This window comes from Adiantum capillus-veneris, chromosome 5, assembly GCF_014529385.1.
Source record: "Adiantum capillus-veneris isolate H3 chromosome 5, ASM1452938v2, whole genome shotgun sequence".
Taxonomy (NCBI): domain Eukaryota; kingdom Viridiplantae; phylum Streptophyta; class Polypodiopsida; order Polypodiales; family Pteridaceae; genus Adiantum; species Adiantum capillus-veneris.
The window spans coordinates 151,318,231-151,373,742 of NC_140935.1; the positions used below are offsets into that span (position 1 = coordinate 151,318,231).

The following is a 55,512-nucleotide window of genomic DNA, read 5'->3' on the forward strand; positions in this document are numbered from 1 at the left end:
TCACAACGGGCCGAGGGGGTCATATCAGCAGAAGATGAAAGAGCCGAGGATGAGGAAAGGTCAAATGAGCATATGGAAGGTGCTAGTGTACAACCAGAGGAGACAATGAAAGAGCCAAGTCAGCCAGTGGAGGAGCCAAAAGATCCTATGGATGAAACCCAAGATGAGGAAAGCAGGCCTAGGGATGAGCAAACTGATATGGATTAGGCAAGGATGTATAATGCAAGCCGGTCAACCGAGAGAGAGGAAAAGACCTTGGAGGAAACCTTGAATGAGGCAGAAAGAGCCATGGGGGAGACCCTTGATGAAGATGTGAATGATGACTATGAAGATGTGAATGATGAAGCTAAAGCAGAGGAGAGCAACAACGACATGAACACTACAGAGACCCAATATGGACCCTTGCTACCTGTAGATACGGTTGTTCCGGTAATGTCTATTCAAGTATGGCAAAATATGTTCAACTTCTAACTACTTATATGTACTTGTCAACTTTTACAGAGGTTGATTATCTTGGACGTCAATGGATTTCTACTGATGCGCGTGCCTCTCGGTGACACAGAACCCTTTGAGTATTTGCAAACGTTTCGGATGGGAACTTGTCGAGTCGTGGTTCGTCCAGGAACCAAGGAATTTATTCAGTTTCTTCTTCCGCGCTTCAGAGTTGCCATATGGTCTTCAATGCAAAGGCAAAACTTGTCGCCACTAGTCACAATAGTTTGCAGTGTATGCGGCGCTCACACGTCAGATTTTGCCTTTTTGTATGATCAAAGAAAATGCGTTACCGTTGAGGGCCACTACCACCCTAAAAAACCACACTTACCTCTTTTGTACAAACCGTTTAGCCAAATCGGTGTACCCTTTGATGCAACTAATACACTACTGATTGATGATACTCCTAAAAAGGGAGAACTAAATCCGCCGGGAACAACTATCTCACCGCCTTCTTTCGAGGGGCATTCCTTCGATTTTTACCTTGAAGACATTCTGATTCCATACTTACAGAAATTGTATCTCAGTCCATTGTTCACAGACGAGTTTGTACTTTCTAATGAATTAAGATGACTCTTCTATCATGTCTTTGTCTTGTCTAACATTGAGAGAGAGAGAGAGAGAGAGAGAGAGAGAGAGAGAGAGAGAGAGAGAGAGATTTGACATGGTAAAGAAATGTATTTCAAGCACACTTTTTCACAGGGCACAATTGACAAATGAGCTCAATAAACTTCATGTATTGAAAGTCATTTGTATACACTTGGGTTCACAAGAATATCTGTTACATTGACACTACTTCAACCCGACCATCCAACTCTTTGCACAAAATATCTTTTTCCCTTCACCGCATCACCTTACGGCCAGCTAGGAAAAAGGAAAAATCTGATAGGTCCCTATCCATTGACTCTTCAATTATGTCATGCCGCAAATGCTGAAGACTGCATAGCTCCCTTATTGTAACCACCAACAGTAGGCCATGCTCTTTATCAATCACTTCCACATCCACAGCAGGATTATCTTCCAAACCTGCAGAAACCTGGTCCATAGGAATGTACTTACCATTGAGCATTTGTGATCACATATACCAAAACGAGAGTAACAGTGATTGGCTTGTAATCATGTACTTGACAACTAGAGTATCAAGCGTGACCTCGCACCGTAAACCAATCTCTTCCTTTACATACCATCCTCTATCAAGAAGTTTGTCACAGGATGACTGCTGAAATGACTTGCACATGAACATAGTTTTCGTAACACGGATGTTGTAGCTATGAAACAACTCTATGAAGAGTGCAACAGGACAAAAGTTTGCAATTCTAACCAGTTTGGTGGGAATAGAGCTACGTAGAGACCTCTGTATATCCTTGTAGAGCTTACTTCGCATTGCCTCCACCATTGTTTCCTCGGGAACTGGCCAGTCCACAGTATTCCAATCGGTTGGTAGAGGTACTTTCACCAACATGCCATTCTTATTCCCTGAGCTGAGTTGGTAGAAGTGGTCATAAAAAAATATTCCCTCATCATCCAGGCTTTTGCTGCTCCTCCCTGAATACTGTAGAGAACCAATGTGGGCATGAACAACATGGAAGAGGCCTATTATGCACTCCACAGGCTCCCATTGCTCATAAGAAGAGGGATAAACATCTGCAATATATATAAGAAGAGTTAAACTAAGAGTATCAATAAGTAAAAATGACAAATCTAATGTAATTGAGCTGTGAAGAATGGAGACATTGCTCATAAGAAGGGGGAGAAACATTGCAAAATATATAAGAAAAGTTATAATGAGAGTATCAGTAAGTTCACATGTCAAGAGTACTTACAATTGCAACGTGGTTGATGTATATCTGATACATTTCCACCGTTTGCTATCACCTCTGGATGGGTAAACACATGCTGAACAAGAACTTCCTTTACAGATCTTTTGCCGATTTCAACTTTGAAATCCAACACTCTGGCCTTCCATGCTGAGCGGTAAACGTTGATACCACTAGACCTCTTGGGTCTTCTTGGTTGCATGAGGACCCATGAACCTTTGTTTATCCTTTGTCCAACCCATTGGTTCTCTACACTTATTGAAGTTGATATTGTAATTGAGGATATGCTACTACTTGGCCTTCTAGGCAAAGTGCAACTGTTGGTTGTTGGTGTGAGAGACAGTAAACACCTGGAGCTTCTTGGGCGAGAAGACGTGGAAGCCATAGCTCTCAGAGAAAAGCTTTAGTGGAGGGAGATTCACTTTGAAATCATTCTAATGGAGGGAAAGTGTTTTAGAATTCCAATATCTTGTGCGGGCTTAATGGTCACCCTCCAGTACGTTAATGACCATAAGAGAATATCAGAAGTGGGACCACATGCAAGCACCTAAAAGCTCGGTAAAAGGAAGGAAATTACGATGCTACAATCCTAGATTCGTGAAAGTTTTATGCTATTTTCCTATTTTTTGAGTCTTTCCACGTACTTTCCTACGTAACGTAGCCTTCGTGCTCATTGGACGCGCTCTATTTTTCTCTCTCTTCATATGGCCCTCCAAATGACCTCTGAAATTTCCTAATGTCCCGGTTACGAGGCTCCTCACGCACTTTTTGTGCTTTATGAAGTGCACCACACTTATTGATACATGTCGACCAAGATAGTGCTAAGCACGACGTTTTCTTTGAACAACCCGAGTCTAACAATATCATCGTGAATTCATGTGTAATGCCACATGCCTTCAAGGTGCAAGTGTACGTGATTGTGTTTAAAGAGATACCCTCTCTCTGCATCTGCTGAAAATAGCCCGGAGCTTTGTGACCCTAACCCTTGCCTTTCCTTCCCCCATTGTAGAGCCCGAACTTCAGACTTCTCGTCGTAGACCCCCCCCCCCCTTCACCTTGTCATGTTTTCCTTTTGAGATTCAAGCGAATGTGATTGCATCTAGAGAGACACCCTTACTTGGCATCTGCAAAAAATAGCACAGACCAAGTTGGACATATTGTGCAATTAGTGCATTCCAAGAGACAACATCCCGGTTAGGAGGCTCGTTGCGCACTTTTGTGCTCTATGAAGTACACCACATGTGGGATACATGTCAACCAAGGCAGTGCTAAGCACGACATTTTCTTTCAACAACCTGAGTCTAACAATATCATCGTGAATTATTTTACCCATATTAGCATCTTGTGTAATGCCACATGCCTTCAAGGTGCAAGTGTCTGTGATTGCGTTTAGAGAGACGCGCTCTCTCTGCATCTGTTGAAAATAGCTCAGAGCTTTGCGACCTTGAAGCTTTCTTTTCCTCCCTCCATTATAGAGGCCGAAGCTACAGATGTCTCGTCATAGATCTCCCCCTTCTCCATGCCATGTTTGCCTTCAAGATGCAAGCAAATGTGATTGCATCTAGAGAGACACCCTTGCTTCAAATTTGTGTCACAGAGCTTCATGGCCTTACCCAGTTGGGCATATCTCACAATTAGTGCATTCCAAGAGACGACATCCCGGTCAGGAGGCTACTTACACACTTTTTGTGCTTTATGAAGTGCACCACATTTATTGATACATGTCGACCAAGGCGGTGCTAAGCACGACGTTTTCTCTCAACAACCCTGGTCTAACAATATCATGGTGAATTCTATTGCCCATATGAGCATGTTGTGTAATGCCACATATGATCTCCCCCTTCTCCATGCCATGTTTGCCTTCAAGATGCAATCAAATGTGATTGCATCTGGAGAGACACCCTCGCTTCACATATGTGTTGAAAATAGCATAGAGCTTCTTGGCCCTGCCCCAATTGGACATATCCCGCAATTAGTGCATTCCAAGAGACGACATCCCATGTTTTATGAAGTGCACTGCATTTATTGATACATGTCAACCAAGGTGGTGCTAAGCACCACATTTTCTCTCAACAACCCCGGTCTAACAATATCATGGTGAATTCTATTGCCCATATGAGCATGTTGTGTAATGCTACATATGATCTCCCCCTTCTCCATGCCATGTTTGCCTTCAAGATGCAAGCAAATGTGATTGCATTTGGAGAGACACCCTCGCTTCACATCTGTGTTGAAAATAGCACAGAGCTTCTTGGCCCTGCCCCAATTGGACATATCCCGCAATTAGTGCATTCCAAGAGACGACATCCCGATCAAGAGGCTTCTCACGCACTTTTTGTGCTTTATGCAATGCACTGCATTTATAGATACATATCAACCAAGGCGGTGCTAAGCACGATGTTTTCTCTCAACAACCCCAATCTAACAATGTCATGGTGAATTCTACTGCCCATATGACCATGTTGTTTAATGCCACATGCCTTCAATGTGCATGTGGATTTCTGAGAAGACCTCGAACGTGCAGATGAGCTAGCATGCACATGTATGTAGAATGATGTTGTTGATTAAAGGAGAGAGTAACCTTCGATCCTACATGCTGCTCAAAACTAGAGATGCACACATTGTTTAGGTGCATTCGTAACTATGACAGGGGTGTGTTGAGTCAATCTGCACATTGCCACATCAATCACATGCACTACTTGACAGATGTACATTACGATTGGCACATCTTTTCGATAGGGATGGCAGTAGCATCCACTATGGCGTGCACTTATTGATAATGTTGTTGTTGATAAAGGAGAGAGTAGCCTTTGATCCTATGTGCGTCTCGAGACCAAAGATGCACGCATTGTTTAGGTGCATCACCATGTCATATCTGTTAATGAGAGAACCATGGCTTTGATTGAGCCATGGTATGGTTGGGTTTCTTCATGTAATGCTTATCAATGGGATCTTTCACTATGTTGAGAAGCTGTGCCATGATGTGAGGGTGATAATGCTTGTTTTGGACCCACATGTGGAGGAAGCTACAAAATTACGCTCCAAGGGGCGCGTATTGAGGGTCACTGAGCTGAATAGGAAGCCGCTCATGTCTCAATCTGGACAGCCACCTTCTTTTGTAGAGTCTATCACTATAGTGATCATGACCATGATGCTAGTCCCTGTCATGCGCTCGGCATGCTCCGGCCTTGATCCACCTTCACGATAGCGAGAATGCCCCAATTTTTACATAGTCTCATGCTTATGAAAATGGAGATCCATGTTTTAGGGTCTTAGCAAAATCGTTTACCGAGATGATTTTTTGCCCTTTGCGTGGCAAGTAGCACATGATCGCAACATGTAGGCAGGTGTGAAGGAGGTGGAAACGGAGCCGGGTGGTCACGTTAGAGGCAGGTGGCCGCAACGGGAGGAGCAAATTTTTGTTGTTTTGTGGTTTGCTTAAATGGTATCTAGGGTTGGATACCATGATACCCTCGCTTTGGAAAGTGGAGAAAAAGCCAAAAGCGCAGGTGGTGGAGACAGAGGAAGAGAGAAAGAGGCGGGATGCTCCATGAGGGCTGCTCCATGTGAGCTCCATGAGGGTTGCACCATGGCCGAATCAACCATGCGGACCTTGCACTCCTCTGCAATGTGGATCTCTCTCTCTCTCTCTCTCTCTCTCTCTCTCTCTCTCTCCCTCTCTCTCTCTTCTCATCTCTCTCTCTCTCTCATCTCTCCTCTCTCTCTCTCTCTCTCTCTCTCTCTCTCTCTCCTCCTTCTCCTCTCTCTCTCTCTCTCTCTCTCTCTCTCTCTCTCTCTCTCGTGCCACCAATTACCACATCAACCATCAAGGACGGCACACCGTCCCTAGCTGCTGCACGACTCACCCACACACTTGCAGTAAACACTCTCTTCCTCTCATGCGCATACACACTTGTGCGCACCCATGCGTATGCGCGTGCGTGCACACACACACACACACACGCAGAGCATGCACAGAAGTAGGAGTGCGCACTAAGTAGATTAAAGGTGGTATTGGCACCGTATTGCTGGAGTAGGGCATCGACGACCATCAGCTTCATAGGAAGCGCAACTGAGAGCAGATGGAGGATACACACAGACACCTGTGCAAGCAACTCTCTCTCTCTCTCTCTCTCTCTCTCTCTCTCTCTCTCTCTCTCTCTCTCTCTCTCACACACACACACACACACACACACACACACACACACAGCATGCGTGGAAGCAGGAGTAGGTGAGGAGTCAGTGTTGCTAGAGGAGGCACCGACGGTGCCGGTCAGTATCACGGGCGGCATTATTGATAGGCGCTTATTTGGTGGCACTTGGCAGGGCCTCATTATGTGATTCTCTCTCAAGGCTGCAGTCAAAGTGGGACCATTTTGATTGGGCTACATAGCAGCAATTGAGCAGCAGTGGAGGCTCAGTCCAAACAACAATATCGAGCGTCCACGCCTCTATGGAGATTCAACGTCACCATGGCCTGGTTTGACTCTGCTCGTCGCAAAGAGAGAGAGAGAGAGAGAGAGAGAGAGAGAGAGAGAGAGAGAGAGAAGCTTGGACAATGGAAAGCCCTTGGTCATTGCAAATGGGCAGGGGTTTTGAAAACTCCAATGGCAAAAGAGCCGTTGAGTAGCAAGGCCTGGAAAGATGAGCTACTGATCAGTGCAAAGCGCACAATGACATTGTCCTTGGGATGGAAAAAGGAAGTGAAGGTCTAAAAAAATAATGGTGGTCACGATGCGACAACACTTACACATGAGTTTTCTCTCTCTCTCTCTCTCTCTCTCTCTCTCTCTCTCTTCCCTCCGTCTCTAGCCTGAGGCTCAGAGTGCACTGGCCCGACTCCTCAGAGGATGACATGGGGAAAAGGGGGGGGGGGGGGGGGGGGGGGTGGAAATCCCTTGCCATTTTATAATAGTAGAGATGGTAAGTATACATAGGGTTTCAAACTAGCATTCTTTAAGCAAATACAATAAAAATCAACTCTGATACCAAAGATGTGAAAGTACCATGTGGAACTTGGTTTAGCCAAGCTAGCGTAGCCATTTCACATGCATCTACGTCATTGTTGGTTTTCTAATTTTCTTCTTGGACAGGCTCAAAAGGTCCAATCAAAGCTTGCAATCCAACAATGCTCGAAAATAAGAATTATTGTCTTATAAAACCTAGAACTTAAAAAAGGAAGTAGATTTTCTATATTGTTTTAAGTCAAAAAAAAGTAGAAAACATAGGATAATTAAGTTCTTCCCAAATCTTGGGGTTCAAAAAACCTAATACACTTCCCTTTTCCTAAAGAGTTTGAAAGCTCCACAAGCTAATTTTTATTTAAATAGCTATTCACAAAAAAACACAGTTTCGTATATTCTTAAAGAGTTCCAATACATACTAGTATGTGACCCGCGCGTTGCTGTAGTCAAGAACATCATGGTTATTAGATCTCTCTCTCTCTCTCTCTCTCTCTCTCTCTCTCTCTCTCACACACACACACACACACACATATGGAGTCATATATAGGTAGGTGTGTGTGTGTGTATCTACGTGCCCTCATGTGAGGAGAATGAAATTATAGTCCTTGGAATCACTCTAGGAAGATAACAATGCCTCTCTCTCTCTCTCTCTCTCTCTCTCTCTCTCTCTCTCACACACACACACACACACACACACACACCAATGTCCTTTTTTGGATTGTTCCCTTGTTTAAAATTATGTTCTCTCTCTCTCTCTCTCTCTCTCTCTCTCTCTCTCTCTCTCTCTCTCTCTCACACACACACACACACACACACACACACACACACACACACACACATGCCTTGGGATAGATATAAAACATGTACAACTTTTCCAAATATGTGAAGCTAAAGAAGTCGGTGGTAGTGGCTCCTAGAAGCTAAAACAACACTGCTAGCCATAGAAGAAGCCCAAATGCATCCAATGCTAAGATGCTTTGCATCCTTGTATCCCCAATTAAGGTCTTTTTGTATTCACCATTGCAAGATAAGGACCCATTTTAAACTTTTGCTTCAATTACTACATCACCATCATAACCTGCAGATAAATATCTCTCAGTAAATCAGCCCCCATAATGATCTGATGTATAGAGAAGTGCCATCACTGTTGATGGGGAGTGAGAGAGAGCATGGAGAAGAATATGTACCCTAAGTTTGGACAATGGAATGGGCTCCTACATCTCTCTCTCTCTCTCTCTCTCTCTCTCTCTCTCTCTCTCTCTCACACACACACACACACACACACACACACACACACACTTTGTCCGAGTTGTGGCTACAACCACTGCCACCTAAGCCATAAGCTCTTTACTCTCTTGCTACCAGACCAAACTCATAGTGGCTCAAGCAAACGCATGCACACCTATTGCCTTGAGCACTCATCTTCTACTACCAAACACTCCACACCAATGGACAATGCTTGTCCCTTGTTCACCTCTACATGATCATTAGTAGCTTTTTTGATCAAGGTCTTGGTCTTGGTTCCGACGACCCACCTCACTCTTTCTCTTTCTTTATCTACTTGCTAGTGGCAAAGCTCTCTCTCTCTCTCTCTCTCTCTCTCTCTCTCTCTCTCTCTCTCTCTCTCTCTCTCTCTCTCTCTCTCTCTCTCACACACACACACACACACACACACAATTTTGACTACTACAATCTACACATGATTGTCGAGAAAAGGTGATTTGCACAGTCTAAGTGGTCTCTCTCTCTCTCTCTCTCTCTCACACACACACACAACACACACACACCCTTGCCATGTGACATAAGGAAAGGGCTTGGAAGGGGGGAGGGAGACTAAGGCAAAGAAAGAAAGAGAGTGGATTGGGTGCCAAGAAAAGGGTCTCTCTCTCTCTCTCTCTCTCTCTCTCTCTCTATATATATATATATATATATATATATATTATATATATATATATATATATATATATATATATATATATATATATATATATCCATAGGATGGGCCACACACTTGTAAAATTTAATTTGAATGTTAGGACACCCACAAAAATTGGAGGAAAAAATGAGGTTTAGTATAAGCCCATCTATTTTTTTTGAGATTTATCTCTAATTGCGAATGGCTTTTATCAAGAAGGAGGAAGCGGCTTGCTGAGAAGAAGAAGATAGGTCCTTGATTTCGGTCATAGTGTGCATATGTTGTATTGGTTGGAGACCCCTGTGCAAAGGATATACCAAGGTCTGCATGTATTCTTCTTTAGTTAATCCAAATTAAGCTCTTAAGAGATTTTTTATAAAGAAAAAGAAACTACAAAGGTTAGAGAACATAAATAAATGTTTAGAGAATCTAAAAGTGCAGAGAAATTTAGTGCAAAAACCTATAAATATAAGAAATTTACTTCTAAAATGTTTGAAAAAAGGTATGGTATAGCCAAATGCTTGAAAAATCCTCAATTTAGTGTAATCCCACCTGCAGATTTTGAAACTTATCTCTAAATTATAGATTTGAAGGTGAGGAAACCTACAAAAAGTATAGAGAAATTGAGTGTAAAAGCCTTAAAATATAATCAAGTTGCCCCTGAAATTCCTTATATGCAAGTTTTCTAAGTTTTTAGGAGAGAGCACTATGCCTCAACTCGATTTAGTGTAACCCCCCTTACAAATTTGCCTCAAAAATTCTAATTCACCTTAAACGCTTGAGAAAACCTAGATTTAGTGCAATCACACTTACAAATTTTGAGATTCACCTTTGAATTTCAAGTAAACCCAAAGACGAGAGCACTCACAAAGCTCAAAGAAATCTAGCTTTGTTGATTGTTGCTGATTGTAAAACCAATGTTTATTCTCTCTCCCCTCTCTCTCTAGTGCTGGTGTGACAACCCTCTCTCTCTCTCTCTCTAGCCACAGAGAGCTTAGTGCTCTCTCTCTCTCTCTCTCTCTCTCTCACACACACACACACACACACACACACACAATGTGTGCATGACATCCATATTAAATTGTTGGACTCCTATCGCTAAATTGTTAAGCTCAATGTACTTCAATAATGTATTGCAAATGTGGAAAGCCTCATGCAATGTGTCAACACCTCAAAGAATGGCACGTCGACTTTGTCTCTTATATTCACACACGTTGAGACAATGGGTCTCTCTCTGTCTCTCTCTCTCTCTCTCTCCTCTCTCTCTCTCTCTCTCTCTCTCACACGCACGCACACACACACACACACATTCACACACATAATCAAGTTGCCCCTGAAACTCCTCGTATGCAAGTTTTCCATGTTTTTAGGAGAAAGCACTATGCCTTAACTCTATTTAGTGTAACCCCACTTACAAAATTTTAAAATTTGCCTCAAAAATTGTAATTCGTTTTTCAACGCTTGAGAAAACCTAGATTTAGTACAATCACACTTACAAATTTTGAGATTCACCTTTGAATTCCAAGTAAACCCAAAGGCGAGAGCACTCAAAAAGCTCAAAGAAATCTAGCTTTGTTGATTGTAAAACCAATGCTTATTCTCTCTCCCCTCTCTCTCTAGTGCCGATGTGAGAGCCCTATCTCTCTCTAGCCACAGAGAGCTTAGTGCTCTCTCTCTCTCTCTCTCTCTCTCTCTCTCTCTCTCTCTCTCTCTCTCTCTCTCTCTCACACACACACACACACACACACACACAAACATACACACAATGTGTGCATGACATCCATATTAAATCGCTAAATTGTTGAGCTCAATGTACTTCAATAATGCATTGCAAAATTGGAAAGCCTTCATGCAATGCGCCAACACCTCAAAGAATGGCACGTCAACTTTGTCTCTGATATTCACACACATTGAGACAATGGGTCTCTCTCTCTCTCTCGCTCACACACACACACACACACACACACACACATACACATTCACACACATGAATACATACATCTAACTTTTGAACTTCAAGCGTCGAAATCAAAGATCATTTACAACATAGTAGGTTCGTGAAAACATGCGAAGGCAGGTTGATTGAACAACACATGGAGAGAAAAAACTTATAGCCTTCAAAATGTAAAGGAAAACCACCCTTCAAATGATTTTCAAAAATAAAACTAATTAGTGGTGTCAGCTTTGAAATTGAGAGCTTAAGTATCATAAATTTAGATAGAATATTAAGGTCTTTTTGACTTTCCACGGCCCAAGACAACCTCACAAGTCTTTCATTTTCTACCATCCTACTCTTTACCCTTCACTTTTGCATTTTCAATTAATTTTTGCTTTCTAAAAGAAACCTTAGTGTTGTGTTGGGTTAGGGACACTTTCATTGTTTGCAGTTCATGATAGAGACTTATTTTAAATGTTTATTTTACTTTCATTTCATATCGTGATATGTCTTGACTTTTTTTGCATTCTATTGTTTTAGAATGTTAAGTCAAACTTCACTTGCATAATTCCAGTAAATTCTATGGACACACACACACACATACACACCTATATTAATGAGTTTTTTTAATTTCGCATTTCATTTCACAGCCTCACATGGCTTGATTTTTCTTACATTCTATAACTTAATTCTAGTCAATATCCAGGAAAGTCTCTTTTATTAAGCGACCATTGACTGAGTTTCCTTTCCACAAGAAGCGACCAAAAATACTAGCATAAATTTAAAATTTGCAAGATTTTTAAACTATTTTCTCACATATTTCACCAGTTTTTCTTTCCTTTACCATGGTTTGCAACTAGGTAGTCTCCATTTTCAACCGGCTCAAGGCTAAGCTGAGGTAATCCTTTCTTGAACACCGATTCTACTTAAAGTCAATTTAATGATTTTATCACGTTCTAATTATTTTAGAAAGTCCTTTACAAAAATTATGCAAGGTGAAGCTTCACTTAGCATTCTAAAACAATAGAATTCAAGAAAACAATAAAATGAAAGGTAAGTCTCCATCATGCACTAAAAACAATAAACGTCTCCCTAAGGGTTTCTTTTAGAAAACCAAAAATGAAAGGTAAGTCTCCATCATGCACTAAAAACAATAAACGTCTCCCTAAGGGTTTCTTTTAGAAAACCAAAAATGAAAGACTTTCACCCATATGGATACTAAGGCCTTTAACAAGCCAAAAATAGAGAGAGAGAGAGAGAGAGAGAGAGAGAGAGAGATCTTATTTTTACTCTCCTTATTTGAAAAGCCTAATCACATCAATATCACTAGTATGGCCGGCCACCTTCGGCGGCCTCTCTCTCTCTCCCTCTCTCTCTCTCTCTCTCTGTTCACTCCCATGTATGCCGTCTTTTTTTACTATTGAGGATGTATGCGGTGGGCTTAAAAAGTTGGCCACTCGCAAAGCAGGAGATCTTCAAGGTATCAAGCGGGAGATGATCAAATGGACGGGAGATTTTACCCATGAGTGGATGTGTGATATGTTCAACCTTGCACTTCAATATGGTATGCCTTATGATTGGAGTACTAATTGGGTTAAGCCTTTGCATAAAGGAGGGGATGTAAAGAATGTAAGCAACTACCGGACTATAATGATTGGGTCTCTTATGGCAAAGTTGTTTGGGTGCATAATGGAGATGAAATTGAGTGATTGGACTGAAGAGAATGACAAGCGTGCAAAGGGACAAGCGGGTTTTCGTCGATGCCATAGCACCATTGATCATCTTGTCACTCTTCGTGTTCTCATGGAGGAAAGTCGGTTGAAAGGCAAGCGATTGTATTGTTGTTTTGTGGACTTTAAGAAAGCCTAGGATATGATTCCACGTAACAATTTGTGGAGAAGGATGGAAGAACTCCAAGTGCCAAGTGAGTTTATGCTTGCGGTTTCTCGAATCTATGAGAAGGTGATTTGTCAATTGCGCATGGGAAGAGAAATTTCAAAAAAATTTGTAAGCACTATTGGGGTTAAACAAGGATGTCCATTGTCACCAACTCTCTTTGGTCTATGCATCGATCAATTGGAACAAATGGTACTTGACTTTATGCAAGAAGAAGGCATTGAAGAGGTCACTATTTGCAATGCGGTAATTATGCTTTTGTTGTATGCGGATGATGTAGTGCTTCTAGCACACACTTTAGAAGATGCACAAAAGCTTATGGTTGTCCTTGAGAACTTTTGCTTGCATAGTGAGCTAATTGTAAATGAATCCAAAACAAAGGTTATGCTTGTGAAAACCAACCATAAGGAGAAGCCATGCATTGTGTACAACAACGAGACACTTGAAGTTGTTGAAAGCTTTAAGTACCTTGGCCTTGAGGTTCCATCCAATCACAAGTGGCATGAATGTGCTATGCGTCGTTTGGAAGCGGGAAAGAGAGCATATTATGCATTTGAGAACATGTGTAATGTGGGAAACATCAAGTGTTGGGTTCTCAAGAAGTATCTTTTTGATGCATTGGTGACACCAGTTCTTCTTTATGGAGTTGAAGTGTGGGGCGGGAGCATCTCAAAGTCTACTTGGAAAGAGTTTGAGAATGTCCAAAAGCGTTTTCTTACAAACTTTCTCCAAGTTAAGACACAAACACCATATATGCTCCTACTTCTTGAGTCGGGATCTCTTCCAATTGAGGTTATGGGCATGGAAAGGGTTGTGGAGTACATGATAAAGATGCGTCAAAACCCCTCACATCGACTTCCTACAATTGCATGGGAAGCAAGCAAAAAAGTTCAAAAGACGCATAAAAGCAAGATCTTGAGCACGGGATGGATGCAAGACATAAAGAAGTGGTTTGGGAGATGGGATGCATTACACTTGCTACATGATGCTTCAATTGACTCTCAAGTGAATGAAGCTTTTCTACAACGCCAATGTATTACGGCTTGGGAGAAATCCGGTGGGTCACGCTTCACACATTACACCACCTATATTGCCCCCAACTACAAAACCATGTTCTTCGCTGAGAGAGGAAACCGTACTCACACTTACATGCTTGAGCCTATTCCCTTGTCCGCGATATGCACTATCGCAGCAATTCGGCTTAGCTCCCATTTCCTTCGATGCGAGATAGAGCGTTGGGGCAATGGAGAAGAGTCAAATCGATTGTGCACATTATGCTCACTGCAAGTTCGAGAGTTTGAGTACCACACACTACTAGAGTGCTCAGCTTTTGATCACATCCGAACTTGCATCTCTCACATTTTCAGCCTTAACTTAGACCTACACACTTTCCTCTCCCAGCCAAAGTGTGGGCTCTCCATTGCAACTCTCATCACTACAATTTTGGAGCATCGAGAGTCACTCATCAGCCATACACATACTACATCACATGTAACTTTGGTCCCATAGGTCATATTTGACCTCCGAGGACGATCATAAAATCTATCTATCTATCTATCTCTCTCTCTCTCTATGCATGCAACCTATCTGGTACACTTTCTATCTGTAACTCTCTCTCTCTCTCTCTCTCTCTCTCTCTCTCTCTCTCTCTCTCTCTCTCTCTCTCTCTCTCTCTCTCTCTCACACACACACACACACACACACAACCACGTCAATCAACTTCCAAAATCTGAGTCGTTTTCAATTTCAAAAATGCCAGTTGAGGACAAGGGAAAAAGGAGAAACCCCACCTTGAAAAAGAGAAAAATAGTGTGAAACCCTGAAAAATAAACCTAATTTTTAAAAATTTCCTCTTGGCAATGTCAAGGAAAGAAATTTTATATGTTTGGAAAAATGATTTTTCTTGAACGCTGGCAGGGCTGGACACTGAAGTCCAAGTATCTCTCTCTCTCTCTCTCTCTCTCTCTCTCTCTCTCTCTCTCTCTCTCTCTCTCTCTCTCTCTTCTCTCTCTCTCTCTCTCTCTCTCTCTCTCTCTCTCTCTAGTCTCAGCACTCAGCCCGTTGAAGGTGGTTCTGCAGCACGTGGGCACTATGATTGTATAGTTTCGCTCAGGCCACGCTGGCCGAATGAAGCTGCAAAGGCCACATGCCAATAGGCGGCGAGACTCCCTCTCTCTCTCTCTCTCTCTCTCTCTCTATATATAATATATATATATATATATATATATTCCTTTTTTTATTGACAATTAAAATCCGGTTTTGAGTGCTTAGAATGCAAAAAAGAGCGAATATCACCTCGAGTGCCTACTTAACAGCCAACTTATAGTCTATAATGGAATCGGCACGGACATCTTAGGAGAAGCCTCTCTCTCTCTCTCTCTCTCTCTCTCTCTCTCTCTCTCTCTCTCTCTCTCTCTCTCTCTCTCTCTCTCTCTCTCTCTCTCTCTCTCTCTCTCTCTCTCTCTCTCTCTCTCTCTCGGAATCCTGTTGTATGCCTATGCGATTGTCGAGCTATAGGGAGCACGCGCCGAAAATTTGCACGCTTGTAAAAATGTGAACACTGCCACTCATCAGTACCCTCTCTCTCTCTCTCTCTCTCTCTCTCTCTCTCTCTCTCTCTCTCTCTCTCTCTCTCTCTCTCTCTCCCTCTCCCCCTTCTTTACGGGCCAAGAATGCATGCAAGTTACCACTGACCAATGTTCGAAAAAAATGTGTCTTAGCTTAATATCATGCCATTTCCAGTTTCAAAAATATTGGGGGTACTTTGTGAATTCCAGCAAAATATTGGGGGTAATTTTTAAAATTGGAAGGGTATTTTGAAATTTCCACAAATGAGCTTAATTTCTGTGTGTGTGTGTTTAGCGCGATGCCAGAGCTCCAGATGTCTCTCTCTCTCTCTCTCTCTCTCTCTCTCTCTCTCTCTCTCTCTCTCAGCTTGGACCGATTTTGCTGCTACTTCAGGCCATAATTCTGTGTGTGTGTGTGTTTAGCGCGATGCCAGACTCCAGATGGCGTTCTCTCTCTCTCTCTCTCTCTCTCTCTCTCTCTCTCTCTCTCTCTCTCTCTCTCTCTCTCTCTCTCTCTCTCTCTCTCTCACACACACACACACACACACACATGGGACTTGGGCCCGGGCCGGTTCTGCTCCTCGTGCGTGGCCTGAGGCCTAGTAAGTGTCTACAGTCTGTCCTTCGGGTGTCCTCAGAGGCGCACACACACACACGTACGACGCCGTTGCTACCTGCACTCTCAAACTCCTATGCGCGGTGGGCTTCTGAAATCGAAACACTGGGGAGGAGCATTGGTCGGGACCAACCGAATGCAGGAGGTGAGGCCACATGGTGGGGGGGGGGGGAGCTAGAATCCCTCTCTCTACAGATTTTGAAATTTATCTCTAAATTATAGATTTGAAGGTGAGGAAACCTACAAAGTATAGAGAAATTGACTGTAAAAGCCTTAAAATATAATCAAGTTGCCCCTGAAATTCCTTATACACAAGTTTTCTAAGTTTTTAGGAGAAAGCACTATGCTTCAACTCCATTTAGTGTAACCCCCCTTACAAATTTGCCTCAAAAATTCTAATTCGCCTTTAAACGCTTGAGAAAACCTAGATTTAGTGCAATCACACTTACAAATTTTGAGATTCACCTTTGAATTCCAAGTAAACCCAAAGGCGAGAGCACTCACAAAGCTCACAGAAATCTAGCTTTGTTGATTGTTGCTGATTGTAAAACCAATGCTTATTCTCTCTCCCCTCTCTCTCTAGTGCTGGTGTGACAACCCTCTCTCTCTCTCTCTCTCTCTCTCACACACACACACACACACACACACACACAATGTGTGCATGACATCCATATTAAATTGTTGGACTCCTACCGCTAAATTGTTGAGCTCAATGTACTTCAATAATGCATTGCAAATGTGGAAAGCCTCATCAATGTGCTAACACCTCAAAGAATGGCACGTCGACTTTGTCTCTTATATTCACACACATTGAGACAATCTCTCTCTCTCTCTCTCTCTCTCTCTCTCTCTCTCTCTCTCTCTCTCTCACACACACACACACACACACACACACACACACACACACACTCACATAATCAAGTTGCCCCTGAAATTCCTCGTACGCAAGTTTTCTAAGTTTTCCTTAACTCGATTTAGTGTAACCCCCTTACAAAATTTTAAAATTTACCTCAATAATTGTAATTCGCTTTTAAACGCTTGAGAAAACCTAGATTTAGTGCAATCACACTTACAAATTTTGAGATTCACCTTTGAATTCCAAGTAAACCCAAAAGCGAGAGCACTCAAAAAGCTCAAAGAAATCTAGCTTTGTTGATTGTTGCTGATTGTAAAACCAATGCTTATTCTCTCTCTCCCCTGTCTCTCTAGTGCCGATGTGAGAGCCCTCTCTCTCTATCTCTCTCTAGCCACGGAGAGCTTAGATCTCTCTCTCTCTCTCTCTCTCTCTCTCTCACACACACACACACACACACACACACACACACAATGTGTGCATGACATCCATATTAAATTGTTGGACTCCTATCGCTAAATTGTTGAGCTCAATGTACTTCAATAATGCATTGCAAAATTGGAAAGCCTTCATGCAACGTGTCAACACCTCAAAGAATGGCACGTCTACTTTGTCTCTTATATTCACACACATTGAGACAATGGATATCTCTCACTCACTCTCTCTCTCTCTCTCACACACACACACACATACACATTCACACACTCACGTGAATACATCTAGCTTTTGAACTTCGAGCATCGAAATCAAAGATCATTTACGACGTAGTAGGTCCGTGCAAACATGCGAAAGGAGGTTGATTGAACAACACATGGAGAAAAAAAATTATAGCCTTCAAAATGTAAAGGAAAACCACCCTTCAAATGATTTTCAAAAATAAAAGTAGTTAGTGGTGTCAGTCTTGAAATTGAGAGCTTAAGTATTATAAATTTAGATAGAGTTCTAAGGTCTTTTTGACCTTCCACTGCCCAAAACAACCTCACAAGTCTTTCATTTCTACCATCCTAGTGCTTACTCTTCACTTTTGCATTTTCAATTAATCATTTTGGCAGATGGGTGGTTAAGAACCAACTTCGGCTCCAATTCTCTGTCCACAATGCTGAGGACGCCATTGAAGGCGTTATTTCCTTCTCCATATAATACCAATTTCTTTCCTAGCATATGCTTTGTCTTGCTATGGGTGTCTAGATGGTGTTCCTGAATGGACCAAAAGTTGACTATCTTCTCCTTTTTTATTTCCTCCCAGAATAGGGTACTCTTCTTACGGGTTTTCAACACCTTTATGTTCCAAGATTGGACAGTGAGAGACTCCATCATTAATACGGGGTTCATTGGGATAGAGGAACGAATTCTTCAGCATCCGAATCATCCCCGCCCCCCCTCTTTTCTCCTTGATCTCAGGAGAATCCGGGGGTTCCAAGTCAGAGGATTTCTTTTCTTGCAATGTTGCAAATGGATTGTGCAGAGGGACAATGACCCCCCCTCCTTTCAAAGGGGTAGAGGATGAATTAGATCCTTTCACCTCCAGTGTTCTGACAACTTGGAGTACTTTGGAGTCTCTTGCCACCACTGCCTTCACTCTTTTGGCTCTTTTTAGACCAGGGACCTGGACAACCGTCGCCTTTGTTACTGTCATAAACTTGGGGGTAGCAGGCAGGTGGGAGTAATGATCCTATTATCATTGTCTGTACCTTCAGAAGCTCGTTGTATGGGAATCGATTCTTCCACCATCTTTTCCTGCATCCTCGTATCCATTTTCTCACATACAATCCCTCCTTCATCCTTCCCTGTATTTGTCCCTTCATTATTGTCTCCCTGCTTCTCCAGCCCTCCCATCGGGGATTCCATTTTATTGGGGGCCTGTACTGCCGGAGCTGCAGTACCATTAGGATTCAATGGGAAATCCTTGGCGAAGTGACCATAGTTGTTGCATTTAAAACATGCCCCAAAGTATGTTCCAAAGTTTAGCGAAATGGTAACAAGCCCAACTCTGACATTGATAACCATGCTTTTAGGTGGCGTTTTAAACGAATCCCATCCTATACAAACCCTGTTTGAGGTTCTGCCAAACCCTCTCTTACTAGGTATAAATAAGGGATTGCCCAGTTGACTAGCAAGCATCCTGAGATTATCCCATAGCCAGCTAGGCAGTCCCACAAACTCAACCTAGACCGGATGAACCACTTGCAAAGATTCAACTGAGTCGAACACTGGCTCCCAAGGCACCACACACACGGTAGTCCTATTAAATACTAGGGGCCCTTTGTCGAGGATCTTTTCCACATCAGAGGCCTCTTTGAATCTCACTGAGCAAAAACCTTTAGCTAGGTAGGAAGTATTTTCAACTGCTCCTCCATGACTAAGAATTTGAGGACCCTGAAGCCATTGGATCATCTCAAATCTGTTCGGGATTCTTCCACTGAACCCAAAAAGAAGCGTCAGCTTAGCTTGGCTGGCTAGCTATTTTTTTATCAGTGCTGGTAGAATCGCTATAGTAATAGCATCAACAACCTCCACTTGCTGTGGCAAGGACTTTTTTAAAGCAGAGAAGGCTCGATCTGCCAGCCCGTCTTCTACCAGCCCACTGAATTCTGAATCGGAGCAAGTTCTTTTGTTGTTGTTAGGGCCGGCCTCAAGCATTTTGTTGACTTCCAAGAGCTCTTGTTGAAGTCTAGGTTTTGCATTCTGCAGGTTTTTGATATCTCCTGCACTTGACATCCCTTCTGTTGAGCCTTTTCCATAATCCCTAGAGTTAGGCCCCTTGCGTATGCTAGCAAACGATATACCTAGCCTGCAAGTAGCCGATGCACTTGACGCTTTATTTACGTTCGCACAGATAGGTCCGTGAGGAACCCCGTCTTTGATGGTTTTTACCTTGAATTTGAACCCTTGCGCTCAGCCCATTTTCTCTCTTATTTCCTCATAGGAAACTTTTTCAGTCGGGACATTTTTGACCTCTTTCATGGTTGAAACCTTTGGCGAGCTGGGGCCTGACATTTTCGTGTCATGCACCGGTCTCAACACCGAGCCACCGCCTACATCCATTGGCACAACTAGCTCCGTTTCAGACCTTTTCCTTGTCGCTAACATCTGTGAAAATTTGCCAATGTCCTCACTTACGGCCAAAACGTCAAATTCCATTAACACAAAACCTTTAATACCTTATCAATGGCTCAATTCAACAATTGGGCCAAACGAAAACAACAGGCTTTAAGGCTATGGTATGAAGAGGGTACAATGCAAAAGGGAAGCCTCAAAGGAGCAAGGGCGATAATTAACTCATGCTATCAATGATTATTAACTACGATTCTCAAGACGATTGTTTGTGTGGAATAATCGCGATTATTAAGTTCTGAAGGGTATCGTGCAACAGGTTGAAGGGAGGTGGGCGTGCTGGAGTGGGGGGGCAGATGCGCTCCACTAGCAGCTTGGTGCTACCCAATTCACAAACTCAAAACCGTTGGGGCTGTCGACCTCAAGCTCATTGCTTTTTGGGTCAAGAAAGGCCGTGGCGCGCTAGGAGAGAACCTCCCAAGGTGGACAAACATTACTCAGGAACATGCCCCGCTCGCATGCAAAGCGAACGCTGTGCTCATGAATCCTGCACGCCGCTAGTGAAGATCTGACCCGCCTATTCATGGACTGCCCAGCTATAAAAGGCCTCACAGGGAAAGTATGCAAGTGGGTCTAGAGAACATGGAAAATTAGTTTTTTCAAGACTGACCTATGCCTTGTAGGTAAAAATTCAGGTAGTCCTGCACTCCTCGTCAGCACGCAGATCGTCAGATACTTCTTCTTTCAAAATGTATGGCAAACAAGGAACCGCCGTGTCTTTGAAGGAGGATTTGAGGTGGCAAGCTTTGCAGAAATTATACAAGAAAGCAAAGTGCTATTATGGGCACTCGGGCGCAAGCATCACTCGGAGGATTGGTCTAGGACTACTTGTGCCTTGTTGTCAGCAGATGGAATGCCTGGGATGGGGGCAAATCTTGGCCATCGATAATTAAAAGATCTTAGAATGACAAGAGTATGGACCTTGGGTATTAAGGATGTAGAGGCGGGGTGGTAGGGGTGGCTGCTCTAATAGCCGTTGTAATTATGATCCCTCGATGTTGTCATGGCTTAACATGAGCATGACAAAACCTTGTAATTTTTTGGACTGCTCAATATAATCCACTCACAATTGTGAGTTTTGCTATTAAAAAAAAAAAGAAAAAAAAACATTAGTGTTGTGTTGGGTTACGGAGACTTTCATTGTTTTTAGTGGTTGGATAAAGAGACTTAATTTAAATGTTTATTTCGCTTTCATTTCATATCATATCCTGACATGTCTTGACTTTTTTTGCATTCTATTGTTTTAGAATGTTAAAGTGAAACTTCACTTGCATAATTTTAGTAAATTCTATGGACACAAAGACACATACACACACATATTAATGAGTTCTTTTAATTTCATATTTCATTTCACAGCCTCACATGGCTTGACTTTTCTTACATTTTATAACCTAATTCTAGTCAATATCCAGGAAAGTCTCTTTTATTAAGCGACCATCGACTGAGTTTCCTTCTCACAAAGAAGCGAACCGAAAATACTAGCATAAATTTAAAATTTGTAAAAAATTGAACTATTTTCTCACATATTTCACCAGTTTTTCTTCTCTTTACCATGGTTTGCAACTAGGTAGTCTCCATTTTCAACCGGCTCAAGGCTAAGCCGAGGTAATCCTTTCTTGAACACCGATTCTACTTAAAGTCAATCTAATGATTTTATCACGTTCTAATTATTTTAGAAAGCCATCGTGATTCTTTCACTTGTTTTTTTAAAGTTCTCTTTGAAATGAAGCAGAATGTGACACATGGAGGGTCTCTCCTTCTTTAAAAATTTTAAGCTGCTTAATATATAGTATATAAGTATAGATAGATCATATACATGGTTATGTAAATAGTCTATTAATAGTGCAACTTTGGAAAATAACATTTGAAATGACATGATATCTTTCTCTTGAAGGCTTTTAATTCAATTTACTGACTCTGTTGAGTGAGTTTTGAGAGAAAAGACTTTTAAGACTTTCTCGAGGGACACATGTCAAACAATTAACAAGTGAAAGGGTCACGACGGCTTTCAAAAACAATAAGAAAGTGATAAAATTGTTAGGTTGAATTAAACTCGTATCAGTGTTTAGAAAAAGATTACCTTAGCTTAGTCTTAGGCCGATTGAAAATCGAGACTAGCTAGTTGCAACCCATGGTAAACGAAAGAGAAATCGATGAAATATGTGACAAAATCGTTCACAAATTTTGCAAATCTCAAAATTTTTACTATTATTTTTTATTTTCTTCTTTGTGCGGAGAAAACTCGATCAATATTTGCGTACGAAAAGAAAGTTTCTCGAACGTTGACACCGATTGAAATCAAACTATAAAATGCAAGAAATGTAAAGCCATGTGAAGTTCTGAAATGAATGGTGAAATAAAAAAACTAATTAATATATGTATGTGTATAGAATTTATTAGAATTATGCAAGATGAAGTTCACTTTAGCATTTTAAAACAATAGAATGCAAAAAAGAAAAAAATGTGTGTGTGTGTGTGTAAAATTTACTGAAATTATGCAAAGTGAAGCTTCACTTTAGCTTTCTAAAACAATAGAATTCAGGAAAACTAAAGACATGTAGGATGGGAAATGAAAGGTAAGTCTCCATCAAGCACTAAAAACAATATACGTTTCCCTACGGATTTCTTTTAGAAAACGACAAATGAAAGACTTTCACCCATATGGATACTAAGGCCTTTAAGAAGCCAAAAATAGAGAGAGAGATCTCTTATTTTTACTCCTTATTTGAAAAGCCTAATCACATTAATATCACTAGTATGGCCGGTCGTCTTCGACGGCCTCTCTCTCTCTCTCTCTCTCTCTCTTTCTCTCTCTCTCTCTCTCTCTGTGTGCATGCGCTATCCGCTTGTTGCTTGGGCTACAGGGAACACAACCGGATCAAACTATTTGATGCATCTCACCAAATCAAGTTGTTTCCAACACGTAGTCGAGGGAGGGACCGAAATTCGTCCCCACCTTCGGGCTTTGTTTCTCGCTCTCTCTCCTTCTCTCTCTTTCTCTATCTCCCAAGTGTCTCTCTCTCTCTCTCTCTCTCTATAGCTCGTTGTCTCGCTCTCCCTCTTCCTATCTCTTTCTCTATCTCCCCAATCTCTCTCTCTCTCTCTCTCTCTCTCTCTCTCTCTCTCTCTCTCTCTCTCTCTCTCTCTCTGTGCATGCAACCTGTCTGGTGCACTTTCTATTTGCAACTCTCTCTCTCTCTCTAGGTCTCTGTCTCGCTCCCCCCCCCCTCTCTCTCTCTCTCTCTCTCTCTCTCTCTCTCTCTCTCTCTCTCTCTCTCTCTCACACACACACACACACACACACACACACACACACACAACCACGTCAATCAACTTCCAAAATCTGAGCCGTTTTCAATTTCAAAAATGCCGGTTGAGGGCAAGGGAAAAAGGAGAAATCCCACCTCGAAAAAGAGAAAAATAGTGTGAAACCCTGAAAAATAAAGCTAATTTTTAAAAATTTCCTCTTGGCAAATTCAAGGAAAGAAATTTTGTATGTTTGAAAAAATGATTTTTTCCGAACACTGGTAGGGCTAGAGACTGGAGTCCAAGTATCTCTCTCTCTCTCTCTCTCTCTCTCTCTCTCTCTCTCTCTCTCTCTCTCTCTCTCTCTCTCATTAGTCTCAGCACTTAGCCCGTTGAAGGTGGTTCTGCAACACGTGGGCACTATGATTGTATAGTTTCGCTCAGGCCACGCTGGCCGAATGAAGCTGCAAAGGCCACATGCCAATAGGCAGCGACTCTCTCTCTCTCTCTCTCTCTCTCTCTCTCTCTCTCTCTCTCTCTCTCTCTCTCTCTCTCTCTCTCTCTCTCTCTCTCTCTCTCTCTCTCTCTCTCTCTCTATTCGGTATAGGGGCATGGCCCAATGGAAGTGTTGCATCTCTGCATCATTTCCTTGTGGGGCAAGCCCGGGCTGCAGGTGCTTCATCTCTTCCTCCGAACCATTTCGCAGGAGCGAAGCCGCAGGCTGTAGTGGTGAAGGCAAAAGGGAGTGTGCACAATGAAAATGTGGGCAGAGCAGAGGCAAGCTGGGGGGGGCGAAAGGTGGGGAGCACTGGTTAGTGTGTTCGACCTCGAGTGGGGGGGAAGGAGACGCATGGGCATGCAAGCCAACAGAAAGATCACTATAAGAAAGACGTCAAAGCATCAGAACGAGGTGCGTATTCAAGAGAGATCATTGGGTCTGTAGTACTTGTTGATGCAAGCTGGACGAGAGAGAGAGAGAGAGAGAGAGAGAGAGAGGTGTTGTGAGCGCGGTGCAATGAAAATTGCAGGAGCGAGGGCATGGGCGAGGCAAGACGATCGTTGGCTGCAGTGCAAACGGAGCGATGCATCAGGGCGGGTTGACGCAAGAATGGGCTCCAAATTTATTTTGCTTCAGATTGAAAGATTCCAAAGGAATCGAATCATACAAATTAATCGGTTTGTGTAGAATAGACCCAGTATTATGTTGTGCCATATTATGTTAGTAGATTTTTGTGAGAATATAAAGTGGTCGGAATGAGTTGAAAATGAAATGGAAAACAATCATTGTCAAGGAAAATCTTTTTTTTTTTGGTTGCCGCGAAGAAGCGGCCAAAGGAAAGCAGGACAGATCGGGCAGTAGGCCGATCTGAAATGCTAGTGTAAGCAAACGAACTTCAACTTCAGAGTCCTCTTGATCAATTGTTTCCTCTTGAGCTAGAACTTAGCATCTTCTATTGTGACCGCCAAAATGAAAACAACTTCTATGTAGTCTTGCAACTTGCAAGTCTTTTGCTTTTCTATCGTATTAATTGTATGTGTGGTTATCGTTAGGTGATTGAAATGATAACGACACATACATTCATAAAGTAAAAATGTCTGAAATTCCTAGGCTTATGGATCATGGGCGATTGTGATGTATTAGGCTAGGTTCAGACTGAGCCGGTGGAAGAAAGAAGTCTTCGCAAATCTGTCGCTGCCTAGTGGGAACAGTGGAAAAGCAAAGGGGGCTGAGAGAGGCCATCAACTCTTTCGAAGGGGGGGGGGGGGGGGGGGGGGGGGGGGGGGGGGGTCGGAAGAAAACTGGAGGGCTCGACAAAAGAGTGCCTCAACTTCAAGAAATCAACTTTTCGCCATGGAGCATTGACGTCCCTTCGTAGTTTTCTTCCGCTGCCTAGTCTGAACCCACCCTTAGCAAGCAAGTTTTAACATAGGGCTTTGATGGCAACATGATGTTAGTCTTCTCTTATGGAAGGCCAAATTTCATGCTTGAGTTTTTCTTACCACTACTTTTTTTATTTTGCCTAGCTCATGGCTTGCTTTGGAGGGCCAAGAAGGCCATCCTACGGTGGTTGGCTAGCACGGTGATGCAATCTGTCGATAGCACTGAAGGTAAAATGCACCTCCTCTTTGACGTTGGACCTCTTTTGAAGTTTGGAGGTGGAAGGGGGAAGAAACTACTCATCATTTAATGGACGTGGTGTGTACACAAAAACTGTATTTGGCAGGTGTAAGGACAGGACAAGGAGAGAAGAGGAGAAATGAGTAAAAATGAAGGTCCAAGGAATAAAAACCAGCCATGGCTGGCTCGACCTTCCACTCGCAGAAAACTCTAATAAAATAGCCGTCATTCCTTTTTTGTTTTTCCTGGGGACTTGTCCACGCCCACGTTTTCCTGCATCAGCTTCGAGTTTGAGCGCATTTGAAAATGGTGGGTGCTTAAAAAAACATTCTAACAGATTGATACCGCCGAAAAGCAAAACGCAAATTCTCTCTGACACACGCGCACACACACACACACACTCTCTCTTTCTCTCTCGAGTCTCGCCATCTCCCTCTCTCTCTGTCTCCCTCTTTCTCTCTGTGTGTCCCGCGCTCTCCCTCTCTGTGAGACAAGGACACACACATGAAACACCCACAGACGCACTGCTGCAACTTGCATTGGCACACACACTCCTCTCTCTCTCTCTCTCTCTCTCTCTCTCTCTCTCTCCCCCCAGGTGATCACAGTGACAATTACGCATACACGCACACTCCCACACACTCGAATCCTCTCTCTCTCAGCTCCTAGACACGCCCTCTTTCCATCTTCTGCTCTAGTAGCCTCTTCTCCTTCGACGTCCAGTCTTGAATACCACTTGCGCTCGAGGGAGCTCGACTCTGCATGTCTGCTCTCAATCCTCGTCTCCTCCGCTTATTGTCCTGAGGAAATTGAAGTGTCAATTTCATCTGCTCTCAATGCCGCTTCCTTGCGATCTCGAAGTTCAAGTTAATGGCGAACAGACCTTCATACTTTCCAAGGTACTTCAAGTTTCTGCAGAAAATGCTCGTTTCAATATTTTGAGAAACTCGTACGGTAGGGTTTCCTTAGGGTTTTAGCTTCATTGATGCATGGAAGCTTTCTGCGGCTCTTTTGGCAGAACGGCGTTTCTAGCTAATATTAAGCGCTTGACGTTCCTTTTGCTACACACCGTTTTCTGCAGGAAATCTTGCTGCCAAGATGCGGGCGTCTTTTGAAGGAATATAGAAGGGCTTTGAAAGCGCATAGACAACGCCAGGAAAGCAGCGGGATTACCTCTGTAAGGATGCTACTGCATGACATGCCAGGGGGTGCCAAGGCCTTCGAGCTGGTAACCCGCTTCTGTTATAATGGAGGATGGATGAAGATGGGGCCTAACAATGTCGCACTCATGCGATGTGCTGCAGAACATCTGGAGATGACTGAAGAGTATGGAGCCGGAAATCTATTGGAGTGCACCGAATCTTTTCTCTCCACCATAGCCGTCTGGAGCTGGAAGAATACCCTAATTCTGCTCAACAGTTGTGAGTCTCTACTTCCTCATGCGGAGAAGTTTGGAATTATTCAGCTATGTGTCGATTCTCTTGCAATGAAAGCTAGCTATCATGGCAGTTGCCCCACTCCCAACCCGAGCTCCATCAGTTCTCCAAATCCTTGCTCCATATCCCCCTCTCCCAAAACCAGTGCCTCCAACCGAACCCGGAAATCACCGAAATTCAGTGGTAATTCTGCTCATTTCAATCGCAAATCACCAAGTTATAGTCAGAGTCCCTCATGCCCTTGCTCCCCGGATCCTTGCTGCAGAACACCCGGTCCTCATTCAAACTCTCCAAGCAACCATGGCAATGCAAAGCATAACTGGTGGTGTGAAGACATGTCTTTCCTGTCGATGTACATGATGGAGAGAGTGGTCATGGCGCTGCAAACCCATTGCATTGACAATAAACACATAAGCAAGGTTCTGTTGAGGTACTTGGATGCTTCATTGCTGTTGCTAGGTTACAGCTCTCTGTCCATTGGTGTCGAAAAGGACAGCGTTGATGAGAAAACATTCAAGGAATATGCTCAAAGGGTACAGAGAGAGGTTTCGGAATCAGTGGTGCGCCTCTTACATCACTTAGAGTGGGCCTCTGTGCCACTAAAATCACTTTTCGAACTGCGCAGGGTTTCCATAACCATGTCCGCTTCTCGCTCTTGTAGACGACGGATTGAAGAGATGATTGGGTGTCAGCTTCACAGAGCCACCTTGGACAACATATTAATACCTCGAGTGAATGCTCGAGATCGCAGGTCTTGCCTCTACGATGTTGATTTGGTTTTACGCTTGCTGAAAGTTTTTCTTCAAGGAGAGGCCTTAGACAAGCTGCAAGCGGGGTCTGGGCATAATGGTGATCTTGATCCTGTGGAAGAGCTGGAGTCAGCACCAATCAGAGCTGTGGGTACCCTTATGGACAAATATCTAGCAGAGGTTGCTCCTGATTCATACCTGAAAGCTTCAAAATTTAGTAAGCTTGCTGAAGCCCTTCCTGCTACTGCCAGGGAAACACATGATGGCCTCTACAAGGCTTTGGACATATACCTTCAGGTAATGCTGCTACTGTCTTTCAAAGGGTAACTCTGCTTGTGGTGATTTCTGATGGTGAGCTTGTGCTGCTTATAAAGAGTGATTCGCCATTGTACTGTAGGCTCACCCGAGAATACCAACAGAAGATGCACTGCAAGTTTGCAGAGCTGTTGATTTCGACAAGCTTTCATTTGACGCATGCAAGCATGTAATGGAAAACCCTCGAATTCCAGCACGGATTAGTTTTCGGCTTCTGGCCTCGCAGCAGGAAAAATTGAGGGCTGCCTTAGGAACAGGCATGCCGTGTTCAAGGCGAACAAGTTCTGAAGATGGCAATCAATGTCCGCCGCTTGCAACAGAATATGCATCTGTTGTAAGGCAAAATGAAGCACTTAGGTCAGATTTGTGCTCTATGCAGGCCAAAATTAACGAACTGGAGAAACTTTGCAAGGGTTTGAGGTCTCAAATGTCGCAAGATGTGTGGTTGAGCTGCTAGGTTCAGAGTAGCTGATAAGAAACCAATCGAGAAAGGTGTTATTCCCATGTTTGTGGTTATAGCTCCACATTTGCTAATTTGTGAGAAGCTCCGTCAAAGTAATTCAAAAACTTATGCCGAGAGTAAGCGAAAAAGAATGGAGTGCTTGGGGAAAAGCAAAGGCTACAGCAGGGAGCGCATGTAGACACCTATAGAACAAAGAGATAAGGCACCATACTACATGGAGTGCCTGGGAACCTATCAGCTTCTACAAGGCCCTCAACGAGAACCTGCAGCAGCAGAGGAGTTGGCACATGTTTTAAGATGTCAGACAAATCAAATCTCTTGATTCTGTAACGACGGTTTGTGGAGCATGACGTAACTAGACGACCGACTTCATTGGATCTAAGCATCAAATTGAAAAGAGAAGTGTAGATAATTTTTATATACAAGGGTAAGTCAGGGGTGTTGCATTGTGCTTCTCTTGTGAATTGCAAGATCTGCCAATGTATGGGACCCTCTCAGTTTACATGATATTTAAGTTTACATAATGTAAGCTGTACAGTGCTTCACTCACTTGAAGTGATTACAGCTCCTTTACATTCTTCTCTTTTAAAAAATTTAGTTGATAGTACTTAATTTGTTATCGTACGCAGAGAAGAATGAGCACAGTTTGTGATAAGAGTGAGATGCAATCTTTTAAGTGAATGATCCGCACCGCTCATTCTCGTCATTTTTGTGGCAAGAGCCATTTGTGTTCTGTAGTCATGTATGTTGCAGAAAGCCACAAATCCGGCATGTTCTGCCAACATGAGGAGTATATAGTGGAATTTGTTACAAGGGAGAAGGGTGGGATCATTGTGCAGTCATGTATGGTGAAAGCTACAAACAATCATCAAATATTGTCGATATGAGGAGTACACAGGCAAAAGTGATACAAGAGACATGATCGGTGATACAAATTTGTTTTCATGGCATGGGCTGTTGAGGATGAGGATGCCCTTTAGGGTCGGTAAGTCCACTGTGGTTTTCCAACGACAAAACCAAAGTGACTATGACAAGAGTACAAAGTAAGTACTGTTACTTTCTTAGATCTGGGCCTTACCCAAGTTGCAAGCCACCTTCCCAATATACTCTCTTCTTGGTTCTCAAGTGGAAGGCCTCATCTCTATCATTCTCATTGACTGTTGTCTCCATTTTTGAACTTTGGCCATTGTTCTCGTTTGCTCGGTGTTCTCGATTCAATATGTCAAGCAATCAAAACCCGTTAAAACCTGGTCAGGTAAAGACCAAGCTTACTAATTGGGCAAATAGGAATCCTTTGGGGGCCACTGTGATCGCCTTCCTTACATTGGAGGGATCCTTCTCCCCCAATAATCCACCCAAATAGGTCACCTTTCTTACATTGGAGGGATCCTTCTCCCCCATTATCCCACGCAAATAGAGGATTTTAATCAACAACCGCCATCAGTATATGGAGACACATTTTGGTGATACTTCTCCTATGATATGATATTGTGATAGTCTCAAGATATTTGTGAATTAAATGAGAATTTTTGGCACACCATAAAGTTGCAGAACTTCTGTATTAGTAGGTCCCAAAACGAGTTTTTTAGAAACCCTAAATTAGTTTTTTGGTTGTGTGTGTGCGTTTTTTTGGGGGGTTTTTTTGGTTGTATTTGTTTTTTTTTAGTGCTCAAAGGATCCCCTAAGGGCAGCCAAGGCCAATAGCCTAGTGGTTAAGCTTCTCTTTAAAGTCCCAATGTGTTGAGGTCAAATCCCAGGCAATAGGAATGCTTTTGAAGCTAATTGAAGATACTGAAGCATCTTGGATCTTGGAAAAGTTTTGTGTATTGGAAAGTGAAAGTAGAGCCAGTAGGCACGATTAGAACCTTTAATGTTGACCAATGCTTTTGAAGCTAATTGAAGATACTGAAGCATCTTGGAAAGATTCTGTGTATTGGAAAGTGAAAGTAGAGCCAGTAGGCACGATTAGAGTGGTAAATGTATGACTCTAAAATTTGAAACATCGATTATCCCATTTCCCTGTTCAAATGGTCTCGAGTTCAAAACTTGGACTACCTTTAAAAAGACTTCTCTCTCTCTCTCTCTCACACACACACACACACACACACTCTTTAAAGGTTCCACAATGTTGACCAAGGCAATGGCACAGCCTCCTCCTTCCTTGTCTACACGTCGCCTCAAAGACCAAACAGCCTCACTTCTTTATAAATGTTAGTAGCAGGTCCACCTCAAATCGAAGGTCTTGCTGACAAGTAGGTGGCAGTTGTGTCCGATTTCATGTCCGCAAAGGCAGGGAATATAGCAGCTGGAATTTCATAACTTTTAACGCTACGTGTGCTTTGCAATCTGCCTAGCGCGCTCTCTCTCTCTCTCTCTCTCTCTCTCTCTCTCTCATCCACTCTTTGCTTGATTCCCCGCAGATGTACCGATCCTGAATCTCCCAATCTCTAGATGGAGCCTTAGTCTCAGCAAGAGCTTATGCACATGCCGTTGGTGTTGGGTAGACGCCACACTTAGCTTGGTGTTTTGATACCAATTGTAAGTATGCCAATGCGGATGTGTGCGTGCGTGTGGGTAAGCGGAGAAGCAAGAGAGATGACTTTGCTTGATTTCAGCCAGTAGTTGGACACTGCTATTGTACATTGCTTTGGTAGAGCTACATTTTGCATACGTGAGCATCTTATTCATACGTTGTTCATAGTTAATGGTTGAGATTTTGCACACTTTACAATGGTGTTCTGTTAGATTTCTCCCAAGATTTCTCATTATAGCTCTTATTTTTTGACATTCATCTCACATATAGCCTATGTGTGATGTTTCAAAGTTTGCACATATGACTCATAAGAGACTAAGGTCTTGTTCATGCCAATACTTACGTTGTTGGCATTGTGATCATACAAGACACATTAAGCTTCGTTGCCTTCCACGTATGAGGTAGTAACAACGTTGTATGCGAGATGTAGAGATAATTTTGACACGTGCTAGAGCGGTGGCTTCATATGTTAGTGACGATGATGTCATGTTTATCTGTAGCGTCTCCTGCTTACATGTCTTCAAGAGACGACACTTCTCCTCGTTGGTTGCTAGATGAAGATGCAGTCTTCCACATCACACCACATTGTGAGTGGCTTAGTACTTTCTCTAATGCAAGCTTTGATAGTGTTCACTTGGTTGATGATGCAGGTGCAGGTGCAGGAGATGTTTGCTTGTCATTACCTAATGGTGCATCCTATATGCTTTGACATGTGCGATATGTTCCTCAACTGAGATAGATTTTGATCTAAGTGAAACAATTAGCAGATTGTGGGTGTTTAATAGTGCTTAGAGAGAACTCTTTTCAAATGCATGGAGCCCGGAATGGTTTGGCATATTCTATGTATGTATCTGAGATACGAGATGACATAGTCTCGATTTTGTTGTCGGCATGATGAGCGAGAAACGAGATGTTTCTTCTTCATTAGTGAGCTCCACCATGCTTACGAGCCATAGCTTTTAGCTGTGGAGGACATGCCAATGGACTCTATAGAGACAGAGGTAGAGCGGTAGTGCTCTAGTGAAACACAACAAGGTGTCATCGGAGTTTATGTAGAGAGAGATAGAGCAGGTTTGCCCCCTAGAGACACATACATAGATGACAGACATTGAGTTCTTTGATATATTCATACTAGAGACTGATGAGTTGATGCTAGGACACATAGTTCCGTCTATGGATGAGAGGGACGTAGACATCCCAGTGTCAACGATGACACATCCATACATGACGAGTAATCATGATGATGCAGTGTATGCAAATAGCACTGAGGAGTATAACTAACTCAGCTAAGGTACCGATAGAGTGGGCTCCATGGCTATAGAATGTGATGGCAAGCATGCGGGAAATCCAAGTGATGATTGTGAGAAGTGTATTGTTGATGACATGGCAACATAAGGGTCAGAGAGTTGTTGATGTTCTTCAAGTGGCATTGACTGGACACAGAGCACAACTACAATGATTGTCATGCCAAGGACATAAACCCCGATGGTCAAGGACCATGCCCAAGGGGCCGACTGATAGTGTGGTGTAAAACCCTTGGAGGGACAGCCTTGGAACGAACCTTCCGACCTCTCAAGGTTGTCCCTCTAGGGGTTTTACACCACACTAGCAGTCAGCTCGTTGGGCTTGGTCCTTGACCATTGGGGTTTATGCCCTTGGCATGACAATGATGGAGGTGAATTTTATAGGGTAGCACCGTAGCGGGCTTCGTGAGTTTGTGGAGCTTAGGAGATAACAAGTTGACGAGGATTAGTGTGTTGGGTTAGTTGCGGAAGTATCCTCCGTAATCACCAATGGCTAGCATACACATAAACTGCAAAAGAAAATGAAGAATACGATGAGAGAAATGCCAATGCAAAATGGGATGATAATGAACATAAACACACACTAGTTAAAGATTATGCGTGCACACACACACACACACAATGATAAAAATGCTACTAATCACAAACAATGCTAAATGCGAGTTCCTCCTCACCTAATCACCAAAGGGTAGTGGAGTATGCTCGTGCCCAAGTGGTGATTAGAGACTTAAATTATTAAGAGAGAAATTAATTGTCCTAGGAGTAGAGCCGTCGGCTCTATACCACTTGTAGGGAAGCGTAATAGCAAGAGCGTGTTCCCTAATCACCAATGGTGTAGCATCAAGCTATGGTGGATGTAGCCTTAGCTTCACCATGGTTTTAAGGTTAGAGATATAGCGATTAGAATTAAGATTAGGCTATGTCAAGAGCAAGAGCATAAGGGTAAAGTATAGACACAGTGAAGTAAACTCAAAGTGCAATTGATTGATTAGCGAATAGCCTATAATATAGGCTTAGTGCTTTACAATCATTGGCTAGAGAGGTTGCACCCTCTTGCTATTGGACCATCTCTCATTTATCTCTTCTTATGTGGCTAGAAGGCATTCCCATATGGTGCCACAAGTTGGGCTTACCCTAAAATTCTCTCCTTAACAAACTTGGGGCTTACAAAGACTTCATATGTTTTGACTCATGCGTTTATATCATGGTGTACTCCTACGCTAACATGATTCATCTACCTGATACATCATGGCGGTTCCCGATGGATTTATCCCATTCCCATATGGTGCCACAAGTTGGGCTTACCCTAACAATCGCCCCCTTAACAAACTTGGGGTTTACAAAGACTTCATATGTTTTGACTCATGCGTTTATATCATGGTGTACTCCTATGCTAACATGATTCATCTACCTGATAGATCATGGTGGTCCCCGATGGATTTAACACATCACAATTCTCAAACAAATACATCATGGCGATTCTCAATGAACTCAACGACCATGGTTCAATGTCCCATGATACATCATAGCGGTTCTCTACTGGATTCATTGCTATGGTTCACAAGTGGGACTTGGTAGGTTCACTAGTAGTCCTAGGTAGTACATTCATTCATTTACGTGTGAAGAGATTGTCATGTGTGTCCTCTTCAAGAGTGTGTTCATTTCATTGTCATTGTTGTTTGTTGTTGTTGTTCTTCTTATCTTCATCTTCATCTCATTGTCATCGTTTGTGCTTTGGTTTGGTGGGCAATGATGATGAGTAAAGGCATGGCATTGCTGTATTTGACGAGGTGATGTGATGAAGGATTAGGTTTTGCAAAGCGTGGGTTGTTGAGAATGAGGCTTGAATTGAGGGCATAGGTGACAAACAGTGATGATGATGAGAAAATTGGGCAGCCTTCAAATGCCTAGTGAAGCTGGGGGGTCATTTAGCGGACTTAAAAAACCTTCTTTGACTCGTTACGAAGGTGAGGGTCCCATGGGAAACACCTTTTGCAAAGCTATCATTGAAGACAACCTTTGTCTTCAAGGAGGCTGCACATGTACAAATACACACATTAAAAAAAGTGGAGCAAACACACACGCAAAGTAAAAAGGATTAAGTGGCTTAGCGAGGAAAAATTAAGGGATTTTTATAAAGCACAATGCATTAAACTTTAATCAAGATGTTATTTCCCAATGGTTGGGCCGAATAGAGCATAAATTAGTGCAATTGGAAGGTTGTTGAAACCTTTATGCATACACATCCATTCCATGCTTGGCTTGGAGAAAGCGATAACAGTAAGAAACAAAGCACATACAATCAATCAAGTCTAATACAAAAGAACAATCACACACATTCTAATGCTTAATTCCAAATTAGCTCTATCACTTGGTTAGGGAAGTGGCCATTCGATGCACCCAAATCTAAAAAGAGAGATAATTAGGCTTGAGCTTCATTAGCCTACTCCTAAAGAGTTATGAATCGATTTAGTAGAGAGAGAGAGAGAGAGAGAGAGAGAGAGAGAGAGAGAGAGAGAGAGAGAGAGAGCACTAAACTTAGCATAGGGATCTAACCGGTGTAATTAGGAAATGCCAATTTTGCATTAGCCGTGATACCACATGCAAGCATATGGTGGATAGACCAACGAGACATGCATCATAATAAGAGATTCATAACAATAATAAGTAGATTAGAGAGAATGTACTCAATACAATAATAAGAAATGAACTTGCTTGATTGGTTAGAATGAGAGAGAGTCTACAAGCTTTGGATAGTAGGCTCAAGGTAGAGAAGTACAATTGATGAAGGAATAGATATGCACCACAAGTGGCAATGGCAAGGGTCATGTGAGCTACAACTAGTAGCATGTGGCTATCAAATATGTAGCATGTGTTTAGGGAATGAGTAGCATGTGTGAGTCTTATAGGTTCCATAGGAAAAGTGTGACTATGCACATAAGTGGTGTATGCTTGGCTTAAGGGTTTGTTTCTCATTGTGAGTGTACGCTACAGCCTACATGCTTACCTCAACATACGTTTTAAAATGCTAGGCATTAAATACTGCCCAAAGCTGCATTTCACTAGTCGTTTCAATAGGCTTGGCATAATAGATCCAAAACTATCCTTTGCAAACTATGTTTAAAATGCAATTCTACACCAGCTGACACACGTGATCTCCACAATAGGCCAAGCACCCTATATTTTTGAGATGCCCTCAAACACTGACCAAAATATCTTGCATAGCGTGGAAACATTCCAAAATGTTGCCCGACAAACAGTGAACATCAAGGCCATTGGAGGGGGTATCTCAAGGTGGTATTGAGAGGGCGTTGCCACGGGAGGTGTGTCACCATTGCTTCTCAAAAGTATTCCAAAACGGAGTGGTTAAAATGCTTGCATTTTGAAAATGTTGCAACACTTCCCTTGCTTCTGTCCTCGATGGCATTTCAAAATGCTGGTAGATAAGGCCCCCAAGCTAGTATATAAGTAGCATTCAACCCCCATTATATTATTATCTAATTCATTGCCCAATTGTTGAGTAGAATTGATGCGCCATATACCCTTCAAAGCACCTAGTTGTGAATACACTGGCAGCACTGCTTTCTTACCATAGACCAACTCAAATGGAGTAAAGTTGGTCGCCACTTTGTAAGACGTCATGTACATCCATACGCAATTTTCCGGATTTGCCTCCTACTCTGTCTCAAGCTTGTACACATACTTTGTCAGCATCTTGATAATTTATACATTGGCACTTTCACGCGACCATTGCATTGGGGATGATAGAGCGAGGAAAACCGATGTTGAATGCTTAGCTTTTCCACAAATCTCGCATAAGCTTGCTCCTAAATCCTTGGCCTCTATCAGAAATAAGGACCCATGGTACTCCAAAAAGCGACAGCAAATGTTATCAAAAACAAATTGGGCTACAACTTGTGCATTTACCTCTTTCAGAGCTTTGGCCTCGACCCACCTGGTGGGGTAGTCGATGGCTACTACAACATACTTATTACCACTTGTAGACCTAGGGAGTGTACTAATGGCATCCAAACCCCACTTCTCAAAAGCATTTTGAGTGACGATGGCTCCCTGCGACCCGACTACCAAACGCCTCTCTCCCATAGTCTAGCATTTGTGGCAGGTCTCCCACCAATAGTACACATCCTTCACTACTGAAGAACAACAAAAGCCTGCTCTCAACACTTGAAACAACACCTGATCTTTTCCTTGGTGTCCGCTCTCCTCATGACATTGCTCCACCACCAAGCTGATCTCTTCTTTGTAGGGCACCCTCCGTAGGACTCCATCTCTACCGTAGGTCATAAGATCTTCCCCTACTAGAGTAAACTTGGGATCCTTTTGCACTAACCTCCTCCTCTGCAACTTGGACAAACCCTCTGGACATTGTCTTGTGCTAAAAAATTATTAAACCCCTTTCAAGGATTCCCTACCTATGTAAGTGGTTGGGGCCACATATATGACTACAACATGTACATGCACATGCACCCTATTGCTTGCTAGTTAGTCCACAACCTGATTTTTCTCTCTCTTAACATGCTTGAATTGAATCTCCTCAAAGAACTTAACCAACTTATTAATAGCAAAGAACCAATGTTTCAAGGAGTCATGGTTTACCTGTCATTGGCCCAACAATTGATTGACGACCAATAATGCATCACCTTTCACCACCAACCTAGAAATGTCGAGCTCGATGCATTGCTTCAAACCTAGATGGAGGGCAAGGTACTTTGCTTCATTGTTGGTGTGGACATCTTCCAAATCATAGGTCTTCGAGAAAATTACTTTGCCTTGTGGATCCTGTATCACACACCTCTACCTGCTTTCTGCATCACCCTCCTATACGCACCATCAAACCACATGGTCAAAGCTCCCACTAGGTCTAGCTCCTCTTTAGCTTCATCTCGTACCACCCTTGGGTAAACCGGTAAATCAACGACTTTGCTAACCAAAATGTCCACCAAATGGGATCGGCTAGTGTGGTCGATCTTGAAATCGAATTCAAACTCGTGTAACTCTATTACCCACTTCATGATCCGCTTCCCTGGCTTCAAATGCAGCACCACCTCAGGCACCAGATCGTTAGCCATCAACACATAAAACTTTCAAACAATGAGGTGCACTTTGAACTTCCTACAAGCAAAAACCAATGCCATGACCCACTGCTCTGTTTTGGTGTAGGTTGTCTCTCCAAGACTTATCACCCTGTTGTCAAAGTAGGCAGGCTTATAGATCCTTCCTACCTTTTGCATTAACACCACTCCAATGGCCACGGTACCTACCGTCATAACCACATAGAAATCATCCTCTTGGTTTGGAGGACACACCATTGGCAACTAACACAAGATTTCTTTCACCCTGTCAAAAGCTTCTTGAGCTTATTTGTCCCATTCAAACCCATGCACTCGTTGAGCCCTCTTTTGAAGGGATACACATATTGTGAAAACATCCAAAAAAAGAGCGATAGATACTTTAACTTATGCACAAACAAGGCCAAAATTGGCATACTAGAGGGGAGGCTCCATCAGGACTAGAGCCTTGACCTTCTTAGGATCCGTTTCAATCCCATTTTGCAATTGTGCTCTAATTTGTGCTAGCTTGCACTTCTTGGGGTTCAATTGACCTCCTTCTTCATCAAGCCTTTGAAAACATAGCCGCACCTTTGAAAAATGATTCTCCCTTGAGCTATAGCACAATGTCATCCATAATAAACCTGCCCGAGTAGGGATCACCAATCCTCAAAAGTAGCATATGCATTTACCAAACCAAACGGCATCTTGTAGTAGGCAAAACATCCCCACGAAGAGATAAATGTCGTCCTCAATTGGTCTTCAAATGCAATGCCTATCTAAAAGTACTCTAAAAACCCATCCATGATAGAGTACCTTTCATGACCTACTACCTATTTTAAGATTTCATCCTGAAACGGCAATGGGTAGTGGTTTCTCTTGGTCACCGCATTCAATGGCTTGTAGTTGATGCACACATGCCATTTCCCATTATTCTTAGGAGTGATAACCACCGGGGAAACCCACTCTGACTCCTTCACAAGATATATGATACTTGCATCTAACAGTTGGTTGATCTCCTGCCAAAGGGCTTCCTTTTGAATCTCGCCTAATCTCCTTAGCTTCTGTGCCTTTGGTTTGTACCCTTCCTTGAGGACTATCTTGTGCTCAACGCCCTTTGCCCCTCGCAGATCCTTGTACTTCATTGCAAACAGACTTGGAAAAGAGGCACACATCTAGACATAGCCTTCTCTCTCCTGCTTGGTCAAATCCTCTCTCAACATATTGGTCACTTTTTTTGCACCTCTGCCATGAACTTGCGGTTGCACTTCCTGTTTTTCATGAGAGCCTTCTATGATGACACCAAACAAATTAGTATCAATCTTTAGCATATCATCCTCGCTCTCCTCTTCCTCGATGTCTGTATAGCCTTCATCATAGTCTGTCTTGGTCTCGTACTCGTAGCTTGTCGTATCATCCTCATTTGTTGTCACCATAGGATGGAAATGGATCTCTTTGGTCTTAAAATTGAGCACCACTTGTCTTCCTCTCTCTTTGTCATGCAAGGTGAACACGCTACTTTCCTAATCCTGTTTAGCACCTATTGCAAGCAGCCACGCCCTACCCAAGATGATAGGGTATGCATTATCTCCTGCTTTTATAACAAAGAAATCCTTATGTCTTGAGCCACGCCCAAACACCAAGCTTTGGCCTGGTTAGCCATCCTCATGTGCACATTCAATTTAGCCACTGCTTTAACGCATGTTTCCCTCATAGTAGGCTTTTTCATGATGCAAACATGTGCTCCACCATCTATATAGGCTTGCACCTGCATCTTCTTTTCAATGCTCACATCCACCAGAGGAAGAACGGTTGGTGGACTACCCACCCTAAAGGCCATGTTTTGCACTGCATGCACATTGCCCTTATCTTTTGGTGGCTTCGTGCACACACTCGTAGACCATTTGTCTCCTCAACTTAGGATCAAAGCCAATAAACTGACCAAAAGTTATGTTAGCTTTTTGGATCTACACATGACTTACCATGTCATATTCGGGGTAGCCGCATCCTAGCTGAAAGTCACCTTATTTGATCTTGCAACGCCTTCTCTTTTTCTCTTGTTTTTGGCTGCTCCCTACCCTTTTACACCTTCCATTTACCTTTATGAACCCTAATCTCCCACTCAATCTCTATTTCCCTCTCAGTCCTAGCCCTTTTGTTGGCCAAAACTTCGACATCCTACTTGTCCACTCCGATGATATTCACCGTAGGGCACTTCCCCACCGTCTGGAGGAGCTGGCTGCATTGGATTCTAGATCACCTACTCTCACGGGCCATTAAATTGTGCTTGGCCTCTACCCTTGCCAAACAAAGGGTAATTACCACCTCTTTCTCTTGCAACAGATGAGGGAAATCTGGTGCATAATGTCCTTCTTCTCCACAATTGTAGCACCTGCCTAGAAACGGCCTTGCCCTACCTCTCACTCCTCTTGGTTGTCCTCTCTCCATCACACTACGCCGCAACTCCTGCATTTTCTCACACAAATCCTATACGGTTTGCACCCAATTCTGTGGCACAATGGCTATAACTCAGTTCCCATGGTTCTCCTCATGAACAACATCCCTTGGACCCTGAGGTTGGGTAGGAACCACCGCTTCATAGCCCGACACATCCTGCTCAATCTTATTTTTTATTTTCTTGCTCTTCGCCTTTGCAATAACACTGCACCATTGTAAATTTTTGAGCTCTCAAAGTCCACTTTCTCCCTCACTTTAGGATGTGGGCACACCATGAATATATCGAGCTTGAAGTAATTGCCATTAGCCAATTGCATGGCAGCCGCTAACTCTCCCCAATATTCTTCGAAATGATCCAAAAAAAAACTGATTTCTTCACTTACATCCTGTTTGAGCACCTTCAATTTGGCATCCATCTCTACTGGGAACTCCTCCTTACAAAAATCATTTAGAAAACGTGCCCATAGAGCCGGCCAAGCATGCCCCGACTCACCTTCCAATGCTTCATACCACACTTTTGCCTTATCGCACATCACCAATGGGAATGTTTGCATCTTGTTGTCCTCATTCGGCATACGCATTGACAGCATATACAACTCAAAGTCTGCAATCCACTCATTAGAACTCTCTTCACCTGTGAAAATGGGCCCATAGCTTTGAGACGCCATGTTGACTAATGTAGAAACATGTGTCTTTACATCTTACTCGGAGCAATGAGTGTGCTCCTCTGTAGGGCACCAGAAGATGGAGAAGGGGAATGGGGAACACACCTGAAACACAAACAATTGCCTCACTATAGCTCAGGGCATTCACAACACCCCTATCCTCTAAGAAACACCTTTGAAAGATACAATTCACACTCACAAGCCATTGCCTTCACACCACTCAATACACACATGCTAGCAAGACTGCCATTCTACTCACACACACCGTCAATGCTCGTTTTAACACACTTGATGCACACCATCGCTCAAATTTTCACTCCCTTTGCACAACAAAACAAGTCGCGGACACACACTTCCACCGCACCCACACACGCAAAGAGACAAAGAAAAGAAAGGGGAAGGGGGAAACGACGCCACAAACGGGGGAAAGTGGCTTCCAATTGCTTAGCAAGAGAATACACGAGCTTCCATACGCCACAAATGGCGAGCTTACAAAAAACTGTCCCAACGACTTCCTCTTGGCTCCTTTACACGTCATTATTCACAAATGGGGGAAAAAAGCCTCTTAAAATGATTTAAAAAAAGGATTTTATAGGGGAGCCCCACCCTTTTTTGGCAGATTTTATTTGATTGAACCTTTTGGAAGACTTCATTTGACAACTTTCTCAAGGTTTGAAACTCTTGGCCAATTTCTCTCTCACACTCTTTCACATCCAAGCTCAAGCTCGAGGAGGGGTGGGCACTGGCACTAGTGCTAGTGCCTTGCCCTCCTGCCTTCAAAAATTTGGTCGAGAGGCCAACAACCGTGTGAACTCAGTCCTTTTTGGCACTACTGCCATGTCACCACCCGTTGAGAGCATCGTTCCACATGCCAGATCACCACCCTACCACCAACTTCAACCAAAACTACCGCCTAGGCCCGCCAACGCCGCCGCGCGCAGCGCTCTGTCACACGATTGCCATGTCCATGAGCTCGTGGAGCTCCAAGGCCCACACCTTGTGTTAGTTATGGAAGGGACTCACCCTAGGTTATATTCCCCTTGCCATTAGCTCCTTGTTCCGTACGTGGGATGACCCTACGGACACTTGGCATCCATTGGCCAACTCTTCCTTTGGAACTAAGAAAAAATCCTTACGTTGCTTTAAAAAAAGTCTCTCCTCCCCATACCTTCAAAGCCCTACAACTTGGTGCCCCCGGGTCCGATTGCCTTGCTATAAAGTTCGGCTAAAAATTCCCATTTCCGACTCTTACCCACCCAGTATTTGTTGCATCTCGACCCCGCCGCGGCGGCCAACCAAAGTCGCTAAAACGGTGCAAATCCATATATGGCCTTCTCTCGGGCAATTGCTCCAAACTTCATCGAACCATAACTCGGGCAACCAAGCGTCCGATTGACAAAGCCATCGATTCTTTTCGACTTCACATGCTCTATACTCCCCTCTTGAACCTAATCAAGACCCAAAAAATTCTAGATGGCACACTTTCCAAAGCAATCAAAGTGACACATATTCGGCCCTTGACAATCCTTCTACCGACCATAAACTTTCCCTTTGGAGCTCTGATTGATGATCTGAGAAGACGGAAATTCTCCAAAACTCTAGCTCTACACGTCCACTTGCCCACTCCAACTCGAGCCACCTATCCATACCTGCCCTGCCTGTCAGTGATCTGCAAAACTTTCCAATTATAAACTAGCATATCTTACACACCATGGCTTCGTTTGAGGAGCCGTCTGGACGGACTCTAGAGAATCTCAAGTACTACATTCTTGGGCACCTTCCCTACACTTTGCACACTTAGACCTGTCAACCCAATCGGCCCTTCATAGAGTCCTCTTGGCCCACAAAATCGTCTTAGACATACATTATCACTAGCCTTCGCTTGCCCAAGGTCTTGACACCTGCTTAAGCACTTGGTCTTGCACCTGTAGGCACCCATAGCATGGCTTGGCACCATTTATAGCTTTGATCAATTTTGCATGTACCACCATCTTCAAAATCAAAACCAAAATAAAGCTATAAAATTCTATTGTTGTTAACCTCTAGGCAGTCTAGATTATCTATCTCAAAATCTGTAAAGAATTTGAAAAACATTCAACTGCAAGTTGTAGAGCATAAAAACCTAACCAATCACAAGAATTTTCCTTTAATGAACTATTTATAAAGGGATAAATAGATTTACAAAAACAAACTTAACTATGTCCTGCAAATATTTCTGAACATACACTCCTAAATGCTTATGTGAGCCAAATGCAAGCTCACACCTGCTCATGTACACACTGTGAGCTGAAGTGATGCTCGCTTTATCTACTCCATATCTGAGTGATTTCACTTGCACCAAGCTCCAATGTTGAGCTTTGTAATGGCCGCCTACTCCCTTGATGACCAATGCTCAAATGCCACAAAGTGAGATCTCTCTACAATGAGCTCATTGTGTCAAACTGAGCTTTAATACCAGTCTGGGAGTACATGGTACGGGAGCATATGCTTGTGTATGCAATGAGTAAGGAGATGAGAAGAGGGAGACGCTTTCTTGTTGGAGTCAAATATTGAGCAATGTCTCACTCGCTCCTTATTCTAAAGAAAAGGAAGAATAGAACTAGTAGATGGGTTAGTGGTTGTCGAGCGAGCCACCTAGCTGTTATCCTAACAAGTTCAAAAATTTACTTGCATGCTTCTTGTTAAGATGTTATCTCTTTCAGTGCAAAGAGGTTGTTAGTTGTTGAAATGGGATAAATATGCATGCACATTTGGCAAAGTTTTATGAGTGAGTGATGATGATGCCATCGCTAGATAATCGTTCAGCTTGTCCACTCCTTCTAGTAATTAGCAGGCTTATCCATGGGAGGAATACTAAATTTCATGGAGTTCTCCATCAATTGGTCCCTTGCCAATACCTTTGAAATGTTTGGCATGCATATTGATGAGAGATTTCTTCAACACACTATGATGTTCTAACAATGTTTTTATCAAATTCTAGCATTAAATTGCTCTCTTTTAAATCTATGTGCTCTAGTAGTGCTAAGCCTTTGTTCAAGCTACAAAATTTACGGCCTTGAGCGTGAAGGTGGAGTTCCTCTCTACGGTACACACTATCCAAGTTAAGGAAAATATATGAAAAGCCACGTAGTCTTAGTAGCCAATCCGGTTGGGTGTCACACCTAGCTGATTTGCCCCCCCATTGGTGGATCAACATTCAATCCCCCATATCCGTGCTTTTCATTGAAAATTTGAGTAAAGAATCGTGTTTTCAAAATGACATGTCAATGGACAACTCCTTTCTTCACTAAGACGTGTGCCAGAGAGGAAGTACGCCACATCTCACCTCCTTGCTTTCATAGCCTGAACACCACCCAAGTGTTAAAGTCATAACAGCTCAAGTGAATGATCTGATATTTATTTTGTCTTTAGGTATTTATTTTACTTATTTGACAAGATTCTGGACTAGGGATAGCTTCCTCAAGATAGGATTGTTGGCAGTTGTGTTTAGAAATGCCACTAGAAATGTCTACCAAACACGTCGTAATTCAAGCGATCCTCCTTTGAGAGGCCGATGTCTTCAATCCTTTCCTCTTCGTGACGTGCAGTTCATCCCAAAATCACCGAGCACAAAGCTATGATATTATGTCAAAGTCAATGATGCATAAGCATAAAGCCAAGAGAGAATGTGTGTGTGTGTGTGTGTGTGTGTGTGAGAGAGAGAGAGAGAGAGAGAGAGAGAGAGAGAGAGAGAGAGAGAGAATCCTACTGAACATAGGAGGTTCTACAGGATTGGATTGTCAACATTGAAGCTTTGCAAATGGACAGGGAAGCAACAACGGAATACTATGTAAAGCAACTGTTAGCAGCAAGCTAATTCAGATACCATTTTTGGAGCTCTCATTGTAAAAATATTTATTATTTTGATGAATCGAGAATATTGGAACTCCTATTTTCTAGATAAATATTGTATTGATGAGCTGGGGCTACAAGCTTCCAGATTGTATCAACCCGTCTTTAGTAGGAGCTCCCAGATTATTAGTTTTGACGACCAAAAACCTTGGCTAAGGTATAAAAGCCAATTTTGTAAAGTTTATTATTAAGTTTTGGATAATGAAATACACGGAGTGAGCTAACGACGCTCACTTCTCTCCTTTTTGCGCTTCCTAGTCCCTCCCCGATTGTCACATTGCAGTCACATCTGTTGAATTGCAACCGCAGGTAAGAGCTCTACGCATTGACGTAGGCATTTCACGATATTTTGTAGCCTTTGACGTCGCAGACCCGTGGCCTAATCTCATCATTAATAGGAATTTATACTTCAAAATGAAAAACTAAGTATAGGCGGGGTATTGGGGCATCATTGCTAAGCATTTAGATGCATTCTGGGTCGAAAACGACTAGGTAAAAAATCCAATGCTGTTAATAATCAAAATTTTGCACTTGACCTAAAGTGGGATTTGAGACCATAAGCATGTGTGCTTAGGTCTTATAAACATGTCCCAGAAGTTTCGTTACGATTGGATGTCATTTGATGCTGTAACATATGTGATTTGTTTGCCGATGAGCGATTGGCTTTTGGTGATTTCAATCATTTGAGTGTAGCTTGAGTTAGATGCGAGTTCTTTGCTGTTTTCCAAGAGATTGACAACCTCTTGTAGCCTCTATCCACTAGTTGAGTAGCTTCGTCCCATGGCTTGACAATTTATTCGTGGTTCTCGCTATGTCTGCAATAAGATAAGAGTGAGGTTAGACACCTGTCCCACATTTGGCGCCGTTGCCAGGGATCGAAGAGCCCTTAACTAGAAAAAAAAAGAGCGTCTTGTGAAGTTATCATGTAACTTCCTCTAGGATCTTCTAGAGTAAAAAGTTTCTTTTTTTAAAAACCGCATACCTTAAGATTGTCGTCTTTTGCTGTGTAGAGGTAGCTTGGAAGTAATCATACTTGCTGAGTACCTTTAGGATTATAGGATTGTAGAATTAAATTAGTATTTTGAGAATGATTGATGGACAAAACAAGTCTTAAGATCAAGGCTTAGAAAACCATAAAAAACAAGAAAACGAGTGTTTGTGGACACTTTCCACAACCCATTGCAGTAGAACCTAGGAGTAAGGTAAATAGAATCCGAGGTGGATTTTAGAACATTGTCCTCTCCAAAAGAATCAATTGTGAGTTGTTATATGAAGTTGCAGAATTTCAGGTCTACGACTAGAGATAGCACCAAAAGACTGCCAACCACTCCATCCGACTAGAGAGTATGCTTTTAAGTTGTATGAACCAGTAAGCTCAAGGACACATTGAGGTAAAAATTTCAAGAGTTTGCAAAAACTCAGATTATTTACTTTTTCTTCACATTTTAGGCCAAATTAAGTTTTGACTTGACTCACAGGCTTAAAATAGCTCATGAAAAGACTGTCCAGTGAAAAATTTCAAAAAAGTGTTCATTTTAAGCCTAAAGTAAATAATCACGATTATTTACTTTTAGCTCAAAGCTGATCAAGGTTGATAGTGGAGACTCTATTCATGTGTACAAACAACTTTTGTAAAGGCATGTACATAGGATTTGGATCACCAAACTGTCCAAAAACTGGGTAGAAACTAAATTTTGTACTGACTTTCTGGAACTTGAGTGTGAATTTGGAAAAATTTTGTTCAAACTCAATGAAACTTGAATCATAGGCTTATATTGAGGTGATAGACAAGTGTACATGCTCACTTGACCAAAATTTGTCAGAAGAAAATAATCGCGATTATGTACATGTGCCCCAATTTTCAAATTTTTTGACCAAGTCTACATACCACCAGCTCTACCATGTTATAATAAGCCCACAAACCCAAATTTGGTAAGATTTGGATCATTGGATTGGAAATTGTGACCAAATTTGCAAAGTCAGTCTCTGCAGATACAAATTTGATGACCCTTTGAACAAAAATTGTCCAAACCCTTAATGAAACTTGTCTAGGGAGCTTAAGTTGAGTTGCTTAACAGATCCGTGTCAAGATTATTGCAAGAAAGTACAAAAAACTAGATGGAGTAAATAATCGTGATTATTTATATTTGCTACAAAAATTGATATTCTTGCACATTTGAGTATACCACAAGGTCAAGCATATCAAGTAGACCACAAAAATCAATTTTGGTGAAATTTGGATCACAAAAGTCAGACTTAAGCTAGATTCTTGAAAACTAAGTCTACAGATATGAAACAGCTGATAAATTGAACAAATTTTGTTTAAACTTAGTGAAACTTGTCCAGAGACCCTAACAAGTTGTATACTTAGCAAATCAAGCCAAAAAAAGCAAAAAGCTAAGAAAAGTAAATAATTGCGATTATTTACTACTGCTACACAGAGACACCATTTTTGACTTTTGAACTTGCACAGTGTTAGACCAACATAATACAAGGCCACCGGGAAATTTTGGGTTCAATCGGATCCAAATTGGTCCATGCTCACTCAGTTTCGAGGTTGCAGATTAGTCCTTTGGCTTTTTGCTAAAGTGAAATATGAAAGTCTCAACTGCTGACTCACTTAGCTCATTTGAAGTAATACACATAGACCACTCACATTAGTTAGCAAGCATTATACAGTCATTGTGAAAGAATAGCTAACTTGATCAAAATTGATACATGAATCAGGTTGCAGACAAGGAATTGAAAGCTTGACAGAAGTTGCCATCAAGTCAAGTGGAAGAAATTGACAACAAGTCAATCTGACGGTAAGTACTCCATCCAAGGCTTCATAAGTCTATATGAACCTTAAATCAGGTCGTATACTAGCTAATCAAGGCATATTTGGAGAGACTGCTAGTAGAGTATCCACCAAAGAAAGTGTGAATCAAGGCAATCCCTTGCACACTATCCTTGAAGAAGTCTCAGACACTTTTTTAGATTCAACATCTAAAATGTCTTCCTATTCGACTCATTCAAAAATTGGAACGACACTGCGCTATAGGCATATACTCTCGTTTTATAAGACTAATCGCCATGGAGCTCAGGTTTACCTGGATCCTAATGAAGAGTATGCTATTCGCATTGATGACCATGGTATTGAGTTCGAAGAGGAAATCAGGGCAAACAAACAAGGAAAAATGTACATGGATAGAAACGGAACTCAGTATTTACAAGTCGAAAACCCTAATGTGATAGATAAATGGGGGTTAAAGGTAAATACCATAATTTCAGATATGGCAGCAAAAGAAGGACCACCAACTTTAGAATTCGAGAGATACTATCAAGTTGACTTAAAGCCTTTGAAACGGCTTAGTACGGATATCCTAGTATCGGAGTCTATTGTTGGGAGGATAGAAACGTAAAAGATCTTCTATGGACTTCTCATGCCAAATCAGAACAGCTAATGCCCATGAAGATCATTTATATCTACAAAATCATGGACAAGGGATCAATAGATCTACAGACCTACCTGTTTAGTGATTGTTATAACAATAAATTTGTTATGATGACTCCTGAGGAGGTGGAACAAACCAAATACCAAGGGTACTCCATAAGGGATTGGATATTGGGCCAAGGACTAGAAACTATTTCAAGAGATGAACACTGTGAGAGATCTTTCGAGAGTAATGTTAAAAAACCAAAAACGACCTCACAAAAAGAAAACCGGGTGTCACTAAAGCTAGTCCAAGGCTACATGAGTCACTATTTCCAACAGACTGGTTTGAAGGACTCGGAAATAGACCAACTGTCAGGAGACAAGAGTTGAACCAAATAGACGTGTCAGACCAGCTGATTTTCAAAAATGGGTCAGAAATGCAGTGGAGATGGGGATCCATATGACCACTTAGCAAGCTTTATACAAGTGCTAAGAGCAGAACGCATATTTGATTTCCATACTCAATTCGAGGGGTTTGGAATGACATTAGAAAGAAAAGCATTAACATGGTTCCAAAACATTCCACCAAGGTCAATCATGGACTTAAATACATTAGCTCAAGGATTTCTAGCTGCTTGTTCCAAAACGGGGATCAAACACAATACGGTAGCTCAAATCTATAGCTTCAAACAGAAACAAGGTGAGTACGGTTAGGGATTGTGCAACTCGAATGAAGCAATACATTGCAAGATGCCCATAGCTAGAGATACCTGCAGAAGAAAGACTACTATCATTGTTTCTAGAGGGACTGCTAAACAAAGAACCTTATGCTATACTGTATAGCAAGAAGCATATGACCCCAGAAGAGTGTGTGTCAGATGCTATTGACTTATGAGACAATTGTGATATTTTCAATGGAAGAACATGTCCCTAAGGATAACCAAAGCGAGAAAACAACATCCACCAAACCAGCACAAGTGGGAACAGCTGTTGCAGCACCGCTTTCAGCTATAGAAGACATGCTCAAAAGGATGAATGACATGATGAATAACATGCAAAAAGCACCTATGAGGGGACTAGGGCAAGGGATACCTCAACAGGGACAACCAATTAGGTCGCATAAATGATGCACAATCAAGGGTAAATGGACCAACCATGAGACCAATGAGTGCTATTACCGACCAAAGTATGATGGGAATGTTCAATACGTGCCTATGAGACCAGAAGGGCAACCCATGTACAGATATCAACCTAATATGGTCCCAGATCAAAGACCACCAATGGGTATGGAAAGACCTCAACCTGTGTTGGGTCAACACGGGTTGAGGTCAACAACCCGGATATGGAGGTCAACAACCTCCATATCCAACACATAATGCAATGCCAATAAAGTACATGCATTGAGGGGGAGTCATAGAAGAACAAGTACTAGAGCCTGTTACACCTTATACTGAGCCTAGTTCACCTACAGTAATGGTAGAAGGAGATTGATATAATACACATCCACCACCAATGGAAGAACTTATGAATTATACTACACGAGAGCTTGCACCAATGTACTATGTAGCTAATCAAGGTGTTAGACCTCCTATGGTAAGACCCATGATTAAGCCAAGAACTAGAAACTGTCATAACTGTGGTGCAGATGATCATTGGAAAAACGAATGCCCAAAGCTTGACAAAAACCTCAAGCCAGTTGAAGCTTATTGCATACAATGTTGCAAAAAGGGAGGACACGTCCCTGAAGATTGTCCTAAAAATCCTTGAAATAAGGGTAAAGCAGTAGTGAACGTAGTCCAAGTGATAGCTAGTAGCTCATCTGAGAGTGAACTGATTGTTCCAATCAAGGTAACCACCACAGTCCAGGCTAAGAAAAAGAAACATAAATTCTCTAATGATTCGGATAATATAAAACTTCCTCTCAAAAGATCAAAAGAAGCAAAAGCAAAAGGTATGAGATGAGAAAATAGAAACAAAGGGCTGAAATCAAGGAGAAAGCAAAGAAGCTATTCTAGGAAAAGGTGAAAGAAACTGGAAGCGAAATCAAGGAAACCACCGTGAAATCTGGAGGATCAATTTTTGTAGACAAAATTTTTGAGTCTATTGATGCAGATTTGGAAGCTTACCAAGCGGAACTCAAAGTAGACCAAAACATGGAAAATAAATGGAAAAATTATCCTTCTCCACATATGGAAGCAGCTAAACTTGAAGCTTATTAAAATTTGGTAAGAATTACTCAAGAGATGCTGGAAAAACAAAAACCCAAGTTTGAAAGTATGGCAAAACTTGAGGAGCTTGTGATAGGAGCTAGTAAAGAATAATCGGAAGTGGTGGTAGAACCCCACCATGAACCAAAAGAGCCAGAACTTATAGTGTTGGACAACGAAGATGCCTTAGACGGAATTCCATTCGTAGAAGAAGACTGGCCAGGACACTTATGGGAAAAAGTTAGAGAGATTAATGATGGAAGCCTAACTTTAAAGTCAGCTCCTATAAAAGAAGTTTGGTTAGACAATCTACCTCCTGATGTGAACATGAATGCACAATCCTTGTATGGGGATTGCAGATCTGAAGCTTCAGAAATTTTTAAACCATTGACCTTGAAAAGATTACCCTCTTACTTGGGAGATAACGAAGATGAATCGATAGTGTGTAAAACCACTCAAATAAAGAGAGCGGAACAGACCCTAAAGTAGACAACATCCATTCAATCATGTCTACACCACCCATCCAATGCACTCTTATTTTAGGAGAACTCCTAAAAATCAGACCATATTTATGGAATGATCTACAGAAAACTCTAGAGAAGGTGGGAATAACAGGGCTAATCGCAAAGAATTTGGGAAAATTGAAACACGAAATGGATAACAAAGAGATTAGATCCGTTCCAATGAACAAAGTCGAAGAATACTACGAACAGGAAGAAGGAAACACAACCCTTCTAGTGAAAATATATAATGATATGGAACCATGGCAATACTGGATAGTGGGGCAGGCATAGCCATAGCCATGAAAGGAGTATGGGAATCCTGGGGACAACCAGCCATTAGACAAACTCGAATGAAATTGCAATTGGCTGATGGACATATCGAAAGAATCTTAGGAATGCTTGAAAAACTGATAGTTAATTCCTGTGGGATTGAATGTCAACACACTTTTGCCATAGTAGACTTTGAGAAGAAACTCAAGACCTTTCATGCGACAAGTACAACTCATCCAGGATTGGAGAAACAATTATCTGTACTTGAAGCAAGTGGGATCCATAACAAGGGTTAATCTAAAAGATCACACTTATAGAGATGTCATGAAAACACCCATAAAGGAGTTCGATTCAGTCTCTTTGGCTGAAACTAAGCTTCCATCTTGGCTGAACAAAGACACACCTGTTTGGATGTGCGGAGCCTCAGAAAATGGGAGCTTAAAACGAGAAGAATGTATCTTAGAAAGGGATTGCACAGATGAAGAGTATGTACCTAAACCCTTTCCAGAGTATTTGTTTGAGCCATTTGAGTGGACTCAAATTTTAGCAACAATGGATGTATGTGTAAATACATCTATACCTACTCAATTTTACAATGAGGATGGCTATGATATAATACCCATACAAATGATCTCAACTCATCATGTTGAAGAAGAAATTCAAGAATCCAAGGACTTGATGAAAGCTCAACAAGTCTTTTTAGACCTATGTACCTAAACCCTTTTCAGAGTATTTGTTTGAGCCATTTGAGTGGACTCAAATTTTAGCAACAATGGATGTATGTGTAAATACGTCTATATCTACTCAATTTTACAATGAGGACGGCTATGACATAATACCCATACAAATGATCTCAACCCATTATATTGAGAAGAAATTCAAGAATCCAAGGACTTGATGAAAGCTCAACAAGTCTTTCTAGACCTCTACTATAATGCAACAGATGAGTTAGAAGAACATTCGGCTACCTCAAATGATTTGGGATCAGAAAAAGAACATGTGAGAGCTAAGCTACTCATTAAAGGAGGGGAGGAAAAGTTTTTTGACTTTCCAAACCAAAAACTGAGAAGACAGAAATGGTATAAAAGAAAAAGAGACATCAAAAACTTGAAAGCTAGACCTATACCATTAGTGGTCTAGTAGAACACAGTTCCTGATGTAGATAGATGCCCATGATTGTGTCAAGCAAAAAATCATTGGTAGATATCCTTTAAACAAAAATCCAGAAATATAAAAAACATCGAGAAAAATGAGAAAGGAAACTCAAGTAAAAGCGAAACACCAGAACAAGAACTCGACCATGACACGAGTTGAACGGAAAAAGAAGTATCAAGAGTTGAAAAAAGCTCTAAAGGAGATATATACAATTGAAATGGAAACCACTGAGCAGGATGGTAAAGATTTGATGAGTGTTCCATCCCATTACAAAAAATATACTTTCCAAAACCGAATATCATAGTCGAACAACCTATTCAGGGAACTACAAAAACAGGGCAAGTCCTACGAAGGACCTAAAAATGCAAAAAGAATAGATCTGCCCGAACCAAGAGAAGAGCCCACACCTGCCTACATTGCAAATGATCTGACAAAAGAAGAAGAAGAGATTTTGTTAAGCTTACTGAAAGCATACCAGGATATCTTTGCTTGGTCTTATAAGGATCTCAAGGGAGTCGATCCTGAAATCTATCAACATACCATACCGATAAGAGATAATGTGAAACCAAGTAGACAAAGGCCATACACACCTAATAAAAAATTTACCGAAAAAATCAAAGAAGAGATTGAAAAGCTAAAGGAAGCTGAATTCATTTATGAAATTGAACACACAGATTGGGTGTCTCCAATTGTGGTAGTACAAAAAAAAAGGGAAAATTACGGGTGTGTGTCAATCTCAAGAAAGTGAATGCAGCTACCGTTAGAGACGATTTTCCTCTTCCAATCATTGAGCATGTTTTAGAACGAGTAGCAAGAAAAGATGCTTACAACTTTTTAGATGGATTTTTGGGATACAATCAACTTATGGTTGATCCTAAAGATCAACATAAAACTACCTTTGCAACTGAATGGGGTATTTTTGCTTATCGGGTTATGCCTTTTGGGTTAACTAATGCTTCTACCACCTTCCAAAGATTGATGGACCATGATTTTAAAGAATATCTTCGAAATTTCTTGGAAGTATATATGGACGATCTATGTGTACATTCATCAATCCGGGATGATCATTTTGAACACCTCAAAAAAGTATTCGAAAAATGTAGACTTTATAGGATTTACCTAAATCCTATAAAGTGCACATTTATGGGTTAGACAAGGAAGAATTCTTGGACATATAATGTCTAAAAATGGCATAGCTACTGATACGGATAAAATTCATGTTATTGCTGATTTGCCTAGATCGACAACAGTCAAAGGGGTTCAAGCCTTCATGGGACATTGTGGATATTACAGACGGTTCATATACATGTATGATATAATTGAAAAACCCATGTACAACTTGATTACACACTTTGAATGGACTGATGAGTGTGAAGAATCCTTCATGAAGCTTAAGCAAGCTCTCACTTCAGCTCTAATATTGAAAGCACCAGATTAGAATACGATATTCCACATACATGTAGATGCTTCCAATTCTGCCATCGGGTGTATACTAGCTCAACCAGGAGACGGGAAAATTTATTTTCCTATTTCTTATGCTAGCCGCGATAGTTGAATATGACAGAGAAAAACTACACCACCACCGAAAGGGAAGGACTAGGAATGATCTATGCCATCAAAAAGTATAGACATTACCTATTAGGAAACAAATTTGTGTTCCTTGTGGACCACCAAGCCTTATTGTACTTGGTTAACAAGCCATGCAACACAGGAAGAATAGTGAGATGGTTCATCATTCTTCAGGAATTTGATTTCACTGTAGTTGTAAAAAAAGGCACCACTCATCAAAGAGCAGATCATTTGTCAAGGATTGTTTCAGGAGAATCACCTAAGGGAGTAGATGATGATCTACCAGATGCATATCTGTTCTTCGTTGAAATGATACCACGATGGTCGGAAAACATGGTATCCTTGATGACTATAGCTCAAGTGGATTCACAAATACCACTTCCTACTACAAACAAATGAATTAAGCAATCGGCTATGTATCAATTACTAGCTGGAAGGTTGTACAAAAGAAATCAAGATGGAATATTGCTGTTGTGCATTAATGCTGAGGAGAAAACCCAATACCTAAGTCAAACACATGTTACCATAGTAGGACTTCACTTTGCGAAAGACCAAACTATGCGGCGGACCTTGAGACTTGGAGTATTTTGGCCAACTATGAGGAAGGATGTTCATTCTTTTGTGAAAAATTGCCCTCAATGTCAAAAACAAACACCCATACCTCATGTGACATTGTTCCAAATATCACTTGTTCCTAAGTGGAGTAACTATCTAGTTACTTACTTATCAAGGCGAACATTTCCTGAGGATATGAGTAAACTCGTCAAAAAGCAATTGAAATGGAAGCAAGAGACTATGGTCTTATTGGAAACCAATTGTATTAGAGAGGTAAGGATCGACACTTGCGTCTTTGTGCAAATGAAAACGAATACATTCCTATTATAGAACAATCACATGTTAGATTAGCTGGAGGTCACTTTTTTAGTGAGACCACTGCAAGAGCAATCTTAATGGCAGGCATATGGTGGCCAACATTCTTTGCAAATACCAAAGAATATGTTCGAAGGTGTGATGCATGGCAACGAGAAAAAATGTCAACCCGTGTTGGTAGCATGCCCTTAAGACCAATGATGGGGGCTAGCTTTTGCAAAATGGGGTATAGACTTTGTTGGGCCAATACAGCCACCTGATTATAGAACCCAAGCTCAATATATCATTGTAGCTATGGACTATTTAACCAAGTGGGCCGAGACTAAAGCAACCCAAAAGAATGATGCTAGAACTGAAACCGCTTTCTTATATGATTACATTTCACAAGGTATGGACTACCAATAGAAATTGTCAGCGATAGGGGAACTCATTTCCTCAATGAGGTAATTGAGTATTTTCTTAGTGAGTTTATGGTCATCCATAACAAATCAGCTCCCTGTCACCCACAAGCAAATGGACAAGCTGAGCATACGAATAAAATTCTTAGCTCGGTATTGACCAAAGTGGTTAGTTCAGGACGGACAGATTGGGAAATGAATCTCCATGCTGCTCTATGGGTTTATCGAGTTTCAATCAACACAAACTTTAAATGCTACATCCTTTAACCTTGTTTATGGTCTTGATGCCATACTGCCAATATAATTTCTATTGCCAACACTAAGGGTAGCCAAGGATCTTGAGTGGACTGGACATGAATTGTCAGAGAGGCTTGAAGATTTAGAAAAGCTTGATGAGCAAAGGTTAACTGATGTAGCTCACATCTATGCACAAAAGCGGAAATAAAAACAGTTTTTTGATTCCCATCTAGTTACAAAAAACTTCAAAAAAGGGGACTTAGTTTTAGTCTATTTCCTTAAGCAACATATTCCCAAGTTTAAGAAAAAGGGAAATGGACCATTCGTCATTGAAGATATATCTCCAAGGGGAGCAATTAAGTTGTCCACCCTAGATGGTGAACCCATGGCTAATTGGATTAGTGGATGCCGTTTATAGAAGTACAATTTTCCACTAACTAATGAATTGCTAGAAAGAATGCATGCAGC

General features: G+C 41.9%; 1 protein-coding gene and 1 pseudogene across 2 annotated transcripts; one reads left to right on the forward strand and one right to left on the reverse strand.

Annotated features, from left to right (window-relative positions):
• Positions 1-4,898: 4,898 nt before the first annotated feature.
• LOC147458293 (beta-1,6-galactosyltransferase GALT29A-like) lies at positions 4,899-5,915 on the reverse strand (annotated as a pseudogene).
• A 19,955-nt stretch (positions 5,916-25,870) lies between these two features.
• On the forward strand, positions 25,871-29,179 carry LOC147458294 (BTB/POZ domain-containing protein At3g19850-like). Of its 2 annotated transcripts, XM_086511802.1 has the most exons (4): positions 26,410-26,434; positions 26,617-26,712; positions 26,840-28,017; positions 28,118-29,179. In XM_086511802.1, exons 3-4 carry the CDS (start codon positions 26,851-26,853, stop codon positions 28,490-28,492), a joined length of 1,542 nt encoding a protein of 513 aa, XP_086367928.1. In that variant the 5' UTR covers positions 26,410-26,434; positions 26,617-26,712; positions 26,840-26,850; the 3' UTR covers positions 28,493-29,179. The 2 variants fall into 2 exon arrangements, with proteins under 2 accessions (XP_086367926.1, XP_086367928.1); XM_086511800.1 differs by having other exon boundaries at positions 25,871-26,434; positions 26,617-28,017.
• The last annotated feature ends 26,333 nt before the right edge of the window (positions 29,180-55,512 follow it).

Excerpts from the sequence above, each read along its gene's own strand:
- LOC147458294 (XM_086511800.1), top strand. The coding sequence starts at position 26,372 with ATGCCGCTTCCTTGCGATCTCGAAGTTCAAGTTAATGGCGAACAGACC. Across the intron at positions 26,435-26,616 it reads AGACCTTCATACTTTCCAAG|GAAATCTTGCTGCCAAGATG; the intron begins GTACTTCAAGTT and ends CGTTTTCTGCAG. Across the intron at positions 28,018-28,117 it reads CTTTGGACATATACCTTCAG|GCTCACCCGAGAATACCAAC; the intron begins GTAATGCTGCTA and ends ATTGTACTGTAG.